The sequence below is a fragment of the Sturnus vulgaris genome, chromosome 15 (genome assembly GCF_052056855.1).
Source record: "Sturnus vulgaris isolate bStuVul1 chromosome 15, bStuVul1.hap1, whole genome shotgun sequence".
Lineage (NCBI taxonomy): Eukaryota > Metazoa > Chordata > Aves > Passeriformes > Sturnidae > Sturnus > Sturnus vulgaris.
In genome coordinates this window covers 5617436-5686049 of record NC_142257.1, presented here as the reverse complement: position 1 = coordinate 5686049, position 68614 = coordinate 5617436, and the positions used below count along the sequence as shown (strand labels likewise).

The 68614-nt window shown below is 48.6% G+C and overlaps 4 protein-coding genes across 7 annotated transcripts; 1 reads left to right on the top strand and 3 right to left on the bottom strand.

The window, feature by feature from the left end:
• Positions 1-18086: 18086 nt before the first annotated feature.
• LOC106852999 (LON peptidase N-terminal domain and RING finger protein 1-like) lies at positions 18087-31856 on the bottom strand. The gene is made up of 12 exons (XM_014876028.2): positions 31369-31856; positions 27625-27743; positions 27087-27209; positions 26752-26877; positions 25952-26093; positions 25104-25194; positions 23896-24010; positions 23140-23261; positions 22292-22450; positions 21676-21838; positions 21444-21590; positions 18087-20366 (listed from the first exon to the last, which is right to left on the bottom strand). Exons 1-12 carry the CDS (start codon positions 31769-31771, stop codon positions 20169-20171), a joined length of 1908 nt encoding a protein of 635 aa, XP_014731514.2. The 5' UTR covers positions 31772-31856; the 3' UTR covers positions 18087-20168.
• An 8438-nt stretch (positions 31857-40294) lies between these two features.
• LOC148221963 (uncharacterized) lies at positions 40295-46865 on the bottom strand. Of its 2 annotated transcripts, XM_088173566.1 has the most exons (5): positions 44049-46865; positions 41876-41954; positions 41653-41780; positions 41166-41222; positions 40300-41020 (listed from the first exon to the last, which is right to left on the bottom strand). In XM_088173566.1, exons 2-5 carry the CDS (start codon positions 41892-41894, stop codon positions 40976-40978), a joined length of 249 nt encoding a protein of 82 aa, XP_088029692.1. In that variant the 5' UTR covers positions 41895-41954; positions 44049-46865; the 3' UTR covers positions 40300-40975. The 2 variants fall into 2 exon arrangements, with proteins under 2 accessions (XP_088029691.1, XP_088029692.1); XM_088173565.1 differs by lacking the exon at positions 41876-41954 and having other exon boundaries at positions 40295-41020.
• Positions 46866-47016: 151 nt separating this feature from the next.
• Positions 47017-57224, bottom strand: FAM114A2 (family with sequence similarity 114 member A2). The gene is made up of 14 exons (XM_014875992.2): positions 57085-57224; positions 55803-56008; positions 55499-55595; positions 54962-55057; positions 54556-54668; positions 53465-53599; positions 53204-53362; positions 52727-52850; positions 51686-51765; positions 50968-51096; positions 50616-50755; positions 49980-50052; positions 49366-49419; positions 47017-48634 (listed from the first exon to the last, which is right to left on the bottom strand). Exons 2-14 carry the CDS (start codon positions 56004-56006, stop codon positions 48536-48538), a joined length of 1503 nt encoding a protein of 500 aa, XP_014731478.2. The 5' UTR covers positions 56007-56008; positions 57085-57224; the 3' UTR covers positions 47017-48535.
• On the top strand, positions 57147-67591 carry MFAP3 (microfibril associated protein 3). 3 transcript variants are annotated; one of them, XM_014875993.2, is made up of 3 exons: positions 57147-57261; positions 61799-62259; positions 63628-67591. In XM_014875993.2, exons 2-3 carry the CDS (start codon positions 61980-61982, stop codon positions 64371-64373), a joined length of 1026 nt encoding a protein of 341 aa, XP_014731479.2. In that variant the 5' UTR covers positions 57147-57261; positions 61799-61979; the 3' UTR covers positions 64374-67591. The 3 variants fall into 3 exon arrangements, with proteins under 3 accessions (XP_014731479.2, XP_088029690.1, XP_088029689.1); XM_088173564.1 differs by having other exon boundaries at positions 57183-57297; XM_088173563.1 differs by lacking the exon at positions 57147-57261 and adding an exon at positions 57428-58458.
• The last annotated feature ends 1023 nt before the right edge of the window (positions 67592-68614 follow it).

The following is a 68614-nucleotide window of genomic DNA, read 5'->3' as shown; positions in this document are numbered from 1 at the left end:
ATCAAACAGTACCAAAGCCCACCTCCTGCTCCCTTTCCCAAGGAAAGCCCTTTCAAAAGAAGATTGCCAGCCTTGCTGTACTGTTTGAAGAATGATCCCAGTTTCTTACCTTTAAATTAAGTTACAGAGTAAGTCCTTAAGACATGAGATCTAGTACAGGTTTGGGTTTTATTATTTCTTTTTTCTGGTCTCATTACTTAAACCCTCTCTGAGTTTCCCACCATTTGAACCTAATGTTATCTCATACACACAGTCGTCATCTCATTAAAGGGAAATCAGAGGAGCTGACTTCAATAAATGTTAACACCCTGTGTGAAAAATCTGGCAATTAAAGCTTCCTGCCCCTAGACCTTTGAAAATGACACATGGCAAATCCCCTTCAGTCTTTAATAAGAGCAGCTCATCAAAGGATGGTGGCACGTGGGGGTAGGAGAGAGGCAGGGGAAGGGAAGAAACAGGAGCACCAAAACTGAAAGGGACTGAGAGACAAAAGCTGACCCTCCTGCCAGAAACTGAGGAGAGAAAAAGCATCATTAGAGGAGCCTGATAGGCCCAGCTCGTTCTGGAGCAAGGCAGGCAGGATGGAGGTGGGTCCAACCAGGCAGCATCATTTCACAGACACCCCCCGAGTACACTTCTGATAGGATTTTTGATCAGCCTGATGCTGATCTCACAAGGCAAAATGTTCTGGAGAATGGCAAGCAGGGCCATGGACCAGGCTAGCAGCTCTTCTGTAAACTTTCTGGGAATACATCCTCCAGATAAATATATCACCAGGGTAAATTCACCCTCCTTGCTACCTTTGGATAACAACCTGCCCAGGGATAATCACTTCTAATACTGTTTATCTGCAGAAAGGCTTTGGGGGTTTTATTTATGGATGGGGGAGAAATGGGTGGATTTTATCACTGTTGAAGCTTCACCAGTGAGAAGGAGATGGACTAACCAGGTGTTCAACTTCCCTGTAATCAGATGGAACCTCTCAAGATTTCTTAGTCTTTCTAGCTCCTGAAACCTTGAACATGTTTTCTGAGCTCTCTATCACCTGATATTTGTACAAATGGAAATTATGATCTTCATCCCCATTCCCTTATGACTCATCTCAAAAGCATATAAAACAGCAAAAGTATCTTGGAAAAAAGGTACAAAGTATATATTGTAGTGGGTTTTATGATCTAGACTCTGACGTTTCTTAATCTGGGGCTAAAAGCTTTCTTTTTGCTTTTTCTCCACTTCATTATCTAGTTCTCCCAGGATGGCAAGAGATGAAAGAGATCTTATGATAGAAATCACTGATTTTGTGTACAGACAGGTGAAACTCAAGCTGTGAGGAACTGATGATGGACTGGAACTCATTAGCATGAAAATCCTCAGGTGCCTTATAAAGCTTTTCCTGTGAGTCTGCTGAAGTGATAACTTCACTGGAAGAGATTTCTCTGAATAGGAATGGCCAGCCTGGGACTATTGGTTTGATTGGATGCAGTGAAGCTTCCTATCACACCTGAAACACAATCTGTGGAGCCAAAAAAAGTTTGTTAGGAGAGCAAGGCAGGAGACTGTGGTTCAGCTTGGCATTTGTCATGAGAAGCAGGTGAAGTTGAGCCACAAGCTGAAAATGGACAGTGTGGCAGCTAGAAGCAAGTGAGGGACTTGCTCTGGGCAGGATGGGGAACCCAAAATGATGCAGAGCAACTGAAAAAAGGAAAGCTTAAGGTAGGTCCTGGATAAGCAACTGGGATAGCATTGTCTTTTCCCCTCCAGAGCAAAGGAAAGCTGGAAGGTGCCCATGCACAAAGCTTGGTAGCCATGAGAAGAGGATTCACTGCCTTTTTTTGCCTCCATGAGCACAGAAATGCTACAGGAAGATTTTTATATTGGGGGCCATTGGGTATCCATTCTTGGGGTACCCAGACTTCACCTCCTCCTGTCATTATATAGCTCCTGTGATCATTTCTTCCATCCCTGTCTCTCCTGTTACACATTTTCCTGTCTGGAGATCTGGTTTCACTAGGATAGGTGTCCTTTTTGACAAAGGGAGCTGTCTCCTGGCCAGTTCCTTGTGGAATGGGCACACAGCCAGCTGGCAGCTCATCCCATCTCCCCATGGTGTTTCCTTCCAGACCTCCAGTTCTCTCCTTGACATCTAATATCCACTCAGGTTCAGCATTCTGCTAAGATTCAAGCACTATTTGTGCCTCTTGGTCTTTAGGGAAGATACATCTCTTATTCAGTTGGCCTTTGCTGACACTGAGGTCAGAACACAGACTTTTTGGTGACACTGACCCTGCTCCATGTGCTTGCAGAAGTGAAGTGCTGTGCATGTGTGTGTGTGAAGGAGGTGAGAGGCCACATTTCTTTAGCAGGATCTTTGAGACCTTGTAGAAGTAGAGGAGAACACATCTGCCCTGCACCCAGACTCACCTAAAACTTGCACAAACACCAGCTCTGCACCGGGGACAAAGCCCAGGGGAGGAGCCCAGGCAGGGCAGCACAATTCACTCTCCCCTCTCATCTAACCCCAGCTCCAAGTGCCCCACTTGTGACCCCCATTCCCAGCACTCCCCAAAAAATTCTGTTCTGCAACAAAAGGAGGACTAAGCCAGGAGGGGCCCAGACCTCTCCTATGCCATTTTACAGAAGGCTTTTGTTCTGGCTTTGCTATTCCAGAGATTGTCAGTCCACATTAGCAGGTGTGAGGGGATGCTCAGCACTGCTCACACACAGCCTGCACCATGAGAGCCTTTGGCTTCAAACCCAGACAAGCAGTCCAAGCACCTCGAGTCTCCTGTCCTCCAGATTTTTCTTGGCACAAACCTTTTCTTTTCAGGGAAAAATAGTCCATGGGATTTTTATCACACCAGAAGGCCTTGCTCCAGTCCCCATGACTCTGGTTCTTCTGTGGCTGCAGCACAGTTTAATTTCCAAAGCAATTTAGTTTTAGGCAAAAAGCAATCTCAGCACCCCTGCCTGCTGCCACTTGCCTGCAGCATCCTGCATCAGCTGCTGGAGGGAAAACGCAGCTGGGACCCCTGGGGAAGGCACACGGGCCAGGAACTGCAGGAAGTCGAGGTGTTTGATGTTTGCTTTATTTATTTATGTGGCAGCCACCATCTCCTCGAGCATCCCTTTCTGCCAGGGAGCGATAAGCTGCTCCCAGCTCCTGCTTGTCCACCCCTGCTGGCTCCATTTTCTGCCAGGCTCCATCTCGTTAGCATGCACCAAAAATCCCCCCCTCACATCCCTGCCGGGCTGCCCTCCCTGCCCTGCCTTGGAAACACTGGAGTGCCATGGAAACAGCCGAGTGTGCAAGGGACAGGGATGAGGGATGGCTCCAGACATGTCCTGGGTAGCCACAAAATAGAGATGCAGCTTCAGAATTAAATTCCCCACTGCCCTTCTCACAGCTCAGCTGAGTATGGTGTGGTGTACAGAGCAATTTAAATATGTTTAATTAAATCAACTTGTTTGCATGGTGCTGGTTTGCAGCTGAAGGTCAGTGATTCACATCTGCAGCTGCACCAGAGTGACTGAGGGCTGAGTCCAACAGGCTCCATCCTTGGATTTCCTTCTTCTGTATCATGGGTGGGAGCAAACACTTGGCACGGGCTCTGCAGTGGACTTGAATCTCTTCTTGTGGGTGCAGCTTATCCCCAGGTGTGCCCAGCTGCTGCCCACTGCAGCTCACGGCACCCTTGGTTCCCCCAAGGCTCCAATCCACACTAAAGCCTCACCATCTGCCAGGCTCCGGGTGTCACCAGTGGTGTGCCAGGTGCTGCTCCTGCATCCCACATCTGTGGTTACTGCACACTGTGATGCCCCTGCTGTTCCTCTCCTCCTCCCAGCACACTGCAGCTGAGCAGCCAGGGGAGAGAGGAACAATTCTGGGGAGGATAATTTCTAAAAGAGGTGGGCAGAGCCTCCCATCACAGCAGCAGGCTCAGTGTGCCATGAGCTGAGGAGCAGGGAAAGCAGTTTATCCAGGGTACCTAGCAGGGAGGAGGATGCCATCACCCAGACAACAGCTTTGTTTGCCTCCAAAATACCAGCCAGGCAGGTTATGGCAGAGCCTTTCCCACGGGCCAGGCCAACACCATGGGGACATTTGTTATCATGCATGGGCTGGTGTCTTGTGGGGATGCTGGATCTGCAGAAACACCTCTCTGGTCACAGAATTAACAGCAGCCCTCTTGTGTAACCAGGAGCTGCTGCTGCAGACACAAGCCCTGCACTGGCTGCAGCTGGGCTTCCACCCCAGCTTGGCCACCCAGCTCTGCTGGACCCTGGGCAAGCAGCCCCACTTTCACAGTGCCTGGGAGCAGTGTTGGACAGGGCTGGAGAGGGCACAGCTCCTCCACAGGCAGCTATAATTAATATCTGGAAGCTGCTGGCTGCTCTGGCAATCCCAAGCTATCCACGTTGTGCCTGTGCCATTCACATCCCTCCTGCTTTGTGAAGCATATTTATTATTATCTTTATTAATTACATACTGTGGTCCACTTAAAATAGGGAGGAGGGGGAAGGTATGGCCAGTACTTTCCCACCATGGAAAAGCAAAATGCTACATTTTGTACTTGTTGAAAGTAAAAAAATCTTTCATTTCATGGAGTGTGAGATGCATTACTAATTGCACAATTATTTTGTTCCGTGGCACTCGCAAAACAGAACTTGGAGTGCTTTCAGCAAATTCTGGTGTTGAGGAAATAATGACTTGGGTGTCTTTAAAAAGTACTAAATTGCATGCTCTTCCTTTATGACAGTCATTTCTTGGGTTTCTAGGATATTTCTGCCCTAACCCTTCTAAAGATGTAAGAAGCAAAGCTTTGTTGCATTAGCAATGTGCCAGAGTGAGTGTGGATGCTGAGGAAAGGAAGGGGCTGAGCAGGGGCTGCTCCCTGCCCACCTCCCACCACCCCAGGCAGCAGCTGAGCCCCTCTCTGTCACTTGCTTCCCTCGGAAGGATGGTCCCCTGGAGGCTGGATGACACCTGGCATGCAAAACTCATCCTGTGCCCTGCAGAGGTGCCAACAAACATCGGGAATGCAAACAGCTGGAGCAGCTCCTGCTCCCGGGGGGGGTGATGCAGGTGCTCCAGCTGCCCAGCACAAAGCTTGAGCAGAGGAACAGAGAAGGACAATGTGTGTTTGCACTCAGTGAGAGGGACAGGGTGGAGCTGGGATAGGGCAGATGAATTCCTTTCACAAGGTGTGCACAGACCGCAATGTTCAAATGCTCCCAGGGAGATGGATTGTGCACGTCTTTAAATTTAGAGGCCCTAAAAGTTCTCCTGAGGTGAGAGGTGTGTTAGCCCCACCTCTGCAGTGTGTCCTTCCTTCCATGGCTGCTCTGTGCCAGCCCAGCCTGCGTGGTCTCCCACTATATCTTGTCGAGACAAACTCAATTTAATAAACTGTAAAACTGATGACATTGGAAATAGTTCTATGGACTTCTTTCTTGTGTGTTCCTCCCTCGCCATTCTCCCATCACACACACACAAATCCAGCTGTTGGCCAGCCTCAGGTGTCTCTTCCAGCTCTGCCCTGGGCTGAGGCTGTGCCTGGCAGCACACAAGAGCAGCACGGACGAGCGAGAGCAATCTCACTCAGCTCAGCAGGTAAGCACAGATGTTTGGAAAACTAACCTCTTCAAGATGAGAAGAAAAATAAGTCTATTTCGGTGAGATTGATCTGCTGGCACCAACAGAGAATCAGCTGGACTTCTAGGAGAGCAGCAACAAACAGCAAATTAGAAGGTGCCAGCCCGCTGAGAGTTCAGGCAAATTAGAAAGCAGAATGTGCATCTCAGCAGTGGCTGGCTGGGCTAAGCCAACTCCTTGTGGCCCTGCAAGCCAGCCTCTGACTCTGCTCTAGTGGCCAGTGGCCACATGCCACGGTGAGGGAGCCAATGGCCATGGTGCACTCTGCGGGGACATTGCACCAACAGCAGTCAGGTACCTCAAGTGTTCCTCCTGCCAGCCAAAACTTTGACTTCCTATCAATCAGCTGTATCCTTGAGCGATTTCTGCTTCTTAGGAGACTTTGAAATACGGCTACAGCTACAAACACCAAAATGCCAGCACCTGGTGTGCAGCAGGAGCACTGGGCAGGCTCTGCAGGGCGCTTTGGCCAGTACTGGTGCCCCAAAATCTGGATTTTCCTAAATACCCCCCACTTCCACCTAACTGTGCTGTTTCTGAGTCTCTCCCTTCTCCTGACAGTGAGATCCCCCTCGCTGGGCAGCTGTAGAGGAGCGAGTTGTGTTCAGTCAGTCACTCCCAGGGGAGGTCAGGGGGTCAATGGGCTCTCAGTGCTTTCTCAGACTGTGAGGCTCTGCTGACAGATGCTTCCACCAAGGCACAATATTTCAGGAGCTGTTGTTTAGCTGCACTAAGGAGGATCTGAGCACCCCACAGAAACTCTGGCTTTATTCTTAAATGCTGACCTAATGTATACTTGAAATTCCAATCCCATGGGAATGATGGTCCCGATGTTTTCCTCCACCAAACCCAAAACGGCTCCAAATGAGATGGATAATTAAACACCCCTGCAAAAGGCATCAGAATAAAAAATCCCAGATTATAACAGCACAGAAGCACATAGCCAAGGAGTATAGTTTGACAGTCAAATTCTGCTCAGGTAAAGGCAATTACAGCTGTGGTTTTGTCTTTCTCTGAAGCCACAGAACTGTTAAGAAATGTTTGTCCTTGGTTCTAAGGAGAGAAAACTTCACCTGACATTTTTGAATTCAGTTTAATGAAATTTGCTTTCGTTCCTTCCCCCATTCCTGTTGAATAAAGGCAAACACTCCATTTTCTCTTGCCACTTCTACCACAGAAATTAATGCTCCTTTTTGGCTGAAATGTCTGGAAGGAGTTAAGCTACCCCTGAAAATTACTGCAATGCTGGATGTGCAAGACAGGCAAAGTGAAGAGTCTGTTAACAAAGTGGAGGAGGGAGAAGGCTTTCAAGTGCTTTATAATTGCTAAGATTTTTTTAAATCCTGTTTACATTTCACTTTGCACATTAAGTTCATAACCATGGTGTGTAACCAGGTGCAGTAGCAATATACAAAATCTTATTAAGAGGAGCAAATTAAGAAGATGGGAGGATCTGGGATGGGAGAGGAGGGGCATTGAGATGGAGCTAGCACCTGCTGATTTTCTTCCTTTCTAACAATATATTGCTTGTCAAGAAACTTGGAGGGGGCCAACTTCTGTCAGTTAAAGATTCACTTGAGAGAAATAATTGGGATGGAAAATGCAATGGCTCACAGCAATCTCTGGAATCTCCTGGCTCCTTGGCTTTCCATCCAGTGAGCACTGCCTTGCTGCAGCTTGGCATCATTCAAGGTCCCTCCTGCTGCTCTCCACCCCTTGTTTTGCTAAGTGCAGTGGTTTTTTTTTACAAAGGGTCTTGAGCAGTTCTAGCTGGATTGAACTATTGTGTCAGCAGCTTTTCAGCCCTGCCAGGAATGCTCAAAATAAAGATTTAGATTTTAACCAGGTTGCTAATCGAATGGAAACAAGGATCAACTGATTACTGGTCTCCCTTTAGGAAGTCTCTCACACTGGTGCTTCAATATTATCAACCCCTTCATACTACTGGATGTAGAAATGAAACTGAAGTGTCATCATCCTTAAAGAGAGACACAAGTCCTGGACCCAGTGAGAAGTGACTTATTAAGATTGCTCAGGAAGAAAAACAAGTGCAAAATCAGAAATTTAATCTTCACTTTCTAATTATTAAAATTCTTATTGCTGCCAGAGGAATAGAGGACCTGTACAGAGAAAAACAAGGGAGATGTGGGTGTCCTTCAGGGTTTTTATTTCTGTGACATTTCTGTGGTCAATAGGTACCTGCTCCCATGGGCTGAGCTGCATCCTGCATCCTCCCTTAAAGAGTGGGTGATGAGAGCCCTCCTTGCATCCCAGCACCTTTGGAAAGGGAGGTAAGGTGCCAAACCAAGAGCTGAACCCAGGGCTGAATCTGGGCTAAAATGTCCTGGCAGGCACCCAGTGAAGCCCCCAGCCTCAGGCAGCTGGAGGCAGCAGCTGGTGGGCAGATGAGTTATTCTCAGTCAGCTGAAGGATCCCACAGTCCCACTGGCAAACTCTGCTGAGCATCCCTGGGGCAGCCTGGACGCATCATCCTGCTCCCAGCAAAGCCCCTCAGACTGGGAAAAGGCACTGGGAAAAATAGCTGGACCCCATTTTCCTGCAAACCCACACCTGCAAGCCCAGACCTGAGACAGCCCAGGCTCCCCATGAGCACCAGCAAAATCGAAATTCAGTTTACCACAAGCCCAGCAGCCCAGCCAGCCTGAGCCTGCTCAGCAGCAGGATCTTTTCCTTTATGTAAGAAAACATCTTCTGCAGGAAACAGGGGAAGGTGAGCTTTTTTCTGAGATGTGTCACCTCTCTCTGCCACCTTTAGCTGAGCATTAGCATGGAGCTGCTGGGGGGACTCTGACCTTTATGAGAAATGTAAAAATCATTGAGGCTTTCATATTGTTTAATATTCCTCATTGATTAGTTTCCATCTCCCTGAAGGCAAGTGGATTTGACTTAGAGCCAGAGCTCAGCAGTACCCAGTGCTGTGGGTGGTATTGAGCTTTCAAGAGAGAGAGAAAGCTGACAAAATAAAACACAGAGAATGACTTTCAAAAATAAGGACAAGAAAATTAATAACTTTCAGAGTGGATGTCTTTTTTCCTGACCTGGACTAAAATCTTACTGCCATTTGCATAAAGCTTTAACTCCCAGAGACAGTCAAACATTGACAGCTTATTTCAGCTCCAAACCATGAAACTCATTTGTTGCAGCTACAGAAACATCACATGAGCCTGGTTTTAATTTTTTTTTGTGCCAAAAATTGGCTGCATTTGCTGTGCCCACCCCTGATGCAGTGGCCAGAGCTGCACTCACTTTGCCACTCGGGTCCCGTGCCCAGAGTGGGTCACACTCTGGAACAGGAGCCCTTAGATGTGGTTTGAGCTGTGGCTCCACGGCCTTTTGGCTGTCAGATTGTGTTTGAAGGAGGCAAGGAGGAGGGAGAGGTTTTCTGCATAGGATAAAAAGGATTTATTACTCTGGGGAATTCGTGGGGCAAAAAGCAAAAATGGCAAAGGTGCAACAACTTAAATATGGGAGAGGTTCAAGGGGAAGGTACAAATTCTTAGCAAATCGGAGAAATTCTGAGGAGGGATAAATTGTAGGGTTTACAAAGGCATTGTCCAATGAGAGAGGTAGGAGGGGAAACTGGGTCACATGGACTAATGGGATGTGGAGTTTTAGGGGATTTCCAAAGAGGAATTCCAAGCAGAGGGCTGGCACAAGGCAGGATTGACAGGTAGTTCAGGATAGATTGACAAGATGGGTGGGAGGGTGTAATTTTGGACTAAACCATTCGCTTGGGCAATAACAGAACATACCATTAACAAAAAACACACTGGAACACGCCCCAGAGCAGGCTTCTGGGTGCAGCAGCCCCGAGTCCTGGATGATCTGGGATGTGGTGGCACAAATTCACAGAATTCACAGAATTCTCAGAATGACTTGGTTGGAAGAGACCTTCAAGATCATCGAGTCCAACCCAAGCCCTGACACCTCAACTAACCCATGGCACCCAGTGCCACATCCAGTCTTTTATTAAACACATCCAGGGATGGTGACTGCAACACCTCCCCGAGCAGATCATTCCAGTCTTTCACTCCTTCAGTGGAAAACCTTTTCCTAATATCCAACCTAATTTTCCCTTGACACAGCTTGAGACTGTGTCCTCTCATTCTGTTTAGTTGCTGCCTAAATCTTCCACCTCACCCCCTCTTGTCAACAGGAATTCCAGGTCCAGCCTGCAGCAGGCAGGAGGAGGAAGAGCTGGACAGGCAGAGCAGGGAAATGCCAGGAGAAACAGGGCACAGAGCTCAGGGTGGGGCAGTTTGCACTGAGTGGAGGCCACTGTGGTCCCCACGAGCATTTCCTGCTTCTCCAGACCCGGAGCATCCAACCTCACATAAATCCATAAATCCATCCCTGTGCCAGACAAGCTGAATGAAGCAGAGCTGCTGAGTAAGGAAGGGACCCGCTGAAAAGCCTGTTTAATTGCCTTGAAACTTGTTTTGAGGAACCATAGGCAGTAATCTCCCTTCTAATAAAACAGCCAAGAATAGCCATGTCTGGGCAGCTCTTGCTACCTGATTAATCTCATCTCAGCTCTGGCTTCTTTCTCCCAAAGCTTCTTCCACAAAGCCCTGACTCGCCTCGTTCCACTGAGTCATCCACAGCACAGATCCCTCTGCTCCCAGGCTGTTTCTTCAGGCTCATTATATTTTTAAAGCCTGGGCTGCTTCTCTTCCTCCCTCTGTGCCCAGCCAAGTAAATGCTGGGATTTGCTTTATGAAGCCAGGTTTGACATGGCCTGCCAGGAATCCCAGTAACATCCTCCAACAGGGACTGCTGTTCTGCACATCCCATGCCATGCTGGCCATGCCACAGCTTTTGGCAGCAACAGAGGAGCAGCCAGTGGGAGGAACACACCATTCTTTTCTGCCCAGTCATTCCCTCCCTGGTCCCAAGCTTTTGGGATCTCTGCATTTTCAAATGCTTGTTACAACTCTCCCCTGTGTGTTTTAAGGGGTTTGTGCTATCCTGTAGCAGCTTAGGTGAAATCACTGTAATAATAGCAGTAGATAATGAAGAAATAATGAGCATTAAGAACTACCTTCAAATTAATGACAGCTTTATTTATCTATTTCGAGGTACAACAGCACACCTCTAGGCTCCCTTATCTTTTTGGGTGCACCTGGAACTGTGAAAGCTTTAAACTTGCAAATCCAGAGCTTTAACAGGGTAAATAGTTTTGCTCCAAACACTCCAGTATGACAATTTAAAAAAAAATAGAGAAGAAGAAGAAAAATCGTGTTCTATATTTGGTCTTTGGATTTGTTGGGTGTGCAGGAGAGGAAGGTTTGGGAGAGCTCATAGGTTTGTACAGGAGCTGGGAAGCTTCTGCCTGCTTAGCATCCATTGTTGCACTGTGTGCAGAAAGGAGAGAACTGATCCTGTTCTTGCCATCATGAGCCCCAGCACTGCTCTCCATCCCTGCTGAATGGTTCTGCTGCAATGTAGAATCTGAGCATGGATTTCCCCCAGTTCTACTCAATGCCTTTAAAAATTGCCTTGAAGCATCTCCTTTTCCGTCTGAGAATAAAACTTGCCTTCCTCTTACTTTTGGGAGCATTATAAAGTGTCCAGGAAGGAGAATAATTTTCCCCCTTCACTCCTGGGCCCTTCAAAAATCTAAAAAAAAATAGATTTAATCACCTTCATAGAAAAACAATAGTGATGTCAGTGTCTGAGTTACAATGGGATGTTGTAACCCTTTGCTCTGAACTGGGGCCCAGGAACCAAGAATGGGATTTTCACAGCATTTGGGGTGTGTCACACCTGACTCCTCAAGGTCTAACTTTTGACCAGGATCTTGCAGGCTCTCCAAGGTTGTAAAAAGGATTTGCTACACAGTCCATCTTTTAGCTATTTGCAGCAAATCTGGGCACTGCACATGAAGAAAAAAAAAAAAAAAAATGCCACAGCAGCAATTCACTGACCCATGAATAAAATTTTATGAGGAGATGCCTCCATTCAGTCCTGACCACTTTTTCCATTTCCACAACACTCCACAAAGTATCTGGTGGCTGGTTGTGAGCAGTGAGTAAATTTGTGCAGAGAACAGAACTCAGGTGAACCTGCATTCAATGTGAGTGAGAAGCCCTGATATGATGGATTAAACCCTGTTATCTTTTGGTATTCAAGAGCAGGTAAATGTACCAGTGAAGTCAGATCCATTTCCCATCTTTTTTTGGGAAGAAAAGACAAGGCATCCATGTGCTTTCTGCAGGCTCAAAAAGCCAGGAGCCAGAGGCACCTTCCAATCTGGTCATATTTATCGTCTTTCCAGCCTTGGCTTTCACAGCACGCCCCAGTTTGAGCTCATTTTTCAGTGTTTGGGGCTGGCTGGCAGGTTTTCAGTTCCCATCAGTGGAGTAAGGAGGATGTTTACCCCCAGAAGAGCCAGGGGAAGCCTGGAGGAGGGAGTGAGACAGCGACAGAGACAGCAGAGACAATGAAGAGGGACAGCTGTGCCACAATCCAGCCCTACCTGCTGCTTTTCAGCAATCACCCAACTGGGCTGGATTTTCCCCCTTCTCTCCTTTCTGGCTATTAAGATTTATGGGCAGGAAGGTGCCCAGCTGCGTCTGAGCACAATAAACCTCTCGTGGATGGTAAAAACCAACGAGCTGCTCTCCCTGCTTGTTAGCAGTCAGGAAGATGGAAGGAAGTGGGAGGAATCCAGAGGGTGAGGTTTTCTAATGCCTCACTCTTCAGTGCCGAACCCAGAGCTATTTATGGTGCAATTATCACCACAGACAGACTCTTTTATCATCCAGCCAATATTCTGGGTAGAAATCCTATTGCAGCCCAGCCACTCCATACATCATCGGGGCCCAGGCAATGGCCAGGTGAAGAGGTCTGCTTGCAGGAAACATTTCTGCCAACACTGCTGGGCCCTGGCACCCCTGCTCACCCTCTATTTATGGCCAGGGAGGAGGCTGTGTCCTCCTGCCCTCCCAGCAGAGCCCAGTGCAGTGGGGGCAGGTGAGAACAGTGTAGGGTTGTTCTGCACAGCAATGCCAACTGGGGCTTCCCACAGGAATCTGCTCCTGTTGGGGAATGATGGATGGGTTTTATTAGGAACACGAACAGCAACGAGTCTTCTGGATGGAGCATGGCTCAGGGCAGCAGTGGAGGGAGAGGGATGGCAGGAAAGTGGCAGGAGGTGAGTTTTGAATCCTCTGTGGTTTCAGTCACAAGGCAGGGAGGGGAGTGAAGCACCTTACACCCTGGCCATGTCTCTGAGGAGCAGTTCCCTGGGTCTCTGTGTGCCCCCACAGCTCTGGGACACCCTCCTGACCTCCTGCCCGGCCCCATTGCCTCAGTCAGTGCTGCAGGAATCATTCCCCGGGGGTCACCTTGGGCAGGCAGCACAGCTCCACCAACTGAAATTTGGATTTTCTTTTTCCTTTTTCCTCTTCTCAGAATTCCTTTTACTCTAGAGAGGAAACTGCGCCATTCTCCTTGGTCTGTGCTGGAATCCCTCATGAAGTTTGGCTGCACTTGTCCATGGGGCTAGAGGGTCTTGGAGCAAGCTCCCACTCAGCCTGCTCCTGTGGCTGGTTTGGAACAAGACCAGAGAAGATTGAGCCATGGATGAGACCAGTGAAGCAGGGTTTCCTCTTTAATACCCATCTGAAAAAAAAGACTGTAGATTCTCTGATATCTAACAAGGGCTGAGCATCCCCTTCCCCTCCCCATAGGAAGATGCATTTTTTTAAATCCATTTCATTTCTCATATTCACAGACCTTGCCAGGACCTCGATATATCTGGAAGCCTCTTCCCCTGTGTCAAACGTGGGTGGTACTGGGCAGCTGCTGGTGGGAACGAGCAGGAACACACACAAGGCTGCTGAGTCACAGAGCCTGATTTTCCTGGAGAATTGGACTAAACTCCCACCCACGTCACTGTTCCCACTGCCAGGGCAGAGCTCGGATGTGCCCTGGTCTCTGCTCCACCGTCTCCCCTTTATCTGTCATTGCACAAAGCTGGGATCTATTTATTACAGAATGAGCCTCAATACTTGCAAAGAGAGAAATTCTTGAGGCACAGGAGCTAAAATAACCATCACTCACACTGCCTGTTTACCTTCTAATTGTCACTGACTTCTGCCTTTTCACGTTCACGGTGCTTGAAAAGGGAAGAATAGATCTAGGGAATGTAATTTAATACACCAAACATACCAGCTTAATTGCAATCCCCATAAGCCAGACACACAAAACTCTAAACAAATTTGATTAATTTATTTCAATTTGCACAAGTCTTCCTCTCAGACTGTAATTAATGGAGGGAAACAATTAAGGTAAACATAGCCCAGCTGAGAGAGCTGTCCTTGCTAAAAGTCACATTTTATTTTAATAATGCTGTATTTATATAAGTTCCACATTTTTAACAAGTTTCCCATTTCCTCGATATTTAATCAGTCCTGTTAATATTTTCCCTGGGCTCAAAGGGTTTTGTGAAATCAGAAATCAGCAAGGAGAGCCTAAATTACCACTGGGTACTTGGGATGGATGTGGCTGTGTGCAGAAACTCGGGGGTTAATCCCTCCTCCAGGTGCTCCCTGGGGGCTGAAAGGTGGCCCTGAATCAGGTGTGGGAGGGCTGGGAGGCAGCCCCTTGTTACTGTCCCAAATCCAGAGCTTCCCAGTTGCAGGTTGGTAGCGTTGCTGGTGTGAGGGAGCTAAATGGTTTGGAAAAGCCTTTGGAAAAAGGCTGTCACTGTAAAGCTGTTTATTAATGGTGTGAATTATCAACAGTCATGCTAAGGCAGCTCCACCTGATGCATCATCCCAGATCTGCTCCTGCTTGGATCAGGGCTTGGCTTTGCACAGTTCCCACGTGCAGCACAGCCAAGGAATGCCAGTGCAGCACCTCCAAAATGCCACTGCACAGGAGACAGGGGCATTTGTCCAGCTGCCACTTGTTCTCTGCCCTGGGTCACCTTCACACCTTCACACTGCTCTGTACAGCACAGGGGGGGATTTCACCCTCTCATGCAGCCTGGCCAGAGGAAGGGGTAGCACCATCACGACATCCCAAACATTGTCATGGTGTGATTTTTGAGGTTGTCCTGTGCAGAGATAGGAGCTGGACTCGATGTTCCTCGTGGATCCTAACTAAGGATATTCGATGTTTCTCCAGGTGAATAGACAGGTCCCACTCCAACTGCTTCAGCAGTGACTTTGAGTCACTTTTTTTTCTCATCACTTGTCATTTTCCAGCTTTGAATACATCCCGTGGGTGAGTTTCTTGAAAGAGACAGCACATCTGTCTTCATTGCTTTCCTTTGCTTTTTTTTCCTTCTGAAAAAGCAGGAACAATACGACCCGTCTTTCATTGCACCAACTGGTATTGCTAAAGGGTGGAAAAAATTAGGTGCTGTTTTTTTCCTTTTTCTTCCCACCTTCATTAACTTTAACATGTACTGTGCTCCTCTTCCAGCACGAATGTAGCATTGCTAGAGAAGAAAATCTTAGCTCGAACAATCTTGTGTTGATTTTCCACTCTCTCAAGTACCGGCTGGTCTAATTAGTTTGGAAATGCACCATTTGTTAAAGAAAGATGAGGCACAGTCTGACACCTGCTGTATTAATTATTTACCTCTTTATCTAATTGCCTGCCCACACTGTTAGGTGAGGGAAGTTGTCACCCATGTCTCGATTTGAAGGTGTCAAACAGGAAGGGAGGAAATGGTGCTGTTGGGGACGAGGTCACATTTTGGGGTGATGGAAGTGGGGCCAGTGCTAGCACTGGTTTATATCTCCCCACAGATATAAAAATAGGTGCAGGATACATCCCAGCATCCACAGAGGGAGGCTGGATGGGGTGGGAAGAGGAGAGTCCCCATTTGGAGGGTGACTACCAGGGACCTTGTTGGGTGACATTTCCTCTTCCCACCCCAATTCCTGCCTGTAAAACCCAGGGTGGTGTTACATAAAGGCCCGAAATCATTGCTAGGTGTTGTTGGGATGCACAGGGGAGGAATTCAGCTCCTCAGGTAGCAGGTAAATCACAGTGGCATGGCAGTCAGGACCTCCTGTGCTGCAGGTCCAGGTGCCTGCTTCCTCCTGGGCCCTGAGTGCCCCTGAGGAGCCCACACAGAGACAGAGCCATCGACCCCTGGCTCTGCCTGCTGGTGGGGCTGAGGCTGTCACAGGCAGTCCCCTCAGCCACACAGACATTTGTGGCAAGGTTGGGAGGGAGGCAGCATAGGAATTGCCAGGTCTTTGCTAACCCATCCCAACTGCTCAGTGAAAGAACTGGTCATGCCAGTGGGGCTCAGAGATGCCTGGGCTGCCTCCAGGAGAGGCTGTGGGATGCTGTTCTGTCCCAGCTGTGTGCTGGAACAAGGGGCTGCTTCACCTCCCACCTCTGAGCTGAGGCTGTGCCCAGCAGCATGGCTGGAAGATCACAGAATCACACAATTACACAATTACACAATTACACAATTACACAATTACACAATTACACAATTACACAATCACACAATCACTGGGTTGGAAGAGACCCTCAAGATCATCGAGACCAACCCTGCCCTAACACCTCAACTAAATCATAGCACCAAGTCCACATCCAGTCTTTTTTTAAACACATCCAGGGATGGTGACTCCACCACCTCCCCAGGCAGACAATTCCAGTGCTTCATCACTCTTTCTATAAAAAACTTTTTCCTAATATCCAACCTCTATTTCCCTTGGCAGAGCTAAGACTGTGTCCTCTCGTTCTGTCAGTGCTGCCTGGAGAAAGAGACCAACCCCACCTGGCTACAACCACCTTTCAGGAAGTTGCAGAGAGTGGTAAGGTCACCTCTGACTTTCCTTTTCCCCAGGTTAAACAACCCCAGCTCCCTCAGCCATTCCTCACAGGGTTTGTGTTCCAAGCCCCTCACCAGCCTTGTTGCTCTCCTCTGGACGCACTCAAATGTCTCAACGTCCTCCCTGAACTGAGGGGACAGAACTGGACACAGCACTCAAGGTGTGGCCTCACCAGTGCCAGGTACAGGGGAACAATGACCCCCCTGCTCCTGCTGGCCACACTATTCCTGATCCAGGCCAGGGGCCACTGGCCTCCCAGGGCACACAGCTGGCTCATGTTCAGCTGGCTGTTCACCAGTACCCCCAGGTCCCTTTCTTCCTGGGCACTGATGATGGGGAGCAGGACACTCCCAAATGCCCCAATGTCCTGCTCTAGTCCCAGGAAAGCAAACAGGCTGGAGTAGGGAGAGGAGCCTGCAGCACAGACCTGGCATGCTGGGGGAGCTGGAGGTGGACTCAAAGTGACCTGCACAGGTCCCCAGCTCTCCTGTGCTGATGGAGAGCTCAGGGCAGCCCAGCTGGGGCCAAGGCTGGGAGTAGGGCTGATTTTGGGGCTGAGGGAGACAAAAATCAAGGCTCTGGCAATAGTCGATGCTGCACATCCCTTCTGCTGTGCCTTCCTCCTTGCCCGCATTCAGCCTCTTCCTGACATCTAGTGGGAGCAGGGCAACACGGCAAAGGGATCCTGTCAGCTCCAGACTGCCAGGCACTCACCAGCCACAGGTCAGGCACAAGGCCTGGGCTCCCAGAGCCACCAAAAGGGCTGGCACCAGCCACAGCTCACAGCTGGGCTTCATCAGGGCACATCAGGGCATAGCTGCTTCTCTCTAAGTTTCTTCTTCCCAAGTCAACCCATCACAGTAGGGCATTGCTAGGGAGGAATTCAAGGTGTAATTCCTCGTGGAAGGCAGTTAATAATGGGATAGCAGGGACACTGCTCTGGAGCATGGGATCTGTTTAGGGTTTCTGCCATCTCAGACCACTTGAGCCCTGTCTCTGCTGCAGCTGTTCCATGTTCCCAAGAATGGTGACAGCACAGCTGGGCAGTTCCCTTCTTGTCCTTGGTTCTGGATGGAACCTTTGGGAAGCAGAGGGAAGAGGCAAGATGGGAGCTAGAGACAGGTGAGAGCTGTCCCAGCAGGACATCACCTTCCATCCAGGACCACCCTCTCATTTTAGACCCCATGCACATCTCCCTGGATCATCTCTCATCCCTAATGCCAGCTGCTAAAAGCGAACCTGCTCACAGCCCTCTGCCCATGGCTGCAAAGGCAGGACAGGGACAGATGCTGACCACAGTCACCCCACACTGGTCAGCATCTCTACTGGACTGATCTCCCATCCCATCCTTTCCCAAAGCCTTTAGCTGCATTGACAGGCAGGAGCTCATCCCTCTTGTCTTGTTTCACACACACTCTGTGAACAAAACCACTTTTTTTCTTCCCCTTGTTGCCATCTGCCCTTGCTGGACCGTGGTCACTGTGCCTACCTTTCTGTCTGAAGGCCAGGGCGTCACCTTTCCACATGTCCCCAAATCTCCCAGGGGATGCCCAAGCATTTTTATTAATGAGCAGCTAAAAGTTAAACACCAGCAACAAAACAACAACAACAACAAAGGTCTTTATTTCAATGACCTGAAAGAAAATGTAATTCCAAGAGCAAAGATAGTAATAAAAACCACACAGGTGCTCCAAGCAAACTGGAGCAATTTGCACAGATCCCTTCCCAAAGCAGCCAGGCACTGCTGGCTCTGATCCCTGGCTCCTCCCCAGTGTGACATCCCCCCCATGCCAATCCCTTGCTGGAGGGACCCACAGGGACGTCTCAACCCTGGGGAAACAGCAGCTCAGGGGGGTGGGTGAGTAGCTTGGGGTGGGGATGTCACTGGGTGAGCCCACATTGACCCCGGGGAAAAGAAAGGCACTTCCCAAACTGCAGTGTCATCCTGTCACCTGCCCTGGGACTGCAAAGCATCCTTCATCACCCAGCCCAGCCCATGCCAATCTGACATCCAGGGATATGGCTCCTTGGGAGTCGTGGTGCTCCTGGGCCAGCACCGTGGCTCAAAGGTAGAGGAGCAAATCCAGCCCTGAGCTGTCCTCAGCTGCCCTGTGCTGGCAGAGGTTCCTGGGGAGCAAGCCCTCAGCTCCTGACTGTCGCCCCAGGGAGGCACTTTGATGGAGAGGAGGGACAGGGACTTCTCACTCCTGGAGACTGAAGGACAGGGAAAGGTGGTGGCCCTGAGCAGAGACCTCTCTGGAGCTATGCCCAGTCTCCCACCCCAGACTCTGCCCAGCCACACATGCAGTAAGGATCACTGCCCTGATTTTCTCTCCCACACACACATCCAACAGCTCTCTGAGGGGGTGTGGAGCCTTTGAGAAATACCAGGATAAAATTCCAGAAGCGATGTCTAATCCAACGACTAAGTGGATGTCACTCCTAGAATTGAACCCAAAGCCACTGAAATTAGGGATGAAAGATAAAAATCCCAAATCTTCAGGATTTCCATAGAGGCCTGGTATGTCCAGAGAGTCTTTGCCCTGTGTCTACAGGCAAGCAGACTTGCTCCCCTGACATGTGGCTCATGGCCTCGGTCACTGATCCTACCCCCTCCCTGCCTCTCCAGAGATTTGGATCCCTTTGACTTCACTGTGCTCTTTTGGGAGATCCTGAACTATTCTGGGTCCCAAGTGCAAGGGGCCAGCCTCGGCTGAGATTCTGATTTTTTCCTGAGGGGGCAGAAAGTTCACAAGAAGCACAGAACAGGGGAAAATTGCATTAGTCAAGGAGCAGAAAGTCTCACAACAAAACTTCCAGATTTAACTCCCTTGTGTTATCAGCTCCTTCCAGCCTCCAGTTCTGACCCTGTAACCTGAACCCAGCCAGGGCTGGGAACAGCAGCCTTTGGGTAGGGGGAAAAGCACCAAAGCTGACAAAATCCCCTCTCCCACGGCACTTCACAGCTTTGGAGGTGGCAGTGAGGGGAGTGGCTGGCAGTGTCCTGGGGAAGGGTCTGCTGAGCAAACACAGCACAGCACCGAGCAGAGCAGTGGGAAAGGGATGTCTGGACCTGAGAGCATTCAAAAAGAGCCATCTCCTCACCATGTGGCCATGGAGGTGGTTAGGAGCAAGACAAAGAGTTTCAGATTGTTTAATTTAGCCTTTCTTCTGGTTCAAACACAAACTAAGTCAAAGCTGTAAACAGTGGCTGAGCTGTCAGCTCCCAAGGCTGGGGGAAGCCATTGGAACTTCTCTGCTTCCCCAAATGCCACTTCCCCCCAACCTCTAAATTTCCTGTGTGAATTAGGATCATCTGCCAAAACCCCTAAGCTGTCTTTCAAAGTGGAAGAACCAAAACTGAGTCAATCCCTGCACTCAGTCCTCTGCCCTAAGGAGAGCCCTCCTCGGTGCAGAAGCCCCTCAGCAAGTGATCCTGGCTGTGGAGACACAAGCCAGCTGTGCAGCCCAGTCCCTTTGTGTCCCTTTGGTGGCACAGCACAGCAGCAGCGGCACCGAGCACTCCCAGAGGTGGCACGGACGGCGCAGCGTCACCGCCAGCACAGCTGGGCACAGCTGGGCACAGCTCATCGCTGAGGTCACTTTTTTTGGGGATTGATAGGGGGGCTCAAAGCACACACAGACCGTGGAGCAGCACACAGAGAAAGGCAGGGGGGAGGCCATGGTCAGACGCGGGCGCGGGGGCTGCGCTCGGGCAGGAGGTGGCGGGGCGGGGGCTGCTGCAGCAGCGCTGTCAGGACGTGCTGCAGCTGCCACAGCCGGGAGCGCAGGGACGTGCAGCACAACAGGTTCAGCTGGTACGAGGGGTCCAGCGGCAGGATGGAGATGAGCCACCAGCACCACGTCGGGCCGTCTGCTGAAGCCTGGAGAGGAGAGAGGGACAGACCCCCCCACGTCAGGAGATGCAGGGGTGGCCTTCAGGCAGCATCGCTGATGGCAATTGTTGTTCCTGTCAGGACAGCTTCGGTCAAAGTACTCATCTGAACAGCCCTTTTGTCATCCAAGCTCAAAACTCCTGGACAAACTAATTTAATTTCCAGACAAGCATTCCCCAGGGAGCCTCCAGACGCAGATGTAGCTGCTAAAAAGTCTATACTAAAGAGACAATGAAACAACTTGTTTCCCTGTTTAAACATTTCCCTGTTTAAGCCAGTGCTTTTAGTAAACACAGGCCAAATCCTGCATGGTCTATGTTTTTGGGACATTGGCCATCACTTGAAGATGTGACGTGCAGGCCAGGCAGGCACAGCTGTTTGGGCACTGCTTTTGTAAAGTGGATTTTTTATAACCTGAGCCAAACTAAGAAGGAAAAGCTCGATTCAGCTGAAGGAGAGTGATTTGTTTTGTAATTTCTGAGCACACCATTAATGTGACTGCTGGCCAGGACAGCCTTAGCCTGGGACAAGCCAGCAAGAGTATATTTGTAACGATCTAGAGAGGAAACACTTTCTTAAAGTAGTGAAAATTAAATTTTGGGATTTTTTTTCTCCTAGATCTGAATTTATCAGAGCAGTATAATAAGCAAATTGGATCCTGTCCTTTTAGCTCTTCACCTCTGCCCAGCTATGGCTGTCTCACAAGGATCACAGTGAGAAGGGAGACTGCAGACTCAATGAGCTGCAGGGTTTGCCTCTTTGCCAATTCGTTTGGTTTCTTTTTCCCAAAGTGTTTTCAAACACATACAGTTCAGTTTCTCAGTTCTCATTTAGGAAAGGACTCTAGGAAAGGTTTTATAACTCAGTGCTCAGTTTAAAACCATAAAGAAACATCAACCAGTTTTACAAGACAAGACCTACCAACTTTCTGAGTGAGAGATGCTGTAACAGGGGTGAAAAACCGGATTTGCTTTGCTCATCCTGGGGGGAAGCCGAGTAGGGAAGCAGGGTGGTTAGTGCAGGAACAGTGGCTCTCTTGGTGCATCCCTCCCCTCTGGGCATTACCTGGATGTCCTCTTCCTTCTCAGGCAGTGGTCCATGCTGCATCAGGATGTGTCTGGAGGTGAGGTCTCCGTGCTCACAGAAGCGCTGGGCCAGGCGATAGGTGCTCTCGTGCAGGGACTGCAGCTCCTGCAGCTCCTCCCCAGACACCTGAACACACACAAGGGGGACACAGGTGTCTGTAGGGAGGATCTGCCCCTCTGCAGCCCAGCATCCTGCCCAGCCCTGCCCTCACCTTCTTGTCCTCCAGGTACTCGATGTCAGCAGTGTGGTAGCCGTCCCTGTGGCCGCGGCTCAGCACCCGGAACCGCTGCCGGCCGATGGTGTCCACCAGGGACCTCCCGTCTGCCAGCAGCTCCACCTGACGGATCTCCAGCATGCAGCCATAGTCAGCAAAGCTGCAGGGACACAGGGACAGAGAACAGGGCTGAGCTGGGCTAATGAGTGGCGAGAGAGCTGCTTCTCCTAAATGTACCATCTCCAAAGCAGGGAAAGGCCCAGGAAAAGGATGTCTGGGTGGGGGCAAATTGAGTGATTCAATCAAGTGTCCTCCCAGTGCTCACTAAGAGGAGCCGAAGGTCACAGCCAAAGAATGGAGCTCAGAGACATCCTGAGTTAGAAGCTGTTCCAAGAATTGTATTGTTTTGTATTTGACAGCCACCACAGCTCCCGTGCTGGCCTCATTCCTTGTTCCCATTTCACTCTGCACTGTGGGGAAAGCACCACCTCCCTGCTGTGGGACAGCACTGATAGGAAATCTCTCTGAACTACTCAGTATTTCAGACATTTGGGGCTGGGGCAGAGAGGGGACAAATCATCTGGGGCAGGGGGAAGCTTGCCCAGGAGCTCACCTTTTCCCATTCTCATATATGCACATGCCAAACCTCCTGGTGCCGCTCTCCTGGCACCGCCGGATCATCAGGCGGTACCGAGGCTCGAAGACGTGCAGAGGGCAGGGGATGCCAGGGAAGGACATGGTGCACACGAAGATGGGGATGTTCTTGGTCAGGCTGAGGGACAGGAGAAACAATTGTAACACCTCTCCAAGCAAATCCCATCCCAATGGCTCTGCATCAGCTGCTCCATCAAACCAGGTGTGTCCTTAACTACAAGAAGTGATGCTCCAGATCAGAGCAACACTAAAGAGAATGAGAGGACACAGTCTCAAGCTGTGTCAAGGGAAAATTAGGTTGGATATTAGGAAAAAGTTTTTCACTGAAAGAGTAATAAAGTACTGGAATGGTCTGCCCAGGGAGGTGTTGCAGTCACCATCCCTGGATGTGTTTAAAAAAAGACTGGATGTGGCACTCGGTGCCATGGTTTAGGGGAGGTGTCAGGGCTTGGGTTGGACTCGATGATCTTGAAGGTCTCTTCCAACCAAGTCATTCTGAGAATTCTGTGGATTCTGTGAATTCTGTAAAGCTTCCATTTGGCTCATCAAGAGACCAAGGACAGATTCTGCCCACAAACCAGTTTCTTGCAAAGATGGTCCCTCATCCCCAGGTGTCTCATGGGGCATGTCCCCATCCACACAGCACTGCTGCAGTGTGGTCCTGAAGGTGTGACAGGCATCAGTTGAGCAGAACTATGCCAGAGCAATGTTATGGGGTGTGGACATCCCTCTCAGAGCCCCTTCCAGTCCCCATGTGCACACACACACACACACACACACACACACACAGGAGCAGTCCCTGCTTACTTGGAGAGCTCTGCCATCTCTGCCCGGTGCAGCTCCCGGCGCTCAGCCAGCTGTGTGGGGAAGATGGCCAGCATGATGTCCTGCAGCAGCACTGTGGGGCTGTACCTCCCAGCCTTCAGGAACTGAAAGGAATTGGACCCAAAAATAGGTTGGAGAAGAGCAGGGAGGAAGCCCTGAGGCCCCGCTTGACTCTGAATCACGCTCACTTTTATTGGAACTGAAGGTAATTTTAGACCAGAGAAAGTCAAGGATAAAACCTATCAGGGGATGTTGAGCCATCAAGCAGGATGGGATGTCAGCTCCACCGAGACCTCCAGACACAGCTCAGAGCCAGGGCCCGTCCAACACAGCGTCCTGTCCCTGACAGTGATGCAGTCCTTGTATGACAACCTAATTTCCCTGATGGTCTCATCCGAATCCCTTTTCATTAAAGATTAAATCAAATCTCCAGGCTAGCAGGTTTTCCATCCATTTCCATTTTTAAAAGTAATTAGCATTTGCTTCTCTCCCTCTCTCTCTCTTCTCCTGTTTACAATCTCACTAAATCACTGTGGCATCTTGTGGAAATGAATCTCTTGGTCTTAATTATCAACTGTCTGGTCATTCCCATGTGAGTGGAGCTGACACCACCGCACCAGGGAGCTGCTAATATAAGAGCAGTGCACCTTCCCACCCCAGCCCTGGGCACGCAGCCAGCAGCTGGAGCTGGTTCCCAGCTCTCCCTCGGGCTCCATCCTGTGGGACTGGTGCCCTCACCTCTCTCAGGCTGTGTTTGCAGAGGGGGCAGTTGGGCCGGTGGTCCAGGCAGCGTTCGAGGCACTCCTTGCAGAAGGTGTGACCACAGGGCGTCGTCACCGGCTCGAAGAACATCCTGCAAAGGATGATCAGAGTCAGTGGATTGCAGAGAGCAACAAAGGGAAAGGAGCACAGATAAGTCTGGCAGAGAGAGACTTTAATTAGCAAGTCTGGGCTCAGGCTGCTGGGCTTGCACAATGTAAGATGAGAACTGTTCCAGGCCTGAGCTCTGCAGGGTCTCCATGGAGTCCCAGCAGACTCCATCAGTGCACACATGGCACCCCTTGGTCCTGCCAGGGCTGTGGTTACCCAGACCACAGCCTGGTGTGTAATCCAAAGGGCAGTGAGACGAAAGTTCCTCCTTCTCCCCTGCTTCAGGAGCAGAGCCAGCAGCAAGTATTCAGTTGCTCACAAGTAGCTCCAGGATCAGAAATTAAATTAAGGTCTCGAGAAAGCCCTGACTCCTCCTAAATACTGTTTTCTTCTTTCAGAAGAGATCCAAATTCATGTAATTCAGATCAGATGCAGCCTCAATCTCTCTCCGCCATGCACAGACCTGGGAAAAGCTGCCATGCAGGACCTTGACCGACTTGCACATCTGGCAGTGCAACACCCACCCAGCTGTCTGCCAGCAGCCGCTTGCACAACTGCTCCACGTCTGGGACACACCAGGAATAACAGCCTGGTTCCAGGATGCCCTGTGGCAGTCTCTCCCCAGCCCTGAGCCAGCAGACAAACAAAGGCTCTACCCCGTTCCCTCTTCCACCTGCACCAGGCAAAGAGCTCAGAAATGCTCCCCTCTAGGTCTGCAATATCCCCATCATGGAGGGAATTTCCCGGGGCAACACCTTCCTCTTCCAGCCTGCAGGTACAAAGGGCAACCACTGCTTTTGGTCTTTGACCCCGCTGAACACCCCCACCTCCACATCTCTGTCCCAAGAGATACAGCCCCAGTGATGCTGAACCCTGAGACAGGGTGATCTCAGCTCCTGCAGCCTGGCAGGGTGTCCCGTGGCCCTGCCTTCCCCTCTTATCTGTACTGAAACCTACATCTCAGCAGTTCTCAGGACTGAGCTTGTATTAAGATGTGAAGAAAGATGCACACCATTAAAGAAAACCCATCAGGTGCCAATTTTTCATCCTAAAAGCTCTCCTGCAGGACAACTCACCGTATGCAGAGGGAGCACTCCAAGTCAGATATGCTCAGTGACTCCCCAAGGCATGGCTGGGTACACTTTGCTGCTGTTTCCTCCTTGTTACCTAGAGGTAAAAGAGAAGACAATCCCCCATTTCAATATAGAAAATTAATCTTTACTTTCTGACCTTGTTCTGAGGCATAACTGCCTCACAAAGCGCTTTGGAAGTGTCAAAGAAAAAGAAAACCACTAGGAAATGCAACATAAACCCCTCTATTAACCCATCTATGTTCATCCATAGCTCATGTGTCAGTGGGTCTCATGGTTCTTGGCAGAGGAAGGTGATATCTCCTCCTTTTGCAGGCAGGGAAACCAAGGCACTGGGCAGCAGTGTCCCAAAAAGCTCCAAGATGGAAGTCTCAGGAGACCTGCCATAAGCTTTATGCAAACCCAGGTATGTGGCAGCCACCTGGCTGGACACTGATGACCAGTTAATGCTGATGGAGGTGCTGCTTCCCCAGCTCATGGCATGTCCTGTCCCCTACATGGAAATTTAATCTAAACCAAAACCCATCTAAACCCATGGGAGCCAAAGAAAGCCTCTCCCTGACTCCACACAGAGAACAAGTGATGGCTGGCTTTAGTAAGAACTTGTCACCAAGCTGGAGCCAAAGGTTTGGTGTGTGTTCACCAGCTCAACACAGGAAGATCAGGTGGATCCTCCTCCCATGCATGAGAAGCAGCCAATGTCCTGGCCAGAGCTGCCCCATCATGTGCCCCTGGGATATTTGTTAGTTGAGCTGGACACAGTGCAAACATCAAGTTTTCAGTGCCAAAATGGATTTCAAACAAGTATCTTGTATGACACAACTTTGTGGTACCTTTGATGTCACTCCACTGGCCCTGACTCTCTGCCCAAGTCTCCGGTTCCTGCCGTTGTCCCGGCTGGGAAAGGGTGGCTGTGTCCTGGCTGTGCTCAGACTCAGCATCCCCTCGGCCATCTGCCAGCTCTCCCTCCTGACCCTAGGCACAGCAAGATGAAATTGAACCCAAACCCTCTTCTCCCTCTGAATGCACAGTCCCATCTGTCCCACCAAGCCCGATGGCACCAGGACGTTTCCTGGTGTGTGCTATACATTAACACCTTGCATCTGCAGGACAGCAGGAGAGTGGCCTTCAGACATTGCTGCCCATCACATGGTTAAAGCATGGGTTCATTCTGTCTAGACATACCAACCATATTTGGGTATATCTGAACCCATTTTTTGAATTCCCTCTTCTCTGCAGATCTTCTAAGTTTGTTTATAGAAGGCAAAGAGGAAAATACAAGTTTCCCTTAACAGCTGCTAATGGTCTGAACTATTCTCAAATGTGTTTTTAGATTAAAAAAATTTAACTCACTTCTTTTTTTTTCTTTTTTTTTTTCCCTGAATGTAGTGAGATGAACAGAGAGAGAAAGTCTCCTCTGTTTCCTGAGTCCCCATAGCATCAGCCCTGATGGTACCTGCTCTCCCACCCTCCACTACCTGCAGATTCCCATCCCAGCACACAACCAGGTAAGCACAGCTACATGTCCTGTACAGCCTTCCCTTGTCACACCTCCTTTCTCATCACTGGGCTACTGGGATGTCCCAGTGGGACATTAAGTCTCCTTGCAGACTCAGGTATTGCAGGCTCTTACCTGAGCTTGTGTGGAAGATGGGAGCACTGGGCTCCCTCCATCGACCTGGGAACCAGCTGAGCTCAGGTGAGCATCACCCAGGTGTGCAGCTGCACATGGCTGAGGAGCATCAGCTTCCATGATGATCTGCAAGGACAAAGCAAGGGGTGAGGGATGCTAAGAGGAAAAAGCAAGGAGGTAGGAGGGCTGCCAGGCTCCCTCTTTTTCCCCAAGGCACCCTTCCTCTTGCTGCAGGAGGTTATCTGTGCTGGCTGAGCACTCTGTTGAGTCCTTCAGAGGACAAGGACATGTCCCTGTGTGATGTGAGAGCACAGAACATGGCAGAGCCCACACACCTTCTCCATCTCTCTCCGAGCTGGCTGGAAATGGGGACTGAGTGTCAGGCAGTGTTCCCATGCCAGCAGGGCTTCAGCTCTCTGCCCCATCTCCAGAAGCACCTTCCCTTTCTTGAAGAAAGCCTGTAGAGCAGAAAAAACATGTAGTGACTATGAGACAGTGACCAGCTGAGCATGTGCCCCTTCAGCTCCTCTGCCACCCCAAGGGAATGTCCCTTTGCATCCTGCCTGCTCCCATCCCAAGCCAAAGCACCCGGACTTGTCACTGCTCCCCTGATTAGATCTGCCAAAAAAACCCAGGACTCTCCAAAGTGCAGCAGTTGCAAAAGCCAAGCCTAGGGAGAGCTGGAGGAGTGAAGGATGGACATGGTGTCAGACCTCTCCTGGGAGAGCAACACAGCTCCTGCCACCTTGACTGGCTACCCAATGGGTCAGTCATTTCTGAGCAGGATGAATCCAATGGAGAATTGAGGAGAGGGGCAAACTGCTCCTGTGCAGTAGGATTTGGCTCCAGTGGATGTGGCTGGCCTTCACTCACCTCGTGCTCCCCAGGCTCAGCCCTGCACACGGCATCCAGGTCCTCCAGTGCCTGTGGATAGTGCCCCAGTGCCACCAGTGCCTCTGCCCGGCACAGCCGCAGGGAGCTGGAGTCCAGGGCTGAAAGAGAAATGTGGGCACTCGTGAGATGAGCCCTGGTGAGGCAGTGGGGCTGGATGAGGCTGGGGAGAGGCCACCAAGTGGGACAGTCCCTGTGCCACTGCTTCACACCGAGCCTGGTCCTCCTGTGCTCTTCATCAGGAGACACTGGCTTTGTAAGCCTCTGCAAGGAAGTTATTTCCCCTAAACACCCACTTTTAAATAGTTTGAGGTTCTTTCCTTTATTTGTCCCCCCATCTTCCCTAAACACCCTCAGCCAAGAGGCCCCACCACTGCCTCAGGGCTCAGCCATGCTGGGATCTGGGCTTTCATCCATCTTTTTTGGGATGTAGGAAAAACGATCTACCATACACACATCCCTACAGGGCTGTGGTCACAGCAGGCTCTGTGATGTGACTCACCCAGCAGAGACACAATAACACGTTACCAAACAGGACTGCAGTGCTGATACCTGAATTCCCAGACCCACCTGGCTCTCACTGCTCTCCTGGGGCAGATGAGAAGCCAAGGGGGGGTGTAAGAATTTGCCTGGGGCAGATTCATGACCCGGAGTTTCCAAGTATGAACAAAGGCTGAGATTTCCCAAAACCGAGGAAGAGAACTGAGGATCAAATTCCTTGTCAGCAAGATGTCCCTGATGGGACGTTAGGGTGCTGGGAGGGCACAGGTTCCACAGACATTGCTAGTCATGACACTGAGCATTACATTCTCCTGCCTCTTCCTAAAAAACTGGCAGTGAGATCCTCTTCTTTCCTGCTTCAGAAAACTACATTAAAACCTTCCTTCCTATCAGCACTGCCAGTAGCAGAATTGGGTTGGGGGTATGAGGGAGAGCGAGGAAGCAGCATCCCAAGAGCCCACACTCATGGAGTAACCAGGTGTGGTAATGTTTGTGGGTTTGAAATGCAGAGGTGCCCAGACCCACCCCGTTATATCACAGCTCATGGAGGTGACCTACATCCAGTGCAGTGCTGGTATTCCAGATCAGGTAACAGTCCTGAGCATCAGCTCAAAGCTGCTGAGGTTTGGACTTGGAGACTTGTTGCTCTCTGTTCCATTTGGGGAGGCCTCCAGTGTCATGTAGGTCCCCCCACTGGTTCCCAGCTCCCTGTGGGATGATGGTAGGTCCAGCACAGGTAGCATGTGGTGGTCCTGCAGGATGCTGGCACTGGAGCCAGCCTTGTATCATAAATTTGGCACCATTTGCAGGCACTGCTGCTGTATTTGCTGTGGCAAATGTAGTGTGGGCAACATCACCTTGCTGAAGAGCCAGGAGCTCTCTCAGAGGCAAGCTGGGTCCATCGGCCTGGCTGGCAGCTGATCAGCAAACATCACTGTTGATGATGTCTCTTCTGCACTTCCAAACCCAGCAGTGTTTCCTCCTGGCTCGGTTCAAACACGGTGCTGATGCAGCTCTGCCAGCAAAGTGCAGGTCAGGACTGGCAGCTCCATGACAGCCCCGTGCAGGAAGCCTCTGCCCATTTCCCTGCCTGCCTCTGCTGCCACGCTGCCCAGGCACCCATCACTTCTCACCACAGAGGAGGAAACTCTGCCGTGGCTATTGCCTCCTTGTCCCCATGCCCAGCATGGAGCACAGCGAGACTTTGCTCCCTGCCTGCTGTCACCCTAGCCCAGAGAGCAGCAGAGCCAGGCACAGCCACTCCTGCACCAAAAGCTGCACTGGCCATGCTGAGCTGTGCAGCAGAGCAACACCTGGCAGCTTGTTTTTCTTTTGTAATATTAGCCAATATTAGGGCTCAAGTCAGGAAACATGGGAACTTGCTGCTCAGTACCCCATCCCACAAGCACCCATCCAAAGATTAAATATCCCAGCCCCTACCAGCACGTAGGGATGAACAAATAGGTACAAAGTCTAGAGGTTTACTTTCCATGTGGGCAACCCCATTCAAACATTTGCACAGCCCAGCAACAAAGTGCCTGATTTGGCCAAAAAAATCTCCCCAGATGTGTAAAACAGGGCAATGAATTCTAAACTTCTCTGCTGCTGCAGCTATTTTTGATCTATGATATCATTACACATCAGGGCCATCAGCCAGCTGGCAGCCTCAGAGACCCGCCAGCCTCGGTGCTCCAGGCATGTCAGAGGGCCTCCTGTGCTACACATTACGGTGCATTTTTCTGTTGTTCACTCAGAAAGAATGAAGATAAAAAGTTGACAGTTTATTTTCACCCAAGCAAAGTGAGCTGCTCTACAGGCTGGGCTGAGCAGGGCACTGCAGACTGGCCTATCACGCCACACTGAACCACAAATAAAACATCCCCAGGGGTCAAACAGTTATCTCTGGTTCTGTTTCAAAGTGAAAGGCAGCCTGTAAAAAGTTGTGCAGCTGAAAGCTGGCTGCAGGCTGCAGGAGCTGGAAAACACATCCTGGAAGCACCCACCCACGTGGCTGAGCCTGGCAGCCCCAGCAAGCACAGGTTCACTGGAGCTCAGGCTGTGACTGCAATTTCCTTGTTGCCCTCAGCCAGACTTTCTTGTCTTTCGGGGAAAAGAACGTGCAGGGAAGAGCGAGGACATAGTTTGCAATGTTTCCTCTTTATACTAACAAGGGATTTTTAAAGAAATGTGTAATTGTACACTCCAGTACTAGAGAAGTGTGCGTGTGCCTTTACTCTGAAGAAGGGAGTGCAGGGAGAGACGGATGCCTCTGGAGGTTGCATAAAAGGACCTGTTTTCTGCTGCCAACACCAGGATCGACCGGTCCGCTCAGCCCTTCGTTTCCAGGCTTACGCTGAACCTCTGGCACTTGTCTCGCAGGAGGCGATGAATAAGAGCCTGCGCTGCGGGAGGAGAGCTCAGCGCTGTCATAGAAACGCCGCGGAGAAAGGAAATTCTGCCTCCGTCGCCCCAGCCCCCTGCTCCAGGCACATTGTATAACCCCTTTTATTTAAGTATTACTTTCCAAGAAATCCACTTACAGCCACACATTAAAGCAGATCAAACCCTATCCCCCGGGCCCTATCCTGGCCCTGCAGGCGAATGTCTGGCCAGAGCCGGCTGCAGAAGGGGCTGACCTGCACGGTGGGGCCGGGCTGGCACAGGAGCTCCGCCAAGGCTGTGTCCTCGCCAGGCTCCGGGGGAAGGACGTGTCCATCCCCGACTGGACAAGTCCCAACCACTTTACATAATGGCCACCCCCTGGGCAGAGCTCTTCCTCTGACCCTGAAATACTGCCGGGCTGCAAGACGTAAGCATCTGCTGCTCTTTCCTCTCCAGAAGCACGTGGCCGATGGGACACAGGCAGCACGGCCCCGGCAGGGGATGAGCAGCGCGGTTTGCCGGGCAGCCCACCGCTCCCAGCACCCCGGGACATCCACGGATATGGAAGAAATGCCCGGCAGTTGTGTTCCCCCTTCCCATCCCCATCCCCACCAGCCCTGCCTTACACCACTTCCAGCTTCCCACGTCTTCCAGCTCTGGACCGTGCAGGCTCGGAGCGCACTGAGCTGCAGGGACACGGTGACCTACATTGTCATTCACACTGGTACTCGCCTGCTGCAACAGCCCAGCCGTGCGCGCCCGTCTCTCTGGCTGCTGTGCTGGCCCCTCGCAGCCCGCACCCCTCCATCCTCACTGCCAGCCCCCCAGCCCGGTGCTCCTTACCCAGCTCGACCCCTCTCTCCGCCATCCTCAGCGCCTCCCGCGCGTCCCCGCGGGCGAGGCGCTCCCGGACGCGCTCGGCCAGCGCGGCCAGCCGCCGCTCCGGCTGCACGCATCGCTCCAGGATCCCGCACAGCACCACGCTGCACCTCGCCGCGGCGATGCCCAGCAGCTCCAGCCGCTCCTGGCACAGCGGGCAGCGGGACGGCCCGGCCCCGCCGAAACACGGCTTGCAGAAGGAGTGACCGCAGGACGCGGTCACCGGCTCCCAGAGCAGCAGGCGGCAGCAGGGGCAGCGCAGCAGGTCCAGTCCGAGGGGCTGCCCGGACGGGCTCTCCCCGGACGGGCTCTCCCCGGACGGGCTCTCCCCGGGCGCTGGGGAGCTCGGGCTGGAGGGGCCGCTCATGGCTGCGGTCGGGGGAGCTGTCCCTAAAGCCGGCGGTGCCGGCACGGCATTGCCCCGCAACGCTCCCGCCCCGGCCGGCCCGGAGGAGGCTGCGGCTGCCGGCCCGTCCCGCCCCGTCCCGCCGGAGGGACCCCGGGCAGGCGCCGGTGGCGAGGCTGCCCGGGCCGCCATTGGCCGCCGCCGCCCGCGCCGCCCCGCCCCGGCCGCGTTTCGTAACGGAGCCCGCGGTACCGGGGGCGAGGGGAACCGGGCCCGGCGGGGGGACCCGGCTGTGCGGGTGCGTGCCGAACCCCCAGCCGGGATGCAGGACCGCTGCCCATCCCCCCGCAGCCAGGATGCAAGATCGCTGCATCCTTGGGAAGCGGGGATGTTGGGAGCTCCGGAGCAGCCGGGGTGGGGATGTTGGGAGCTCCGGAGCAGCCGGGGTGCGAGGTACGAGCCGGTCTGAAGCCGTGCTCCGAGTGGAGGAGAGCTCTGCGCCAGGTGGGCACGGTGTCCCAGGGGATCTGGGGCACCCTGAAGCAGGACCGAGGTGCAGAGTGCTGGGGATATTTCGGAGTGCTCCAAAGTGGGACCTGGGCAATTTGGAGCCACCCACGGTGCGGGCTGCCTGCGGTATCCGGAGTGCTGTGGAGCAGGGCTGGGGTACAAGTCCTGGGGGCACAGGGTGCTCTGTGATGGGGACAGGAGGGTGGGATGCTCCAGTGTGGCTGGCACAGGATACCTGGGGTCCCTCAGCTGCCTGAGGCTCTCCAGAGTGGGAGTGGGGTGCTGACGCTTGCGGTGCTCCAGAGCAGGGCAGGCTGGTGAGGCTGGGCTGCCCCAGATGCCTCTTTGCATTACTCTCCATGGAAATCCATCATGTTTGTGGGCAAAGGAGCACTCCTCCAGGGTACACGGGAAACTGCATCTCTCTCAGATGCTCTACTTACCCAGAACTGAATGAATTCAGACCTTGCATGTGGACAATCCCCTTGCCACTCTCCAGGATGGGCTGGGTGTCGCAAGGGAGATGCATCCCCTCACCACACAGTCACACAGCAAAAAAGTCAGCAGCTCTTGCATAGCAGGTGCTGAGAAAAACATCTGAAATCTGGCAGCTCTGGAGCTTAGTAGATCAGAATTTATATAAGGATGATGCACATTGCCCAAGGGCTCATCTGTGTGTCCCCCAAAACAATCCAAACCCACGCACACACTGACAGGGCTGCTCAGGGAGGGAAATCACCAGTGGGACATCAGCGCTGGTGAAACCAGTGCACCACTGAGGGAGTGGCTGGTGGAGATTTGGGCTGTGGAGCAGGTTTTTTTTTTTCCAAACCTATCGCAATTACATTAAACAGCTCGTGAGTGGTTTTAAAAGCTCAACAACTAATCATTTTATGTGGGCTTGATAGGCTTTATTGCTTTCTCCGTTATCTTTTGAAGTGATTCCTCCAGACTGGAGAAATCTCAGGTGACATTTGGTAACACTGCCCTGAAAAGCTGAGCTTGGCATTGAGGAGAGTGGTCACCCTGGGAGCATTGGAGTCTGACTGGGACTCTGCCCAGCAGGGGACATTTTCCATGTCCCCATCTGCAGGATCAGTTCTCCCTCTCCTGCCCCTGCCTCAGAGGACCTTGCATATCACTTCCCCCAGCAGTTCTCCCTTGGGCATTTCTCAGGTGGACAAAGCTCATTCACACCAGACCCTCTCCTTTTCATGGTTTAGTTCTCACCATGGCTCGTTTTTCCACCAAAACCTGGCTATTGATTAAAAACAAAGATTGTCACCAGGGAGGCCTCACCAGTTTTGCCTCCAGTTTACCCCTCAAGAAGAGCACGTTCATGGCTCGTGAGCCATAAAATGAGGGTGATTTTAGCTACCACAGCCAGCAGTGAAGCAGAGTGCACAATAACCTGTTTGTGTGGCTCAGCCTGGGAGCAGCAGCCCTTTGCCAGGGGCAGCTGCTGTCAGGTGAGGAGCACAGCATCTTCCATCACCCCAGCCAGTTCCTCTGGGAGACAGCAGGCTGTTCACCTGGGACCTGCCTCATTCTTTCCCTCACCTCCTGATTCACTCCACAACCATGTGTGGGCTCTCCAACGCCTCACAAGCAGAGCAGAAGTGCTTTATAATCTGCCTTTGCATAATACAGTTTGAAATCAATCAACCACGACACACGAGGCCATCACAAACCAGGCTTCATTAGCACCAGTGTGCAAGAACATTTTGTTTTCTTCAATCTGTCCAGAGCTCAGCTGGTTCAGAACTCTGAATGCTTTCTCTTGTCACTGCCCTGTTTGTGCTGACTCAGTACATAACTGCAAAAGAAAAAAAAAAAAGCTTTAAATGCTTAATGCTAACCATTTGTTGGCCAGATGAGAACTTCACGTGTTGCATAACAGAGGACAGATCACACTGTGTGTAGGAACTATTTGCAAAGCACAACAAGATTTTTATTTCAGTTTAGAGGTAGGAAATATCCCAGGGTCAGTGCAGGGTGAGGAGTTCCAGGTGTTACTGCAGCTCCTCCTCTGGCTCCCAGCCACACGTCTGCTCGTGGTTGGGCTCCAGCACAGCCTCATTAATGTGGTCCAGACTGCTGACAGCCCAGCATGGGGATCAGTGATTTCACACCAGCTGTGTTTGCTCATTTTTAGTGCATAAATATTTGTTACAAGCACTGACACTTGTTTTTGACACATTAGAGTTTGAGGAGTGGCTGTGAGGTGGCAGCACCTTCCCAGTGTTGCCTTTTTTTGCTCATAGAGGAGGCCTGCGTGCTCCTGAGGGTGTCTTCAAAGGCACCACAAGCACCTGTAAACAGGAACGTGCACCCTGAATGTCATGACCCCTTTTCCACACTGCTATCCCTGCTCTACCCACCAGCTTCCTCCAACACCATCAGACCTGAAAATCCTGTTGCACAGAGGTGAAACAAGTTCTCCCAGGAACTTGCAGGAGGAAAGCATCAGAATCCCAGCTGAGGAGGGGAGTGTTGCTAACAGCAAGGGTCACACTGGGCTCACAGTGGCACATCCAAGTGCCAGGCAGCCTGCTGGGTGGTCAGGCAAAGAGCCTCAGCACCTGTGCAGACACACTTGTGCCCCAGCAGTGCTGCACCTGGATCCTGCCTGTCTGTAAGCCTTGAGAATTGGCCTAAGGAATTATTTTTACACCTCACTACGTGCCTGTACCATGCAGGGAGTTATTTGCATCATCCCCCCTTCCCCCACCCGCCCAAGCCTGTCAACAAACACATCAGCTTCCTGGAATTTTTTCTTTTTTTCTTTACATCATAGTATTTCTAGATCCAGGATGTTATTCAACCACCAGGTTTCCCCATTTGCCACATGCAGTTCAAAGCCTTTCCTGGGAAGTGGAACAAAAGGAACTGGAAGCAGGTGGTGTGGGGGACTCTTTGTCCTGAGCTCGTCCTTTGTGACCTGCACCTTTGCTCTCAGGTCTCTGTGTGCAGTTAGGGGAGATGCTGCAGGCCTGGTTTTCTCTTGGCAGAGGCAGCAGATTGCCACAGTGCTCTGTGAGGTTTGGGATTCGAGTTCTGCACTGGCATTCAAATGCTGACCAGGCACTGGGCAGGAAACAATCATATAAATTACATGGTAAAGTTCCCAAGTCCTGAAACTCTGCTGCTTGAGTGCTCAGAGAGCTCCTGACTCTCACTACAGAGGATCACATGTAAACAGGGTCAGGGAATTAAGAAATTTTAATATTTTTTCCTTCTGACTCATACAGGCTTTGCCTGAGGCAGCATCATTCCTAGAGAAATGAGTTGACTTTCACATGGATTGGTGGGACAGACAGCTGCAAAGTAACTTTATCTCACTGCTCATGTAACTAGGCTTATGCCTGAACCCCTGGAAACTGGAGAGTCACAGTGGGAGAGCCCAGATCTGTATCTGGCTCATTTTAGTTTCTCGAGCCAAACATCTTGGCAAAGAGGTTGGCAGAACATTATCTCTCAGTCTTGGAAGCAAGTCCCACATAAAATAGATGGAGATGTCTTTTTCCACAGCATGGGCAGTCATGTACAAACCACATACCCCTGAGGAGACAATACAAAAACAGATTAGAACTGTCCCCATTATCCCAGGGAAAGCCCTGGGATGGGTGACAAGACCATGGGCTGTGGTGTTGTGCTTGCTGTGATGCCTTGCAATTGTTTTATTTGTATTTCTATTGAAGCTGAACATCCTCCATCTATAGGAGATCCCAAGGAGGAGCCCAAAGTCAGCAGGACTTGTTCAGCACCACCTAAACCCATGGATAACATAACAAAGTGATTAAAGGAGGAAAAGTCATAACAAGCAAACTCCCTGAGGACACCTTTACATTGCAGCCAGGTCCACCACTTCCAAGAAGACTGACCTCCAGAGGGAGCTGCATTTCAGAGGGCCAGACCTGGAGGGCACATCACTCTCTTAATCTTTTGGATGGGGAGAGCAGATTTGTAATCAGCCTTTGCTGCAGGGTCAGACAGAAGCTGCCAACTTCACAAGCTGCTGTGTGTCCGTGTGCCTGACCAGTGCCCGGGGTGATGCTGTGGTGGCCCATCACTGCAGCAGGGGACTCGCCAGCTGCCCTGCCCCACTCACTCACCAGCCCTCGTGGCCTTGGCTCCTGGCCTCAGCAAGAAGTGAGTACGTGCTGCCTCCCTCATTTCTTCCTTTTTCCACTTTTCCTGTGCAGCTCCCACCCACCTGACAGGGATGCCAGCAGGGCTGGCGGGCACCCAGCGCTGCCTTTTGGCTTTGCCAGAGGAGGCTGCAAGTGGCAGCTGGTGGCCGTGCAGCTGGCAGAGCCTGCTCTGCAGGGATGCCTCTGGGCTGCCAGGCCAGATCCAGGGTCTGACTGCCTCATCCTCTGCCCTGCTCCTTATTCCTTCAGCTCCAGCATCTCCACCATCACTGTGTGTCCTTCTTGGTGAGCACAGAAGAGCTCTTGCAAAGCCAGTGTCTCAAATTCCATCCAAAAGCTGTGTCTGGCCATGTGGAGAATGAAGCACCTTGAAGTCTCATGGAGAAATGCAGAGGGCTGCTCAGGGTGTCCCTGCAGTTCCCCTTCCCCTCAGCCACACAGAATGAACACATAAACACATCCTGGGCTGGATTTCAGGCAGGATGAGCAGGTCTGTGTCTCTACCACTGTTATAAATAGCTGCCTGTGGACTCCTGGCCTGTTCACAGCAGCGGTGGCCTGGGCAGAGCTTTCTGCTCAAGGAGCAGACAAATATTTCTGTCTGTGCCTTTTTGTTGCACAGGCTGGCTCGCCTCCACCTCTGGTGCACTTTGAACAGCAGGTGAATCATGTTTGGGTAAGCCAGCTCCTCCTTTCGTAACGCACAGGCGTCACAGCTCTTAAAGAGGTCAAGTTGTTAGTACTCGGAACATTTGTCACCCAGAAACCTGTCCTGGTGGATCTGCCAGAGCAAATTGAAGGTTTTCCTTTGCAAGAAGCCTGGCACCATTCCACTGTGGGTTTTAGGAAAGTATTCAGCAAGGTTTGTGGAGTAAAGAGCCTGCTCTGCTCTTCTGAAAGAGCAAATGCAGAATCCTAGAGAGGTTTGAAGGGGAGAGAAAGGTGCTGGGAAAGATGTGTATCCTTAGCATCATTTTTATGAAAATTAATCCCAAGAATAAATCTCTGCTATAACTTTTAGCTGCTCTTTAATACAGCAAAGAGTCTTAATTTACAGATATTCAGAATGAAGGGACAAGTTGTAGAAGGATGCAGCACAGAGAGGAGCAAGTCTGAGTGCTGTGCAGGAAGCAGGAGCAGGGATTTCACCTTCCAAAACACCCTTCACTTGTATGACTCCAGTTCCATTTGGGTTTTGCTTTTCTTCTTATGCAGCTCAAAAATAGAAGAGTGGTTTCATAGGAAACCTCTGCCCAGCACTCTGCAGAGATTAGCAGATCATAAGCAGGGCTGCAGGAATCAGCTTTTCTGGGGAAGTCAGGATTTTTAACTGTTTCCATTTTTTAGTGGAATGAAAAAGCAGCTTGAAATTTGCCATGAAAAAGGTCACTTGGGAACAGACGAAAGATTTCTTTTTGATCTCTACTTTAGAGAGCCTTGTTTCCCTAATAGAACATTTTTTATTATATAAAGCCCCTAGATGCAAGATGAAAAGTCTCACCACAAAATGAAGGTCGAACCTTTCTGTTCTGAAATTGTTGGCATTTATAGAAAAATGCCTTTTTATGGGGTCATCTCTGCATGAAATGATATAGGAAACAATTCTTTTTCCACACCTAAATTCTCTTGGCATCTCTGCTCCTCTGAGGCCCCAGGCAGGCACATGCTGTGGAGGATCCCTGCAGGCACCCCCAGATGCTGTGAGCAGGGGCAGCACAACCCCTCCTGCTCCCCGAGGACCAGCCAAAGCTATTATATAAATTTGTGTAAACAAGACTTGCTTAAGTAACTCCACGGCTGCCAGTTCCTCTTGCTGGTGTCCTTTTCCACTCCACCCCTCCAGAGCATGGTGTGACGGGCATTTGCCCAGCTCTGTGCTCCGTGCTCCTCTCCCAGCCAGCTGAGGAACCCCTGGTTGAACCTTGCAGATGCTCCAAGCCCAGGAGGTGGTTAAAGCACCCTGGTGAAGTCAGAGCTCAGTCCTGACAGCTGCTGGCTGTCACGTCTGTGGGCAAACACCCAGCTCAGCACACCGAGGTCATGCTGGGGATGTGTCCCTCAGGAGAGCTATGAGCTGCTGTGACTGAAGGTCCTCAGCATCCCCAAAGGCCAGATGCTCCACCTGCCTTTTGCCTCCTCCACTAAGTGTTTTAGAGCCCTAATCCCCATGGCTGGCACAAACGTTGGTGCTCCACGCCCATTCATGTCACCTGGCTCTAAGCCAGGGCTGAGATGCAATGAGGAATTAGGGGCACCAGGGAATTTGAAATGGTTTTCACCACCCTGCACAACTTTTTGGGGAGACTTGGTCAGTTCTATGAAGGCAGGACAAGGGCAGAGAGGGGTGACAGCTGTGTGCAGGGCAAGGTGCTGAAGGCAGGACTGAGAAGCTCGGCTGGGTGTTCACACAGCCAGTCCCTGGGTGTGTTTGGCTCTTTGCTCTTGTGCCACAGGGATCTGGCTGCACATGCTGTGTTTGCAGAGAGCTTGGTGCAGGGGCCTGAAGCAGGGACTGTAAAACACGAGCAGCAAACAGGAAGACTTTGCCTGGCTTGGCTCTCACCATCACCCTGCACTGCAGGGAGCAGGGAGTGCCCAACGCTTGCCTTGAGCATGTGAAGATGCTGAGATTGGGGGCAGTGTGAGGACGTAGCTGTGGGGACAGCTGCAGACAGACATTTGCAGGCTCCACCCATTTTGGGAGCTGAGGCACAATTTCAGGGCTTTTAGATGAAATACTTGTCAGCTGGAAAGCTGAATCCCACTCCAGTAAGCTGCAACACCTCTCATCTCCAAGTGAGCATGGTTTGACCTCAGAGTCTGGCACAGCATGCTTGAAAGGTTTCCAACCTTTGTCTTAAAAAGCAAAGGCAATGCCTCCCCCTTTCATGTCCAAAGAATTCATTCCAAGATATTCCTATCCTGTAGTAGCATGGCCTGAGGGGACTGTAAAATTCTGCAACTCCATCTACTATTTGGAAGTAGTTTGTGTCTTGTGCAAGAGTCCTATGTACTTGCACAGAGGGAAAAGTAAAATATGTAAAGTAACCCCACATGGGATTATTTTACATTAATGCACCCAAGGGTTCATGAAGCACTAAGGCAGTTAAAATCAATTCTTCCCTGCTGAAGCCAAACTAAGTCATTGAAACCCAGTTTAGCTTTTGGGGTTGTTTGTTTTTCCCATCTTTGTGTTTTCCCTTTAATCTTTGTGCTGGATAATTAAGGCAACATTCCACAGCATCTTTCCTGCTGTTTGTCGTGCTTATACAAGAGCCGGCTGCATTTGTTCCATGGAAAGAACATCCAAAGCCACATTCTGTGGTTCCAAGTAAAATCCTCTGCGGTGTTGACTTTTAATCTCAGTTTAAATTTCAGTTTGCCTGAAATCTGCATTACTCAAGAAAATACTCATAAAAATAGACTTCTTAAGGAAAACAAAACAAGCCAGCAACACAGCAGGGAGAGCTTATGCTCAAGTTTGCATTGAAGTTTTTATTGATGGTGAGACTTCTGGGTTTGCCCTAATACTGCTGGCAGCAGCAGTGGGTCGGGATGCTGGTCCTGTGTCCCCCTCCGAGGTCCCTTTTGCTGCTTGCTGGACCCTGCCAGCATCCAGGGCTCCTGCAGCGCTCCCTGCGCCCGGAGCGCTCCTTGATCCTGAAGCGCTTCCTGCTCCAGGTGCACTCCCTGTCCCCGGTGCACTCCCTGTCCCCGGTGCTCTCCCTGTCCCCGGTGCTCTCCCTGTCCCCGATGCTCTCTCCCTGTCCCCGATGCTCTCTCTCTGTCCCCAGTGCCCTCTCCTTATCCCCGATGCTCTCCCTGTCCCCGATGCTCTCTCCGTGTCCCCGGAGCGCTGCAGGAGCCTTACAAAACAGCCGAGCGGTTATGAAACCCGTGGCTCCGCTGCCACACGTCTCATTCCCGGTAGATGGCGGTGCCAGCTCATTTTTCCTAATTTTTCCCACTTATTTCTTTCCTGGCGCCGCGCCCGATGCCAGCCCTCGGCGGCTGCGGCGGGGCTGGGGATGAACAGGTGCGGCCCCTGCGCTGGGGTCAGTGCTGCAAAAAGAGAGATGTTTGTCGGGGTTCCCCCACCCCATAACTGCTTTTCGTTTGTTTCTGATAAAATTGAAATCGGTTTTAAAAGCTCAGCATAGCACCAGGTGTCTGTCCCCACTACGCTGCTCCATCCCACCACAAACGGCGTGGAGGGCACAGGGAGGATGCTGGTGATGCCGAACCTGGAGGGACTGTGCAGAGCCAGGCAGGCAGAGCCCCTGCATTTCTCTCCAGACTCCATCACGGTCTTGAACAAAACCTGCTCACCCAGGTCCCAGCTCCCTTATTATTGCCTTTCCTTGAGTGTTTCCTTCTGCAGAGGGACAGTGAGCACTGGCGAGGCAGTGTGACTGGGTGAATAAATAGCATTTCTCTTTGGAGATCACAACATCTTTATTTGGCTAAGAGTGGCTCAGCCGCCCTCCAGCCCGAGCTGGTGCTTCCATCTCCATCTCCTTGGCGTGCCCAGGGCGTGCACTGCTGCTCCAGCACGGAAAGACTAATCCTTGTCTTCCTTCTCATCATCCTTGGCAATGCCTTGGTCCTGGGGCAGGAACAGAAAGAAAAGGGACAGCATGTGAGTGTCCTAGCCCAGGTATTTGGCAGCATCCACACTGAGGTTTGTAGAGCAAACCCCACAGGGCTGGGGTGCAAGGGGGAGCCCCGCATGGAGCTGGGGGTGAGGTTACCTCCTCCAAGTCACTGTCAGAACTGCTGCTGCTCCTGCCCTCTTCCCCATCTCCCTGCTGGGATGAAGAGAGAGAGACAAGCATCACTGAGAGCCCCGTCACTCTTTGCTGTTCGAGCCAGAGCTTCAAGTCAGAGAGAATCCTGGTCCTGTGGGTGTCTAGAGCCAGGCTTGGCACCACAGGTGCTGCTGTGGAACCACGTGTGGCCATGGCACCACAGAGTCCTCCAGAGCCAAGAGCAAGGATTTCACGGTGTGTGCAGTGCAGGCAGCATCCCATTTGGAGAGAAAAACGGGGGAGAACTAACTAGGAATGGTGGGAGCAAAGAGACAGCTTCTCTCAGTGGAAAAGCCATGGACACTGATTTCTAGGCTGTGGAAAGCATAGTTCCATCTACTGGAGTTGTGGGTTTGCCATGAGTCAGACGTGGCTTTCCTTTATAGCCAGGATGTAAATGGTTCTGCAGAAAACTCCATCATTCCCCTACCTTTTCTTCCTCCTTCTTCCTCCTCTTCTGCTTCTCCTCTTTTTCTCCCTCAGTCTTTTCCTTCTCCGTTTCTTCCTTCTCCTCTTTCTTGTCCTTCTCCTCTTTCTCCTTATCCTCCCGTCCAAACCCTACAGCAGGGCACAGAGGAAGGTTCATTGCCAGCGTGCAGCATCCAGCACACACAAACCCTGCAGGTGCCCCTGGGCCCACACCAAACACTCACATTTCAGGATTGTTGACATTTTACCAAAGCCAAAGAGCTCTGGGGCACGAAACAGTCACACCTACGGAACAGAGAGGACCTGAAGGAGCAACAAGAGAGTGGAGGAAGGTGAGCATTTCAGGAAACGCCTCCCTGGAACATTCAGTGTTCACAGAAGCCCTGTGTAATTCCTACCCCCAAAACAGCAGGGAAGGAGATCAAATAATCTGTGGACAAATAATCTGTCTAAAGGACAAACCTCGTGTCCACCCAGGCAGCCCCCTGTGCCCAGGAAAGCAGCAAGTGGAGAGTGATGGAAGCAGAGCAATCTCAGGACAAATGTGCAGGGAGATGTCTTAAGTTCCCCACCATGAGCAGGTGCAAATTACAGAAGTATTTCAAATTAAATGAGGAAGAAACAATAAAGAGCAGGTGTGGGGGGCTCCTAGGAATCTCCAGCAGAAAGACAACCTTCCCTGAGGGACGGAGTGATGGCAGAGAGGGAAATGGAAACAGCAGCAAGCAGAGAAGAAGCCAAGAGCAAGGGTAAGAAAACTCCCAAGCATTGATTAGGTGCCTGAAAGGTGACAGATGAAAAGAAAGGAAAGGAAACAGCTTGCTTTAAAAACAGGAGACCCAAACAAAGCCTAAGAAATAGCCTGGGCAAGTCAAACCCTCCCTCTCATACACAAACAGGGTAGCAGGAGTGAGGGGATCAGGTCCTTTCTGCTCACTGGGAAGAGCAGATCCACCCCTGCTGCAGCAGGTAATTAGGAAATAGTTTCTCTTCCAGCCAGTGATGGAGGGAGGCAGAATATTAATGCTTCCTTTTAATGGTTTTAGCCATAAAATGACATCATCTGGTTGTTGTTATTGGCCCTTTTGAAGGAGCCAGTTGCAGCCTCTGAGCCGATAACTTTGATTTGTATTTTCTAGGCAGGTTTTTAAACCCCCACGATGCTGCAGGGGAGCAGGAAGCAGGGGGGTTTGAGGTGGCATCGGGGCAGAGGGAGTTTGGATGGGAAGGAAAGGAGTGTGGGAAGTGACTGATAGAAGATGTAATCAGTGCAAAGTTAAAATCTAATTAATAATGAACAGCAATCTAATTCATCTCTGTAATTAAGAAGTGCAACTACTAATTGAAAATAATCACATTTTAATCTAAAATCATTAAAAATAATCAAACATTAACAAAAGAAAGGCAGCCCTGGGAAGGGGTAGGAGGAGGTGTAGGTGACTCCAGGTCCTGCTCACCAAAGCTGCCCCATGGCTCCCATGGTGAGCCCAGCCCCAAATCCATGAGGATCCCCTGCCTTGTGCCTTCACTGCCAGAGGGGAGCAGTAGGGAAGGCACGAGGTACAGGTAAGGAAAGCACAGAGGTGGACATCAAGCTTTGCACTAGGATATGGGCAACCAGACCAAAGTCCAGCAGCCAGGGCTGGGAAGGGACAGCTCTGCCCTAACACACACCAAGAAATGCCTCTGGGGGGGTTTAAACCCCTTTAATTCCCCCCTGCACTGCTACCTCTGTCCCTGGGAACCAACCCTGCTGTTTTCCAAGAGACAGGGTGGGCTCTGACAAGCTCCTGCCTGGGGGTGTCCCCCAGCGCCCTGTGCAGCCCCTGCCTTGGGTGCTGGCTCCTGATGGCTGCCAATGCTCAGTTTCTTCCCATCCCATCCCATCCCAGACCAGCAGATCTAGTTTTGCCTGTTCCTCTGGAGCCTCAACTACCTCACATTTTGCACAGGCAGGTTTGCCTGCCCCAAATGAGCTGGTTTCTTAAAGCCCAGGCAGACAAACCAGCAAAACCCAGCGGCCAGCTGATGGTCCCCAGGGACCAGCTGCAATTGTCCACAGCCAAGCCAGACAGGAGGTGCAGCTGGATCAGAGCTCTGGCTAACGGAGCAAACCTGTGTATTCAGACCCTTCTGGATGAAGTCTGAATGGCCTTACCCCCCTAGGCACAGCAGGCTCACAGTGAGCCCACTCCCATCTCAGCCAGGGGACTGAAGTTCTTCCCTCAAAGCTCAGGCCCCCATTGCCATCCCCAGGACCACACGGAGCACGAGTTGTCCCAGGGATGCTCCTGCTGCACCCTCGTTCACCCTGCTGTCCTGCTCTGCTGTTCCAAAACACACAAGTGAATCTCTAAATTCCCTGGATGGCATAAAGGACAAAGGGAAGGGCCTTACCTGCAGCTGTAAAAGAAGTGATCTCCTCGATGCCTGGCTGGCAGCAACCAGGGCTCCGGGTATTTGAGTGTTGCGGTCTCCTCCCCAGTCCCACTTTTGGAGCAGAAAAACTGGCTCTGCCATCCGTCATGGACAGCACATGACACCGGAAACGTGACCAGTCCCACTGCTACCCACAAGAGGCATTATTGCCTCCAGCACGGGCAGGAGCAGTGCAAGCAAGTCAGGGCAGCTCTGGAGGCTGCAGACATCCATGGGACCAGGTCTAGGACCAGGGAGAGCACTGGGGACTCAGTCTGGGAATGTGCTATGGTCAGGACCCTGCTGGAAGTACAGAAAAGGGGCCTTGGGGGATGCCTCCTGTGGGTGGGAAGTGTCAGGCAGCTCCAGGAGGTCCAGGCAAGGCTGGACCAGGCAGAGCTCGGCACTCTCAACTCCCTCGATGCTAGTCCTGGCTTTCACTCCAACATATCATTAAGTAAATACCTGTCAGCAGAGAGCAGTTACCAGCATGTCTAAACACTTGCATAATGTGCCTTCCCTCTAATGCAATGCCCTCATTTCCAACAGCACCACCACAGGATAATAAAAGTAACAATAGTGTCAGAAAGGGCTTGTGTACGCAGCTAATTTGTTTTCCCCACCTAATAAAAGGAATTAGCTCTCCCATAAGATTTGTCCCATTTAATGCCTTCAACTCTACAACAAAGTTGCTCCCACAATCATTTGACTTTCATTTATAGTAATTGCAGGGTGTGAGGAGCCCCCTCTGACAGAGTGAGCCTAACTCTGGGTAACCTGTGCAGGGAGCAAGCAGCTCTAGAGAGTCACTTGTCCCAAAAACCTGGCTATTTCTGCCCTAGACCTCTTCCACCACAGCCTGCACTGACCCCAAACCCAGAGCAAGAGTCCCATTGACAGGTTTAGGTCAGAAATGAGGGACGGGTTTTAATGTCCAGGGCAGATAAACCCTGGAACAGCTCAGCTCAGCTCTGTGCTGCCCACTTTACAATCAGTAGCTCTGGTGCTCTTACAGAGATTCTTCAGCTCACACAAATCACTCAGGGAACTCTTGCTGCCAGCACTTGGTCTTGGGACACTGGCAGCAATCCCATCTGTGCCAGCATGACACAGCCGCCAGGTCAGTGCAGCCAGGGAATTTGGTGGAGATGTGCTCATGGAGCACCCTGAAAACAGATGCAGGGAGGCTCTGTTTGGTGTTGGGACCAGCACAGGCATCCAACCCACGCCTCTGAGCAGCTCCTGCCACCTTAGGAGGATCCTCCCCCACAAACACCAAACCCAAACTTATTTTTAACCAGTGACCACATTGCTCACTCCCTGCCAGCCCCAGCTGGGCTCTCAGTCCTCTGATGCCTCCAGCATCCTCAGTGAGAACAGCCCAGGGGACAGCCCTGCCACCGCTCTCTGGACACAGGGACACAGAGCATCACCCACAGAACCAGGACCACCCTGACCAGCAGCCCAGGCTGTAGCCACCAGCATCTTCCTGCAGCAGGACAGCAGAGTGGCAGCCAGGGACACTTCTGGGTCCCACTCACAGACTGCACAGGCTCTGGTCTCACCCTGCAGTGGGCACAAAGCTGCCACTGAAGGAGGGAAAGCAACCTGCAGCCAGCACCCAAAACACCAGTGCATGGTAACCTCGAGCTGCTGCCACAGGAGACTCCCAGAAAACATGGATTAGCAGAGCACAGGCCACTTTCATCCTCTGCTCTGTGCCAAGGAGCCTTTGACTACAGAACACCCAATGCTTCTTAGGTCACACCATCACAGACCACTCTTTATTTTGGATTCCATGTACACACCTGGGAAGGAAATGCCAGAGCCTTCCCCCTGCCATGAGCTCCCCCATTCCTTCCTCTGAGTCAGGCACTTTAATTTGTGCTGTGGGTGACCTGGGACAGGTGTGCCTTTAGTCAGGGCCAGTGGCAGCATAGCTGCTGCTTCTTCCAAACGAGGACAACGAGGACAACGAGGACAACTGCTTATCCTGCCGGAGGTTCTGCTGCTACTGACCATGCGTGTTTCAATAATGGAAAATGAGTCCCTGGTAAGGTGGTTGGCAAGGCCTGGGAGCACATCCTTGGGAAGCCCAAGCCTTTTTTATGTTTTAAACCTTTCCACAGCAGCTGCCAGGAAGCAGCTTTTACAGCTGCAACTAACAGAATCACTCCCAAGGAAAGAAAACAATTGTCGAAGGCTTTTTTTTTTTCCCTCCAAGTCACTGCCAGCATCTTAGCTGACTCTTATCTATTCTCAGCCACCTCTCACCTCCCCAAACACTACCAGAAGTGTTCAAATTACTGTCAGCTCTCATTAGGTTCACACGGAAGGCAAGGCCAAGCAGGAAGACCTCCAGACAGTTGGATGCTGAATTCTGATGAATCCTTTGTGTAGAAAGATTTCAGCAACTGTGGAACTGTTTTGTGTCTATCTATTGCAGTCTTTGCACTGGCACACAAATGAAGCTGGTGCACGTTTGATTATTGGCTGCTGTAACAAAATCCAGGTGGGCACATGACTGAAGGAATTACTGTCTGCATGTTAAAAAAAATCACCTCATTTCCTTTAATTATTAAAACACTCTACACTAAAGCACTGCAGGTCAGTAGAATTTATCTGCAAAAAAGCAGCTGCTGCTTCATAAAAGCCTATTACCTTCATTTCTTCTCTTCTGACATTCCTGTACATTTTGGCTTTTTGGCAGGAGCAAAGCCACCTTTTTGCACTGACACAGGAACTGGGAGCTCATCTGTGAGAGTTCTCACTCCCTAGCCTGGGTTCAGACCACTGTTTCCTGCCATGAGAAAAATCCCAGCTGTCCTGGGCCCAGAACTACACCCAGCTCTGCCCCAAAAAACTCAATCAGGGCTGAGAAAAAAACCCACAGTTCTTTTATTTCATTCGTGCCCACTGCTACCTTGATAGCTTTTAACTGAAACGGTTGTCAAAACAAATCCTTTATTTAATAATGCTGTCAACCAAAAAAAGAAAAAAATACAGATTTTATTGTAGTGCAGATTTTTTTACCCCAGACACACTCCTTTCAAGTCCAGTTTTAAGATGCCAGAAAAAGCTTTCTCTTTAGAGATCTGATCAGTCTAACCATGACTAAGGCAGAGTTTTTTCATATATATAAAATCAGAGCATTAGCCAAAAGGTATTCTAATACAAAAAAACACTTCTCTACTGCACAACCAGAGCAATGTTCTAAGCCTTCAGTATAGCAGAGATGTGCAAGACCTGCTAAAACCCAGAGGATTTTCAAAAGGGGATTTGAGCATCATTGTTACCAATGAGCAAGTGCAGAGGCAGGTGTGACACTCAGTCACCTCTGATTAGCTATTATGGACTTCTCGAAATTCCATTTTAGTTGTGCATTTCTGCTCTTGTGATTCCAACAGAGGCTGCTGCCTCCCCATGGGCAGGCTCAAAAGATAAAGGAACAAAGCAGGGAACTTGCACAGCACAAAGAAACAGATACCATACATGGAGCAGCTTCTGAGGCAAATTAGAACTCCTACTAACAGAACCAAATTGCTGCCTCTCTTCCCTACTTTAATACATACCTTCCAAGAAGGAGCACTGCATTATAGTGTTTTTCCACAGAAAGAGAAGACAAGCAATATGTGAGTCTGTGAACAGTCTGTGGCTGACATGTCAAGCTGCACTGAAAAAGGGGAATCCTCCTACTGAATTTTCTCATTAAAGTGCCTAAACACGAATCAATCCCTTTTAGTCAGCTCTCATTTATTGCTATAAAGCCAAGTACCTGCATTCTCAGGGCCAGATCAGCATTTTCCCAGCTCATGCTGAAGCAAGCACAGCGTGAGAGAATGAGAAACAGCCCCCTGGTGAGAGTCCCTGTCCCACATCCCTGAGTCAGTACAGACATCTTCAGGAAGCTGAGCTTCTCTCCAGCAACAACAGCTTGATCAGGAATCCTCTCTGCTCTATTCTGCCCAGTCTAGGAACTGCAAGGTTCATAATCACAAAAATGTGCCTTTTCTTGCACCTCCTATCCAATATTCGCTTCAACACGAATGCAGAGCTATCAGGAACCCAATTATGTCTGACTTAAAAATCACACCATGATTTTAGCTAACTCTAACTAGCCAGCTGCTACTCTTCAGCACTGGAGAAGCTCTCTGGACTGTGAACACAAAGAGCTTGTTAACACATACAGCAGAGAGATTTCAGTGAAAAGACACAGACAGTCCATGAAACAGAGAAGCAATCTGCACTTTAAGTCTGTCACGTTGTCCACCAGCCTGGACTATGCTAATCACATCTCTCAGTGTGCTGTAAGAGCTGTCATTGCCAGACTGCACTTAATCACCATTCTTGCAGCAGCAGTGAGCAGAGTTCATCTTTTTCCCTTTAATAAGAGCCATTACATCATTCTCCAGCATGGAAACTATGAAGTGGGAAGGTCAAATAGTTCTTAATTAGAAGGATTTTTATTACTGTGATAGTTCCGTTCTAGCCTCAATAAGAGAGATCTGCAGTACAGGCAACAAGAGCTGGAAGGCATCTTGGATATAGGAAGCACTGTTTGAAGCCTGTGAAAACAAAAATCAAAATACACACATGAATAGCTACACTACCAATCAGCTTTGCTCACCACATACTCATTTCAAACAGCATTGATTATTGCACAGAAAAAAACAGAAGCTTAGTGCTTGCTGGATTTTAAAGGCTTCATTCTAGAAATCAATTTTATGTCAAGTTTTTGAGGGGCTTTATGCCAGTAGGCAAAAAAAGCAAATGGCTTAAAGACTGCCAGACAAGATCAGTTCCAATCCAAATGCAGGATACTGTTCTCAGTAAAAGAAGAAAAGTGTTTATTTCTAAGAGAAGCATAGCATGCTGTGGCAGGAAGGAAGAACACATGAACATGAAACACCCCTTTCCTACCACACCTCAGAGCTCTGCAAGCTTGAGAACCAATTTGACAGTAAGGAAGTTTTGGGACTCTTGCATGCTAATTTCTGAACTTGTTCTAAGGTTTAACTTTGGACATTTAAACTCTAAAAATCCAGACTGCTGAATTTAATCTGTGCCTCCTGACCCATCATAACTGTGAGCTGACACTCACTCCTCCTCGCTAAGTAACTCATATCTTGTGCAAATCTACAGACATTTATCAAAACTTTCATGTTATTAGACAGGTAAGCACAATTTTAGACCACAGGTTAGAGAACTTGGCATGCATAAGGATCCTAAAGTGGGAAGAACCAGCACATCTATTTTTAAAGTATTAGCTTAAAGTTTTAACGTTAGCATAACTGACCTCCAAAAACACTCCAGTGATTAAGGGATTAAGCACATCTGCTTTCTCTTTGACCTGCAGAGATCAGACATATATTATCCTGATTGAAAATGTGATCACATTTCTTCAAGCAAGATAAAGCTAAACCCTCAGTAAGTTTAAAACCACCACTGCTCCCTTAACACTAGAGGAAAGCTAAGCCACAAGCTTAGCAGCCTTGTAGCATGCAAATAAGAACAAAGGAACCTGCATGTGCCCAGCACAGGTCGGGTATGAATACACATCACATCTTCAAATGAACTGGGGACAAGTGGAGAATCAGAGATGATGACACCATCTCCAGGAACACCCAAGTGCTTTGGAAAATCCACAAGATTTTCCCAAATCCACAAGAATCACAAACTTTATTTGCTTCTGTCTCCTCAGCATTGTGAGTATCAATTCCCACCCATCTGTGCCAGGCTCTCAAAAGCTCAGATGCCACAGTTTGAGGAACCCTGGCCTAAAAGATCAGTTCCCAAGTTAAAAACTGCATATGTAAAGATGAAGAAACAAAAAGGAGTTCCTGGCAAAGATCCCAAGGCTGTTATCAAATAACCACATCTCATTCCTAAGAACTGTAGTGTAACTCTTACCCCTAGAGTCGTTAAGCACGTTGTGAACTCTTTAGAGAAAGCTGACAGTTCTTTACACAGCATGATGGTCAGTCTGTGGAACAAGACAGGGAAAACAATGAAGTAAACACAGTGCTCAAGATGAAGCTTCTTTCAGCATTCCTCTAAAACATAAATGCCCTGTTTCTATGCTTATTAAGTTAAATTAAACCAGAATTGATATAAACGGTGTATGAAGATTCAGAAGATTCCCAAATAAAATAGAGAGGGGAAAGATGGGGAAATAAATAATTAAAGCAGATGATCTTAAAGAGCACTCAGAGGACACATTCATTCCAGAAGGAACAGTACTAACTTGCCCTTTTTTACTGTCAAGTGTCATTTTCTGAATGAGAAAGTACTGCATATTTCAGACACAAAGCCTTCAAAAAGGGTTTCCTCTTTCTTACCAAGGAATGTCTTTAAGCTGGAAAGAGACAGCTGAGTTCTGTGGGAAGGTAATGATGCCACCTATCACAAATTCACAAATTTTCCCAATTCCCAAATTTAAACACCTGTGCAGAATTCAAGAGCCCTGCATTGCACGGATTTCCAAAGAATTATTAGACAGTTTAATCAGTAGTTATACGCTATCCATTTACTGAGAGATGCACTCACTGTGAAAGGGACTTGGCTCTGTCTGTGGCTGTCACCTCCTCTTTCTGACCATAGAGAAACAAAGCTGCAGTTTTGTGAAACATTTCAATGGAGCAGGCTGTCAGTTCTGCCAGGCTTCTTATGGCAAATGCATGAATATCCTGCAAGAGTGACAAAAATTCTGCATACAACACAAAAACTAACAGCTTTTATTGTTTAAAACAAGTCAATCACACAACATACTATCACTGCCCTTTCAGACCTCAGAACTCACACAAATAGAAGCCCATAAACCCTGTGAGTCACAACTGTAACTCAGCAGCCAGATAAACAGTCTGCAGGCAGATATTCTTTTCCTTGATTACTCAGTTACCTCTACTGATTTCTTAGCATCCTGGTCACCATCTCTGGCTTCTACTTCTTGGTTTTCTTCACTTTCCTTTTCTTCTTTAGGAAGACTGCTGTTGAATCGTGCTATCCACTCATGAGCAGATGTCCTCACCTGTAGCAAGATGTGCCATAATATTTAATGACTGGAATGAAGCCCCCCTGCCCACCACAACTCAATGGAGTATTGGATTTCTCCAGAGGAAAGAAGTAGCTAGAAATCCTTCTGAGCTACTGAGAAGAACCAGGACAAATGATCCCAGTGCCTTCATGATTTTGCAAAAGTTTAGCTGCACTGGTGTATTTGAGGGCAGTTGCTTCTCTAGCACCAGAGGCTGGAGTTTACCAACAAGACCAAACTATCAGAGGCGCTTTAAATACATGTCTGCAGAATGCTGCTGCCACTTGGTGGATCTGAAGGGTAGTGAAATGATGGCAAAGAAGGTGATTCTTCCTCATACCAGCTCCTGAACACAGTAAAACCAGGTGCTTTGTACGAAGAGGAGGTTTTTTCACTGTGGTGGCTGAAGGCTCACATGATTCTGCCCCATAAAGGTAAAGACCCATCTCCTTTCCCTACTATTGCCAAAAGATCTAAAATATGGCTGGTTTTGGTGCATTTGATATTTTCAAAAGCAAAGCAGGTGAAGAGAAGCACTTCCTGTGAGGAAACTCCAGCTTCTAGCATATGGAAAATAACTCACCGTGATCACCTTGGCTGGTGTGGAGGAGATGTGCAATTCTGAAAACAACTCTGTTACTTCTTTTGTGAACTCCTCATCTCCTAAAGGACAAGAAAGGTTAAAGAATCTACACAAAGGACAGATTCAGGAATAAGCAGCACTTCAATGCACAACTAGCTCTGCACAAGTCTGTCAACTGTTTCCTTTCTTTCTCTTTGAATCATCACCTCAGGCAAGAACGCATCAAACCCAGTCCTTTCAAATACAATTTCTAAGGTAAGTTCTGCAAAGGTGGAGACAGCAGTGCCTGAAGGTTAGTTCTTGCTTTCTCAATTCTGGTTTTGTAGCTAAGGTAACTCCTTTTTCTATATTTTCTATTTTTTTACAGGCAGCCTTTTATAACACACTAACTTGCACATCACCTTGGAGAGTCTGAAATATCACTTAGAGCCTATGGTTCTCCTATTATACATGGCACAGCAGATGTGAGATCCATTATGTGCAAATATAAAAGATACATTAAATGTTGAATGATAGCAAGTGCAGGTGTGTAAGCCCTCCCTGATGAGCATTTAGGTAAAAGCAATGCAAGAAATTTACATTTAAATCCATGTAATTCTCAAGAATCAGGGCTCTTGTGTGCAAAGGTACCTCTGAATCTTTTGCTCTGTGTAGCTAACTCTCATTTAAAAAACAAATAAAAAGGCTTTTTGCTCTCACACACGTTGGACAGCTCTGTTCAGAGCTTTCCCTTCTTGGTCAAGGAAAACCCATTCTGTCTCTGAATTAGCATCTTGGCTCAGGGTCAGTTGTATGAACTGCCCATGAGTCAAACAGCTCTAACCCTGCTCTGGCAAGAAATCATTCCAGCTACTGAATTAGCTGCACAGCTTCTCAGAAATGAAGGGTGCTGCTACCTGTCATGCCCCTGGACAGTGATGGCTTTAAGATTAAACATCCAGCTAAAGAATAACTTAAATTTGGCATCATGCCCATTGCTACTGATCAGGGCTGGCTGGTTTTGCACTGAGGATCAGCTTCTCAGAACTGGAGCTCTCTTACCCTTTTTTTCTTCCTCTTCTTCTTCAAAGAATTCAGGTAAAGAAAATGCTTCTTTGAGTTGCTCCATTTCCTCCTTAAGTGTGTCCAACTGCTCTCCAGAGAGGGCATTCAGAACCACTTTCACCTAGTTAGGGGCAGCACAGCCAAAGAGAGAATCAATAAATCCATCCAACAGGACGGAAAATGCAGGCCAAGGTAGAAACCAGTGGGTGTGAGGACAGTAACTTGTGAAAACTTGGCGACCTGCAGGAACTGAGGCTGGCTGGGATAAAGGGAATGGCTTTAGGAGCTGGGGACAGGACAAACTGCTCCCAAGGTAAACACCAGATCCTAATGCAAGGATCAAAGCAAAGTTCTGTAATCATTTTACAGGAAGTTCGTAGCACTTGATTTTACATGTATATACCTGTATTTCTTATCTTTTTTCCCCTGCTCAGCTGAACTCAAAATAGAAAGCAAAATGCTCAAGGCCATTACCTTTGATTCACTCTCTCTGGAAAGCATCTCTAAGGCCTCCAGATGCGAAAGACCCTGAAACTCATCAAACAGTAACCCATAATGGGCTTTCTTCTCAGTAGCCATGGTAACCTCGGTAGCTGTCTGCTGCTCTTCTTTCTCCTTTGCCTCTCGTAAGACCTGAAAAAGAAAAGCAGAGGCCTCGTGACAGTGCCAGGAGATAGAGAATACAGAGGGAGAAATGAGAGAAAGCAATGAGGTGCTGATAGGGAACTGCTGTACCTGAGATAACGTAGAGGTTCTGTTTATTAGGCCCTTTGTTTTTTTGAATCCAGGGTCTCCCTCAGCTATTACATCCATTGTCTTTTTCCCGATGAATTCCAAGGCATCCAGACCTCCACTAATAACACTTTTACCCTAGGAATCAGATTTGGATAAAGACAGCACATAAAACTCAGAGAAGATTACACAATGGAAGAAATTTAATTGGGAGAGTTTTATCAGCAATCTTATGCTGGGCACTCACATAAAAGCCAAATTGGTCCTTGTCACCCTAAAATTCAACCCTAATCATCACAAAGAGAGCAGCAGGACATAGAAAGAACCACAACACATTATCACCCAACAGCTTATTACAGCACCCAGAGAGCTGCAGCAATCTGATGGAAAATACATTTTTTTTAGTTCATGAACAAGCTGGTTCTCAGCACATCACAGTATTCAGTTCTCATCCTTCCAATGAGAAAACACCAGACCTGTGGATTTTACTGCTAACTTTTGTTTGAGCCTTAAAAGCAGAAACAGAAGCACCTTTCCATCTGCAGCTCTTTCAGATTCCCAGGCAAATTGACAAGACAGCAGATCACAAAAGCAGTTTCTAAGGGTAATGGCTTCCTTTGAAGTGCATTTCTCATGGTCACAGGAGCAAGCTGATTTCCAAGCCAGTTGGGCTAGTTTCACATATGTTTTTGAAAAGGAGAATGGATTTCATCTCTAGTTCTGTGGAAATCAGTGGAAATACTCCAGGAATGAGTCTGACCCTGCATTTAGCTGACTACTCCAAAGGAAAGGCAGAGATGACAGAGTACAGAGGTGACATGCACAGAAATGCCTGTTCTGCACAATCACTGTTAGGACTTTTTTGTTATGTACCAGCATTCAGTACAGAACTATCAAAATTCAATGCATCTTTCACATTAAATGCCAGTTAGAAGCACGGCCCAGGATAAGGGTTGTCTGAAGGCTGGAAGAGTTTATCACCATGCATTCCACAAATGTCAAAATTAAGTTTCCTCTTACAATGTTTCAGATGAAAGGCCAAAACCCCAAAGCTCCCTTAAACCCATTTTCTCCTGCATTCCCAACTCACTCACTGTGCTTTGGACAGCAGTAGAGATGGTTGATAAAACTTCAAGAGCCCCAGCAATAGGGAAGGAGCTGCCATCATCAGCTGCATCAGCGTTGCTGGCAGCAGGATTCTCACTTCCTGCATTAGAAGGCAGAAAATTAACTTCCTGATTTCAAAAACAAAAAAAGATCCTGTCAGCCACAGAGTGGAGAAAATTAACAGACACCAAATATCAGCTAGGAGTAAGCTTACAATTCAGATTATTTTCCTCTCTACTTTTCAGAGCTAACAGAACTAAGCAAGAGAATATTATTTTAATGATTTTATTATCAGTCTCAAAGTGCAAGGTGCAGATTAAGGCAATGTTATTTTGGGGCTGATTATGTTATGAAAAACATCCCAGGGATGTTTCCATGCAGAACAAAACTGACCTTTTGTAGCATCTTTAGACTCTGTTGAGATTTCACTAGGACTGGGGATCCCAAGGGTTGTTTCTGCTTTTTCTATGACATTTGAAATACCTTGACCTAGAGAAGACAGAAAGCAGAACAGAAACAGGATTAGAGCTGCATGTTCTTTTTTATTATTCCAGATTCCTTCTGTTCAAAACAGTTTAACCAGCACTAAAACCTCCTTCCATCCATCTCACCTACCAATGTAATGAACCCAGGTTTCATCTTAGCTTTTAAATAAAGTTGTAAATATTGGCACAATAGTAGTTTAAAATACCAGGTGAAAATTACATAAACGCCTTAAAAACTTGAAAGCAATTCTGTCTGTGCATACCTCCTTAATCTCACTGTACCTTTTGGTACAAGCTTTTCCCATTACTTGAACAATTCCCTTGACATTTTTCCAATAATGGCCACTATAACTAAAATCCCCTTCTCTAGAAACAAGTTCTAAAGTACCAGCTTGAGACACAAAACATGATTAAAATATTTATCAAATACCAGAAAGAGCCTTACCTACAGTAGCTACGGTAGCAGACGCAGTTGACAGAAGAGATTTCCCCCAGCTTCCCCAGTAGCCCCACCCTGTCTGAACTGCAGGAGGATCTGAGACCTTTAATGAAGAAAAACAGAAGACTGATGCAGGCATTATGGTGAGGAGAGGAACACAAGCAATCATGTGACTTTTGTGCAGCTTTTTCATTTCAGAGAACAGCAATGTGAATTTTTAGAAAGGAGTGGGGCTTATGCTCAGAGTTCTCCTGTGCTCAAAGCCATGAAATGTGAAGTCACATCTTTCTGAGAAAGCACAGGAACATACCTTGATGGTTTCAGCTGCAGGCTTTTCTGTGGCAGCAGGCTGGCTTGGGGGCTTGGGTTCAGGTCTTTTCCGAGTCACAGGCACAGTCTCTTGTTCTCTCCCTTCATTGCTCTCAGAGCAGCCAAGTTCCTCTGTCTTCTGTTCATTTTCAGCTTTGCTAAAGGTTTCATCTTTCGGATTTTCAGCACTGTCTTCCTCAGACATGACTACAAATATCCAGAGAAAACAAAGCAAATAAAATAATCACTCCCTCGCACTTTGACATTAGTTCAAGTGCATCACGTTGGCGTTTTAAATACTTAAACACAACAATGTTGCCACACATACCCACATGTGTGTACTTCTGACTCAAAGAAATGTCATACTTGGAAGTTTAAAGTCCCACAGGGACACGTGGCTTTATCTAACTGACACACCCTCTGCACAGGAAAAAAAAAAAAAAAAAAAAAAACAACAGTCTGCTAACTCTGAAAAACAAATAAGGTACAAAAGGGCCTCAGATATTTAAACCTATTACATGTTCCACCAAAATAAAAGGGAAAACAAATCGCTTGGGACAGCTGGTTTGAGGAGTGCAGGGGACAAATGGGGACAGCTGTCAGAGAGCTGAGCAGGCAGGGAGGCATCGACTGGGTCACTTCTGTACTTGGGGGTGAGCAGTGCAGGGCAGGAACAGCCCCAAGAGCTGCGAGGAGCTCCAGCTGCCCCAGCATCGGGGATGGGGATGATGAGCGAGGCTGTCACGCCGCTCTCGGGGCCCTCGTGTCACCGTCCGGGCTCCTCTGGCAGGGAAGGGACCTGCAGGTCCAGGCAGGGCCGAGCCGAACCGCAGAGCCCCCGGGATGCCGCTGTGTCCCCGGCCAGGCGCTCGCTGATGCAGCCGGGGCAGCTGCCCCCACAACTTCCACAGCAACGGGGAAGCGATGACCTCAAGCGAAGGAAAGCGACAGCTCCGGGAGCGGGCTGGGGACCGCCACCCCATCTGCCCAGGACCCTCCACAGCGAGCCCGGCTCACCCCGCCACCCTCCCCACACAGCCCTGGAGGCCTCCCTGTGCCTCCGCTTCCCCGGGAGACCCCCAAAGTCCCATAATCCACACGGGGCTGCTCCATACGGCACCCCAAATTCCCCGGAGCTCCCCGTGGGGCTCCTGCCGCACAGGGAGCCCGCCAGGTGCCCACAGCACTGCCCACGGTGCCGCCTGCCCCACAGCCGCCCCCAGCCGCGTCTCCCCGCGGGGCTCGCTGTGCCCCGCACAGCCCCGGCCCTGTGCCGCCCTCACCGTCGGCGGTCGGCGCGGCCCCCGCGGCTCCGGGCGGACCGAGAGCAGCGAGGCCGGCGCAGAGCGGCCCCGGCGCTGCCCCGGAAGCGGCCTCAGCTCGGGGAAGCGCGTCCGGGCGGCGGGGCCGGCGGCTGCGGCGGAGCTCTGGGACAGGCCGGGCCGGGAAGCCTCGTCCCGGTGAGAGCGGCGGGACCGCCAGGTTCGCCTGGCAAGGTCGGGGGCGAGGGGCAGCGGCGAAGGGGGAGGCCGCGGGCCCATGTCCCGCCTCGCTGTTTTGGCGTGGAAATAGGGGCAGAAGGGGCGGGTTTGGGGGCAGCGAAAGTTGTGGAGGGCCTCGAGAGAAAGCCACATGAGGAACGGCTGGGGTCACTTGGTGTGCTCAGGCTGGAGAATGGAAACTGAGGGCAGAGCTCATGGGGGTCTGCAGCTCCTCCCGAGCAGGGTCATCTCCGAGCTCTGCTGTGTGTGACAGGGACAGCACCCAGGGAACGGCTGGAGCTGTGCCAGGGTGGGTTAGAGTGGATTTTGGGAAAGGTTCGTCCCCCAGAGGGTGCTGGGCACTGCCCAGACTCCTCAGGGAATGGGCACGGCCCCCAGGCTGCCAGAGCTCCAGGGGTGTTTGTTTGGACAGAGCTCCCCAGCACGGGGTGGGATTTTTGCGGTGACCTGAGCAGGGCCCGGAGTTGGACTGGCTGATCCTGGTGGTTTTATTCCAACTCAGAATATTGCGTGTGTTTGTGTTTCTGGCATGACGTCGTGCCCCAGTGACACCAGCCTGTGGCCTCTTGGCCCCGTGCCCTCGGCTGTGGTGTGGCCGTGTCGTGTGTCGCCTGTCCCACTGCCACCACCAGCCCAGCGGGACCAGCATTTTTCCACAAGCGAACTTGGAGCATACAGGAGCTGTGAGGACAGGGTAACGTTAAGTGAAACTTTGTGCCTGATCGTTTTTTAGCTGACAGGGCAAAAAACCCGTTTTGGTGCGCAGCCGGTGCCATGTCGTGGCGAGTTACTCCGTGACAGGTGTCAGGCATCCAAGGGATGAGCACAGGAAAACAACAGATCCCATCAGGCAGCCTCACGCAGCGAGGCTGGGCCTGGTGTGCTGTGGATTTACCCCTTAGGTTGGTTTTTGGGCCGTGGGTGCTGCCATTCCCCTGCAGAGCTTTGGCTGGTGGCAGCAGAGGGGGAGCCCTCCCTGCAGCCTGGGAGCACCCGGAATGGCTCTTGTCAAGGCCGTGCTGGCTGTGTTCATAAACTTCCCAAGAGTTCCTGTCTGCAGGGCTCTGCCAAATGCATCTCCCTGGTTTGACAGAGGGTCAGAGGGCACTTGCAAATGGTGTTTCTGCAAGACATCAGCAGCCTGTGCTCTGTCAGGTGTGTCTCAGTTTATTGCCTCACGTTACTCCAGGTATGAAGTGATGTTATAAGCAGTGAATGTAAAACCATATAACTTGCAACCTCTTGGGCCCCAATTTTGCAGTGCCATATAAATGTGTGTAATTTTAAGTACTATCAGTGCTTCCACTGACCTCAGTGGGACTACTTAGAGTGCTCTAAGTTTGACACAAATACACTTCTTCAGGGTAGGAGCCAAGGATGACTCATACAAGCACATGCATCACAGATTTTTATCTTTCCACTGCTATTTGTTGTTACAACTTATGGTTTAATAAAGGTTAAATGTGTTGAGCTCAGCTTCAGGTTCAGTTGTAAAATAGCCGGTTTCTATTCTGGCACATTTCATCTTGATTGAGCTTAACACTTTGTTGAAGAATTGGGATGTTGGCACTGATCAGGCTTTATCCTTTTTGGGTCCTTTATCAGCTCCAGCAGCTGTTTTGCATAAGTGCAATGGATGAAGAATATGGATTTTGCAAATCATTTTATTGTTCCCAGCACTCGGCAGTGAGAGATCATTGTCTGCTTAGCAATAATGGCTTTTCCAAAAGACAAACAATTTCTAATAAATCAGACCTCGAAGAATTTAATAGTAAAATTAAATGACCCATTACCAATGGTTTATGCATTATGCAGGCTCAGTGCAAGTATAGTGGAGAGCATATGCAATTACTGAAGATAATTATTCTTATGAGGGAAAATGTTGCTGAGTATTTCTTGTGTTAAATAAATGAGTGAGATTCCTAATGTCATTTAGGAGAAACGTCACAGACGCTTGGAAGCCTTAACAATTCAAATTTAATAATTTAAAATGACAATAGCGCAGGCAAAGTACAAGAGGCTCTGGGATTATTCTCTAATAAATCTAAAGCAGAGGTTATTGTTTTAGAAGACTGGAAGTTATTATGTGCCTGTGATTCAAGGGTGAAGATGAGGGTTTGTGTTTGCTGCAGAACTGTTGTCAGTTTTAACTGCATCAGGCCCTGTGAAGTCAAGTCTGATGGATGCAAAAGTGCATTTTTAGCTGAAGGCAGCTGGGTCATAGGGTGATGTCAGCTCGAAGTCTGGGACCACAGCACCTCGCTTGCCACCACAAGCTGTGGCAGACCTTTAAGCAACCCAAATGTCAGTGGTCCACTGCCAGTCCACAGCCTGTCTGTGTGGTGTCTGCGTAAGGTTGCCAAAACAAGCAGGTCAATGTCAGCAGCTTTTTGCAGGCTCTGAAATGCTCTGAAAATACCAGGGGTGTAAAAATTGAAGGTTAAAACGCCCAAACAGAAAAATAATTGTTGATCAACGGCAGCCTTAGTAATTTTTTTTCAGACCTGTGCTGTTGCTGTGGATGGGATGCTCTTCTTCAGAGGCAGCAGGACTCAGTAATGCTTTCCCTAAAGTGTAGCTGGTGAAAAACAGGAATGAAAGAGGCCTTGGTAGTGGTTTTAACTGTTTAGCTGTGGGAAAGTAGCTTCTCCAGCACAATGGTATAATTGAGTTCTCTGCACTAGTCTCGTCTTAAATGAAAGAACAAGAGGCATGATAGAAAACAGAGTGGGGCCAATAATTAAAAAAAAAAAAGAAAAAGAAGAAGGCAGATGAAGGGATTGCTGTTTATAGAGAAACAAGTAGGGAGCCTGTTTTCCAGTTTCTCTTGCAGGATTCAGTGAGTGGGTTGGTTAGTCAAGCTTGAAGGAGAGTTGGACACAGCTGTCTTCTTTGCCTTCTTTGTTAAACTGGTCTTGGCAATAGCCACAACAGAAATGGAAATGGGTCAGATAACACATTTCTCATCAGATGTCAAGTATGGAATCTGGTTTGACCTTCGACAAATTAACTTTCACTGAAAAAGAATCCCAGTCTGGATAGCATCAGCAGAATTTCCCCTTTTGAATATGCTCAGCTTGTGTCTGTTGAAAGACAATTACTAGAAATCACCTGGGTTTATGCATGTTATATTATTTTTCAGAAGTGCTTTAGATAGTGTTAATTGGTAATTCTAGAAAGAGGAAAAGTGTCTGCATTATTTATTAAGTAAATGGGTTCCTTTGTGTTATTTATGAAATTCCCTTCCACTAACATCTGTTATTTGTAGAAGAAAAGATGATAAATTTGAAGTCACACAGTCAATGGTATGAAATGAGATATTTTTTAGGATAACATTTGAGCTTGTAGCTTCTGTACTTTGTAAATGATGTTTTAAGGCTCTGGAGCAGTCTAGATGGAATCATAACTTCAGGGAACACATATTGGATTAGAAATTTTCTTGAATCAGGCTTCCAGGAAAATTGATTACAGATTGTCTCTTATCAGTGTCATCTCATTTTGTTACAAGTTGGTTTTATTCTGGCTTGTGTGCAAAAGACAAATTAAGGAGGAAAATTAAAGGCTGTATCCTAATGCCTTAAAATATCTTTTGTGCACATTAATTTGAGGAGTATCTGTCCCTAGACAAAACAATTTTTCACATAGCTATGAAGTTTGGGTAGGGAAGACAGTGAAGAAAATATGACTGAGACGAAGTGACATAAACTAAAAGATTTTCAGCAGGAGCTCATTGTAAAATAAACAAGAATAACAGGAAGCAGACTTAGAAAATGCAGGAGCAACAAGAGATATTGCAAAAAAGAGAATATATGTAGATATCAGTGTCCTGGTATTCAGAAAGGGATCTCCTCTTCTGGCTGTAGATAACCACCAGGAGACTTTTCCCAAGTAATTAAATCATATTATATAGTATTTAGACATCTAATACCAGTTATGCCCCTAAAATCAAGTAAGTAGATGTAAATGCTAAAAATCAGATGTGTGTGTGTGTGTGTGTGTGTGTGTGTGTGTGTGTGTGTGTGGTTTTTCTCTGGATGGTAAATGAAAGACTGGCTTTAGAGAACGAGGGCTTAAAAGCACTTTGATATTGGTGGAGAGGGAGGCAGAAATTACATCCTCTTTCTCTCTTTTCTTCCTCTGTTAAGAAAGCACTTTTTCTCTGGTAAGAAATGCAGAATCCACTTTTAAAGATAATTGTGCATTTCGAGTAGTCTGAACAATTTGTTCTTTTTGTAAAACCTTTTTCCCCTTAATGATTATTGTTCCAGAGATTATTTATTTGGTTGGGAAGATGAACATCTAGTGGACTGGAGGTTGTGCTAATGCCTTCTTACCCTCGTTTTATTACTGTGTTCTGAGCAAAGCTCTGATTTGGAACCTCTCAGCTGACAGTTTGTATTATGCTAATCGAAATCTGTTTACTGGAAATTAAATTTGAATACATGGTAACCTTGCTGTCATTAATAAACTTACTGCTTTTTTTTTATTTTTTCAGTTTTACTTCCAGTTTCCACTTCAAATATTGATGGTCTTGAAAGTGCATTTGGATCCCAGACATTTTCCATCACAGAACAAATCAAGAGCTCTTCTCCTATCTCTGAGCAATACAGACAGCTTAATATCATATGACCTCATTTCTCCAAATTAAATGAAAGAAGAATTTTCACTAGCTTTCCATGAAGCTCAGCTATTGCCTGTTAATTTTGACTGTTAGTGCTGATCTTTCAGTTGGATTCACAGTGGAAAATGTAGCTTTTAACAGGACAGTTTCTTTTGGGTCTTTCAATGCATCACTTCATGCAGTGTCTCAAGCTTTAATAAGTTCTCCAGCACACTATGATATCATAGCCAAAGAGGGGACCAGTATTTTAATTGAATGTAAACTGAACATCAGCCAGTACGAACATATCCTTTGGTATAACTCCAGAGGACACCTGCTTGAACAGAAAGATGAAGGTGAGTTTTCCTGCTGTTTTCTATCCATCATTATTCCCCTTTTAAATAGTATTGGAAAACCTCTGAGACTTTATGATAATTTTCTCTTCCTAGCCTCCCATTTTTACAATTGGGAGATAAGGAGAGAGCAAAGAAAAGTCCTTTGCCCTCTGAAATGTTGCTTGGGAATTACACCTGAGTGCTTCTGTTCCAGCCCATCCATCCTGTTTTAGTGCCCCACAGAATGATGTTGCTCAAGAGTCATCCCACTAGTCCATGCAGAAGAAATTAATCCTCATCATTTAACTGATGGTTTTATTTATTATTGCTCTGGTTTAAATTATATTTTTCCAAATGCATTAATTAAGCACAATTCTCCACAGCTTGCGACCTTTTGAGCTGGCAGTTGGTGCTTTAATTTTGTTACAGGATATGTTTTAAAACATAATTAATACATTTATTTTTTGGTTTATGTACCAGTGAGACTGTGGAAAGTAACACAATATGTAATGCCCAACGACAGAATTCATGCTATTTAACCCTTTTGAACTGAAGTGGAATATATTTTCCTACCCTTTGGCTCTTTCAGTTTTATCCCTGCAGTTTTTAATTTAAAACAGTATTTTAGAAATGCATGTGTTTTTCTCTATTAGTATTAATGAAGGTCGTCGAACTAATTGATAGGATCTTGTTGGAGGCCATCTTTCTGCCTTAAGTATTCAGTAACCTTTTTGTAGTTATAATGCCATCTGGAGATTAGTTCAAAGTAGAGTAATTAGAAGAATAAGTTATGAAAACAGTTCAAAGCAGAGTAATTAGAAGAAATGAGTTATGAAAACAGTTTTCCCTCTAAGTTATAAATGCACAGCAAATGCTGTATAAAACTTCTTGTATTGATTTCTTTTTACTTGCGTTTTGCACGTCAGCACTGCATGCTCAGCAGAAAACTCTCAAGAAAATTCTGGGTTCTTTTGCCAACAGAGCCATTTACAGACTTATTTCTTTCATGGGCCACTTGACTTTTGACTCTGAACATATGGAAAATTAGACTTTATAGAGGACAGTCTTTTAACATAGGGTGAGAAGCCCTAGTTAAGAATTAGAATCCCTGTCAGAAAGAACCAGCAGGCCATAAGCACACTGGAAAGTGCAGATGAGAGAAGGAAGTAAAAGTAGTGTAGCAAGCATGCAGAATAATTTACCATGAAGCAGTAGGATGGGTAAGTGGGTTGTGGCTTTCTGTGTCACAAGCATGAAAAGGACATTCTAGTCCTTGGTGTACTGGTACTATGCTAGAAGTGGAGTGCTCACTGCCAAGCTTTGACTCTGGTGATGTTTACCCTGGCATTTTTGTTTCATGAGCTCTGTTTGTTTCTAACCCCTGTGTAGGTGACCGGTGGAGAATTGCTGATAACTCCCTCAACATCACAAAGGTCAGCTTTGCTGACCGGGGCCGGTACACGTGTGCAGGCATTAATCATAACGAGACCTTGTACTACACAGTCACCCTGAGGGTAATCTTCACCTCAGGGGACATGAGCATCTACTACATGATTGTGTGCCTCGTTGCCTTTGCCATCACCCTCATTTTGAACATCACCCGCCTGTGCATGATGAGCAGCCACCTCCGCAAAACGGAGAAGGCCATCAACGAGTTCTTCCGGACGGAAGGGGCGGAGAAGCTGCAGAAGGCTTTCGAGATAGCCAAGCGTATCCCCATCATCACATCGGCCAAAACGCTCGAGCTGGCCAAAGTCACTCAGTTTAAGACCATGGAGTTTGCTCGCTACATCGAAGAGCTCGCCAGGAGCATCCCCCTGCCGCCGCTCATCCTCAACTGCAGGGCGTTCATGGAGGAGATCTTCGAGGCCGTGCGGGTGGACGACCCCGACGAGGTGGGCAAGGAGGACAAGCAGCCCCCCGGCTGCGGGGCCCAGGCCGCGCTGTTCGCCGGGAGTGCGGAGATGAAGCGCAGCCATTCCCCGGCCGGGGACTCGGACGACGGCTCCCTGAGCGAGCAGGGCCAGGAAATCGCCGTGCAGGTGTCCATCCACCCCCAGTCCCACGGGCAGAGCATCGACACCGTGTCCCACGGCAGCTGCCACTCTGTGCCTGCTGAGGAAGGCACCTGCTGAGCCCAGCCATCCACAGAGGGGCGAAGGAAGCTCGGGTGAGCCAAGGGTACTGTGAGGAAAGGGTCTGCAAACAAGCTGCCTCAGTCCCATGTGCACAAGAGTTTTCCAGACTGCTAGTTCTGAAGTGTGTATTTTCTGTCAGTGCTGATTTAACAATTGCAGTCTGCTAGAAAAGGCCGTTTGGAATATTGTGCGGGGGCTTTTCTTTCTAAAGCAGGTTTGCTATATTTAAAATAGTTACAAAACAGGAATTTTTTGTCCTTGGCTCCTTGGTAGCTTTTGATATTTCAGATCTGTGTGAGAAGTGACCAAGCTGAGCAGTACACCTTGCAATAAGAACTTTTCCTTTGTGAGCTCCTTCTTTCTTCACAAAGTTGAGCTGAAATTCATTTGAGTCAGTGTTGTTGTCCTGATGAATTGAGTTCTGTGCTCTTTTTGAGTTGCCTCTTGGTGTGTGTAGCCCATCAGAACCATGGTGAGCTTGAACAAATCTGTTTTGTGTCACGTGCTTCTGTGTTGCTATCAAAATGTACTGTACTTAGGAAAAGAATAGTGACAGGATCTGCTGCTGGATTAAGTGAATTGTTGTAGTTTCAAAGCAGCTTAGAGAACAACCAGGAGGTTTCAGTTTTCTGTGCATCTGCAGGAAACTTGTGTGTATTCTAAAAGCTAGTTGCTTAAACTTGGTGCTGATTGCCAAAGCGCCTTACCCTGGTCCTGTCCCACAGAATGGAGCAGTGACAGCACTGCTGGCACTGCCTGGCTTTTCATTTTGCTGATTTCACTCGCTATAGAAAATCCAAAGTTTTATATTGTATTTGACGTTGTGGTGAGAAAAGGATGACAGTAATCACATAGTGGCAAAGCTAATAGATGAATTTATCATCTGCAGACAGGTGTCAGGCACATCTTCCTGAACAGCATTATAATAAAGTAGGTGAAAAGTAGAGACACTGAGTGGCTCTGCTCCGGCTGGTCAGAAGGCAGTGGCAAACAGCAGGAGGGGAGTGACTCCCTGATAGAGCCCAGCCTTGTGTGCTGCTGAGGTGGAAGAAGGGAGAGCTGCAGCTGCTGACACATGTACACACACAAGTACTTCACCAAGGATCTCCCACCTGGCTTCCACAGCTGTAGAGATCCAGCCTCCAGGAATCAGAGTGCAGACAAGAATCTACTTTCTTCTTCCACTCTTTGGTGCTGTGTTTTTTTTTTTTCCCCTTAACATTTGTAAGTTATATCATTTAAATAGCATTTTATATCCTGTTGAGATTTAGTAGATGCTTGTAAGCACTCCACATATTAATTTCTTACAACTACTGGAAGCATATTGCCATATAATTTTAACAACTTGGCAACAGGAGCGCCATTTAATTTCTCACAACTCTTTTTTCTTTCCTTATTATTACAGAAATGTCAGTTGAATAAGTGATTCTGGAGGGCTGCTCAGGATTCTTAAGAGGATTTGACATTACGTTTACATGGGTAGAGGTGGAAAACAAGCAGGCACAGTGGTAATAGCAGGGTGGGGCTGTCTGTGGTAATACATGCTCAGAAGGAAGGTGCTGAAAGAATTATGGTTACCATATCAGAGAGAGGGAAATGACAGCATCTCTTACCATTTTAAACTACCTTCTGGGGAAATTCCTGCAGTCAGCCATCCGTTAAATCACCCTAGTTGCCTTTGGCCTGTCGGGTAAGAGTGGTGTTAGTCAGGAAGGAAATTGCTAGCCTTTATTACAATAACATTCCCACCAGCTTGGTGCCATTTCTAAGACTGTAGCAAACTTTGTCTGCTTCAGGGGAATAAAACCTTCTGTACACACTTGGAGTAGCTGCCTCAACAGTGACTTCTTTTTTTGCTTCCATAGTTTGATGGCACTTTATGTCCAGGTGAAAAGTTTGTATAGTTTTGTGTAGCCTGTCTGGTTTATTTTCATTTTTTTGAGGTTATCAATGTTAAAAGATACTCTGTGGATAAATACCTATTTCTCTTAGAAGAAGGAAGCTGCTGGCTTCACTTCTGTGCTACAGTGTGTTCTGCAGGTTTGTTGCACGTGTGAGGGGAGATTTGAGAGTTTGCACCCTTTAGGATGCAAGAGGTGAAGGCTACAAGAGAGAATGTTCTGTTTCAATCTCCTTTGTGCCACAGCCATCAGAATGTACCTGCACCTGCCTTATTTCCCTTTGAACAGCTCTCCTTACTCCTGTGGAACTGTTGCATGATATGCAACATATGGATGTATTACCCCTAAAAACAAACGCAGTGAGAGATGCCACTGCAAAATCTAAACTATTTAATTGCTTCCTAAGAAGCAGTTATGATTGACAGATGTCACATCAGAAGTGGCAGCTTACAGGCAGCAGAATGACACTGCAAGTGTCAGATGGGTGTCAGGAGAGCAGTTTCGAGTGATTTGATCTCTTTTTTTGATTTTCATACTTTATTTATGTAGCTCCGAGTTCTTACTGAGCACAGGTACCTGGTGTCTTTATGCATCCTATTGTTGGTTGAGAGGAAGGAGTGACCATGCATGAAGGTCCTCAGAAATGCAGTTGCAGTGTCAATTGCAGGACAGCAAAGCTGAGAGTTTTCCTGAATTACTGTATTCTGTATTCTGTTCCTTAAATTAATTTCATTCCTGGGAAGGAGGATGTTTTGTAAGGATTTCAGTATATCAGGAGTACCTTCTGAATGTAGGAACTGATCCTACTCCCACTGAATTCAATTAGAGAGGATTTGGAGCTCTGTGCATTTTACAGGATTTTTATGCATCTGAAAGCAAGGACGATGGTGATGTTAAATGGTAAAAGTGATTTCCTGGGAATGAAATTTGACACCAGTTTCCAAACAACTTGTGAACTATTCTTGTTACCCTGAGAGTAAATGCGTGCACTTAATGTCTTTGATGAATCTAATTGAACATTAACATTGAAAGTGTTTCTCTCTTAACTTTTTCTAAGATGAGGAGAATCTAGAGTAGTTTCTTTCCTTTAAATTAAAGTTTCTGACAATCACAAAGCTATTCTATCTCTTCTTTGTGACTTACTTTAAAAAATATAAAACCTACTTGTTATCCAAGAGTACCTAAAACTAACTTTGTAGTGATTATTTGTGTTACCTGGATTGTAATGTAACTGTTTAATGTAACCACCTAGGATTTCATACTTTCATAAAATGAATTGGTAGATTTGCAAAATAAATTGAAAAGAAAAACCTTGTTCTGCTGGAATTTTCTGTTTTACAAGTGAGGAGTGCCTGTCCCTCCAAGGTTATGTAGCAGCTGCATTGAGCTCAGCAGAATGTTGTTAAAAAGCCTGACAGAGGTTATTGGGATATTCAGTCATCTGAAGGACCATTCCTGCTATGACATCTTTGGATCTGTCTTTTTTTTTTTTTTTATTGTCTCAAAGTCTTCAACAGCATCTAATAATTGTTCCCAGCTGCAGATACAAACAGGTACAGACTTGAAATGGTTTCAGGAAGGCCCTTGTTTATTTATTTGTTTCACATTGTGTGTGTGACCTTCAACGACAAATCTGTTTTATTTGTTCATACCTTTTTCACATGCTGGTACTATTCTATATTGTAAGCACCTTTCTTTTTGTAGCCCCTCACCCCAAACACCAAAAATCCACCTTGCTGAGAATCTTTCTGTGGTGCCTTCCATGGGGGTGTGCAAGTGTGAATGAGAGCAGAATTCATCCACGTTGCTTTGAAAGAAGAGTCTCTGGTTGCCAGTCTCTGCACAAGGCAGATTGAGCATTACAGCTGAATATTTGGGGATTTTCCCATGAGAATCAGCTGCCCAAAGGAAGAATTATGGGACCCATACTCCTCAGGCTAGGTCAATACTCAGTCAGCATCTGCTTTCTATCTCCTTGTTATGAGAGATGCATTAATGATAATAATTCAGTTTTTTAAAGCTCCTGTAACCTGATCCCTCATGAGCCTATCCACAGTGAACAAATTCATCTGCATCCATTTAGAGCACTTTTCCATCTGGTAACAACAGATCATTGAAAAGGGAGCTGCATTAAGGATGATTGTACTTTAATTTTAGGTGCACACCGTAAAAAAATGCATTTTTTTTCTTAATGTTACAACACTTGTGTGAGTGAAGTGTCCAGCTGGAGATGCCAAGGTGTCATTCAACTCAGGCAAGTTACAGCTTTATCGACTTGCCTTCAGCCAGGTCATTTCACACCAGCTGAGTCTCTTTCCTCTCTTTTTTTAATTGGAT

Bases quoted from the DNA above. Each gene is read 5' to 3' on its own strand.
- LOC148221963 (XM_088173565.1), bottom strand. From the start codon at position 44,178: ATGACGGATGGCAGAGCCAGTTTTTCTGCTCCAAAAGTGGGACTGGGG. The intron at 41,781-44,048 runs GTAAGGCCCTTC...GCCCTGCTGTAG, and splicing joins CACTTCTTTTACAGCTGCAG to GGTTTGGACGGGAGGATAAG. The intron at 41,223-41,652 runs GTAGGGGAATGA...TCTTCATCCCAG, and splicing joins GGAAGAAGGAGGAAGAAAAG to CAGGGAGATGGGGAAGAGGG.
- MFAP3 (XM_014875993.2), top strand. From the start codon at position 61,980: ATGAAGCTCAGCTATTGCCTGTTAATTTTGACTGTTAGTGCTGATCTT. The intron at 62,260-63,627 runs GTGAGTTTTCCT...ACCCCTGTGTAG, and splicing joins GCTTGAACAGAAAGATGAAG to GTGACCGGTGGAGAATTGCT.
- FAM114A2 (XM_014875992.2), bottom strand. From the start codon at position 56,006: ATGTCTGAGGAAGACAGTGCTGAAAATCCGAAAGATGAAACCTTTAGC. The intron at 53,363-53,464 runs GTACAGCAGTTC...TTTCTTTTTCAG, and splicing joins GAACCTCTACGTTATCTCAG to GTCTTACGAGAGGCAAAGGA. The intron at 51,766-52,726 runs GTAAGAGAGCTC...CTTGTCCTTTAG, and splicing joins AGAAGAGGAAGAAAAAAAGG to GAGATGAGGAGTTCACAAAA.
- LOC106852999 (XM_014876028.2), bottom strand. From the start codon at position 31,771: ATGAGCGGCCCCTCCAGCCCGAGCTCCCCAGCGCCCGGGGAGAGCCCG. The intron at 25,195-25,951 runs GTACCACAAAGT...TTTTACCTCTAG, and splicing joins CCAGTGGAGTGACATCAAAG to GTAACAAGGAGGAAACAGCA. The intron at 20,367-21,443 runs GTAATGCCCAGA...TCTCCTCTCCAG, and splicing joins AGAAGGAAGAGGACATCCAG to GCTTCAGCAGACGGCCCGAC.